Source organism: Sceloporus occidentalis, unplaced genomic scaffold (genome assembly GCF_023333645.1).
Source record: "Sceloporus occidentalis isolate IW3139 unplaced genomic scaffold, rSceOcc1.0.p SCAF_27, whole genome shotgun sequence".
NCBI classification, from domain to species: domain Eukaryota; kingdom Metazoa; phylum Chordata; class Lepidosauria; order Squamata; family Phrynosomatidae; genus Sceloporus; species Sceloporus occidentalis.
In genome coordinates, this window is record NW_028317007.1 from 12,680,679 (window position 1) to 12,752,767 (window position 72,089).

General features: G+C 37.1%; 1 protein-coding gene across 1 annotated transcript; it reads right to left on the reverse strand.

Annotated features, from left to right (window-relative positions):
* Positions 1-1,341: 1,341 nt before the first annotated feature.
* Positions 1,342-54,561, reverse strand: LOC149299947 (uncharacterized). Its single transcript, XM_089485883.1, has 50 exons — positions 54,532-54,561; positions 52,927-52,983; positions 44,418-44,507; positions 44,288-44,332; positions 43,658-43,702; positions 43,497-43,559; positions 42,063-42,116; positions 40,453-40,479; positions 39,472-39,552; positions 39,321-39,383; positions 38,838-38,873; positions 38,460-38,501; positions 38,108-38,200; positions 37,753-37,797; positions 37,333-37,392; positions 32,784-32,837; positions 32,257-32,298; positions 32,060-32,153; positions 30,509-30,664; positions 29,173-29,268; positions 27,680-27,769; positions 25,547-25,617; positions 25,270-25,461; positions 24,616-24,784; positions 24,302-24,394; positions 24,121-24,225; positions 23,326-23,423; positions 20,393-20,543; positions 19,950-20,063; positions 19,567-19,734; positions 19,340-19,429; positions 17,230-17,382; positions 16,301-16,399; positions 16,129-16,218; positions 15,773-15,912; positions 14,317-14,447; positions 14,153-14,229; positions 13,866-13,964; positions 13,473-13,523; positions 12,836-13,021; positions 12,321-12,454; positions 11,579-11,651; positions 9,793-9,864; positions 9,283-9,411; positions 9,093-9,191; positions 7,934-8,146; positions 7,252-7,429; positions 3,515-3,629; positions 2,988-3,160; positions 1,342-1,423 (listed from the first exon to the last, which is right to left on the reverse strand). Exons 1-50 carry the CDS (start codon positions 54,559-54,561, stop codon positions 1,342-1,344), a joined length of 4,908 nt encoding a protein of 1,635 aa, XP_089342009.1.
* Positions 54,562-72,089: the final 17,528 nt, after the last annotated feature.

Sequence of the window (72,089 nt, forward strand, 5' to 3'; positions counted from 1 at the left end):
AGTTGCAGCTTCATTGCACTGACTTCACCTAACACTATAAAGGGCCAAAACTAATAGTTTGGATGCCTATGTATAACACATACTTAAATCAGTGGGATCTCTTGAAAGTTGCCTCAGTGATTAAACAATGCATTATACAGGGCCAGCTCACCCATTCTTAGATAGAATGGGCAGGGATTGTCTTTTCTTATACATTGTGAAGGAAGTTGAATCCATCACTCTCCTGCAAACTCTGATGTTTTAGTGAACAAACCCTACTGTGATATTGATCCTGTCAGTGAATTAAAAGTGCTAAGAAACCTTATTCAATGCAATTTCTGCTACTAAACGAACTGTTCTTCATATCCTGTCGAGTCAGGTACTGGAATGTCTGCTTAATCTGATTCATTCCAAAATCTTTCCCAGAAATATATTTATTTTTCTTTTTATCTGTTTGTTTTTTTCCATGATTAAAATGCACTTTTCCTATAGTTTTCATTTTGGGAATGTAATAGATTTAACACGTATCCTTACAAACATAACACGAAGCAAGAAAAACTAAATAGCAAATGCCAGGTAAGAACATAAGGAAACAAAAGAATACAGCTGTTCTATTACTGATGTGTAAAGTATTCCAATATAGGATTAGCACTGGGAGACCTTATTAATCAAGAATGGGCATTATATGTAAACAGCAAGAGGGATTAGGTTGCTAAATATGATATATTATTAGCCATAAATTAAATCTCAAACTAAAGTAGCATGAGAATTTTATTTTTTCCCCAACATAAAGAAAGCCTATTAATAATCTATTTATTTTGCCTTGTTCATTCAAAAAAACCTGAGTTTATATTTATTACCTACATTAGTCCTGGCTGTGTTTTTACATATCATTTGTTTGATTTCTAACTTGTTTCCTAAATAATGGGAAATTATTATTTTGTTGCCAGTAATGTATTCACACATAATTCAGCTAAAACAATTATACAATGATTTGAACAAATATTTATATTTCTGAGACAGTATCTAAAATTATTATACAAGAATAAGAGGAGTCAACAGCATAAGGTACTGCATTTCTCCTAGCACCTTATGAATTAGGTAATATAGCATCAGTGCATTATTTATATCTTATACGCTATGTAGTTTATTCTGAGAAAAGTGCCATTTTGCCAGAGCTGAAGCTTGTCTTGATTGGCTTTCTTCCTTGAGTGAGCAAGAACCAGTAGAGCAGAGTTAGTAATCCCAGGTCCCATAACGCACTTTACTGTTTTCTTATTTTACAATAGTGAGGTACATGGATATAGTATTTGTAGGATTTTTACGTTAAACTATTAGCACCATTGGAAATATTATTTGTCATTAAGTCCTTCTCATACAGACTTGGCAACGGCTGACATATGTGCGTAGATCTCCAGCCTTTAGTGTTGATGGGTTTGGTTTTCTGTAGAAAGAAAACACACAGTATAAAAATTTTCTTTGGTCACACGAGCTTTCAAAATAAAGAAAAAAAGAAATAAATAAGAACAATTCAGCCGATTTAGTCTGTAAAGAATCAAACCTAAATCAGTCCTTGGTATTATCTTAACCAGGATAGCCATATGTCTGTTCCATGGATGTTTCATTTCATTTGCTCCCTTACTGGAAGGCTGTTCCACTTATCTGCCACATTTTTAGTAAAAATCAGTGGTACACAAACAAACATTTGTCTATCGTAAATGGACAGTTTAAAAATGCATTTTTATTATATGTTACAAAAACAATCGCAGATCAGTAACTTCATAACTTCATATGGTATAATTAAATTAAAAGGTATAACTACAATAGATCCAAGATAAAACTTTACTTTTAATTAATTCAGAAAAATAAAAAGGCTGATATGCGAATACGATTACTACAAAAAATCCTCAATAAGCATACTGCAATATTTAATATTCAATATGATAAATTGATGCCGAGGTTAAAAAAACACACAGAAAACTGGTAATGAATCAATACACTCACACATAAATACATACATACATACATACATACATACATACACCACCCTAAAATCAAACACTCACACACACAGTCCCTCCAACACCACAAACTTACACATATATACATACATACACACACACTAACTGCATGCGCTTAGACATGTAAACATACACATATGCACAAATGCACACCATGTACTTAAACATGCATGAACACACAGTCACTCTAACACTATACACTTACACATATATACATACACACATTCACTCTCTCTTACATTTTTAGCTCTGAAGTTCATTTGCAATGTATATCACCTACCATGAAAGTAATATCTCTGTTTTAAATAACTTTATCAGTAATATAAAATAGAAAAACAATAGTTTTCTTTAACCAGTAAATAAAGTTCTATATACAGTAATGCAGCATTTTATTTTTACATTGGAGAAAAGTACGTTTATTCCAATAAATGTATTTGGTAGACTTCAAGGTTGCCATTAAAGACCACCAAGTGATAGTTTGGGTTAATTACTTATTAAACTCATCTGTTTATCTATGGAAGTCCTTTCCTTGAAAGACTTTCAGTGTGTCATTCTGAGTTTGCACTAAGGTAAAGCGCTAGAACACATGATAAATATGCACTTGTCATACATCCATGCAACTTTAGATTAAGTTAAAAACTATTTTTTTTAGTAAAAGCTTATTTTTAGTATAACAAAATATTTGGGGGAATTCTCTTCTAAAAGACAAATAGATTTTTGCTAGGATCATACAAGATTTGATGGTTGAGTTCAGAGCAAGGTGAATTCTTAACTGAGTCTTACCAAACACACAAACCTATACACCCTTTATACAAACACAATACCCTATGCATACATTATACTGTACATACCACTCATATTTCCCATACAACCATTATCGTGTGGGAATATAAAATATATTTTCATATTTTCTGGTTATAACCCAATTCTGGTTACAATGAAATAGTATTTATAATTGGACAAAAAAAATCTGAAATAGTAACTCACTTGAACATCTCATTTCTTTCAATTGTTGCAAGCCAGAAGCTATATGTGTTGGCATAATAGTTGCAGGTTCCACGGCCATGGCACTCAATGAATGGCACACTGCGGAAATCTTCAAGGCATGATCCAGGTGAAGCCAAAGCTTGGCCAGAACCTTCAGCACCAGCACTGGTTTGCTAAAGGGAAAATATACACATATATATACTTTATCTATTGTCAAATATCTAGCTTGTCATGACTCTTGTTATATATTCTGACTCCACTGTTGGGACAGTACAGAATTCATTAAAAGTAATTTAATTATATACTTACATATATTTATATAATTGATATAAATAATGTAATTGACATTCTGGTCTGCTAACCAAGGAAATTATTAATTTGTGCTCCAATTATAGTTACCTCAGCAGAACCCACTGATCTGCTAGTAGTAAAGCCCCTTAGACATGAGTAAAGCTAAGCCTGAGAAATAATAAATATCAATATTCAAACCATGCTTTAATGCAGTGTACTACATGATGAGCACTCACCATTACAAATGAATATCCCATCCATAGTGATATCCAGCCATCTGGGCATGGGGGTATCTGAATTGTTTGACTGTGAACTGCCATCACCATGGCTGGTGCCTCGCAGACGGAACACCTATACAATTGAAGAAATAGTACTTATTCCCCACATATAACATAGGGGAAACATATAAATGCCACTGAGCTAGATTAGAGTTAGATTAGAGGTGAGTTAATAAAGATTAATCTTTCTCTGCTTTTCCACTTTGGGTTTAATTCTAGTAACATATACTGTGCATGTGCACTTGATAGAACCTGAATAATGAAATATTAGTGTATTATCATTTTAATACTATGCAGACACTGACAAAACACAAAATGGCACTAATGTAGCGCTGTCACCAAAGAAAGATTTTTACGTGCTTTTAAAGAGAACAGAAGATGTCATTAAATTATCTATTGTTTAACTAGATTACTTAATTGGATATTTGTTTTAGGTATATTTATATTCTATGCTGAAGCAACCCTGCATCTTACATCTGCTTAGCATTGGGGTGAACGCCTTATTAAAAATCCTTATATATGTGTTTAGGATGTGCATAATAGCAATGAGATATTTTACTAGTGTAGGATTCATTAGTCCATTATGTAATAAAAATGTGAAATACTACATTTAGTTAATCAGGGGACTTTCTATTGGGGTAAAATGTCTTACCCCCTACCCCCACCACAAGAGTTTGGAGAATGACCAAGAAATGACTGGTTTCACTCATTTTTAATTACAACACAGAAATCGGATTGGTCAGATACAGGGGGCAGAACATCTCAATACTATAGAATCCTTGGTGGGGTACCATTTTATAAAAAAGAGATTACATTGTATGTGAAAATGTAATTATTTTTATTTAAAAGAAATACATATAACATTAGCCAGACCTGCATTTATCTTTATATTAGATTGTACTTTGAAATAAAATAATATGCTGTATCACGTGTATGTGAGTAAAATGAAAACAGTGGAAAAAAGTGAGAAAAATAATAATTATAATATACTTCCCAAATGACCGCAGCAACCCAAAAAGCACTCTTCCTTAGGGTGCAAATACGAAGATATACAGATGATTGGGGCGCAGGTACATATAGGGAAGAAAAACAAATATATATAGTGTAAATCGTATAAACACTAGAAAGTGTATGGAAATATGGATGCACTCACAAACGAACAGAATGCTTCAGGCCTCTCAAGTGTAGTAAACAGTGAAATCTTTAATTGATCTTCATATCAGATCTAGAAAATAAAACTGAACATAGTGCAGTATCTCAATAAAAGCAAAAATACTTCTTTAGATTGCACTCACAGTTCATCCATGCACGAAATGCATTTAAAAGCAAATGAAGTCCACCAAGAGGGGGGGGGGAAGGGGAATCCCGTATGGTGTTTTCCTCGTGAGTAAAATAATAAACGATAAATCCGCTGTGGGGGTTCCGTATAGTCCTTCTGACGCGTTTCGCCGTGTGGCTTCCTCAAGAGAAGGATTTTCTGTTCGGTTTTCGGCATCGTCGTTTCTCTTATCTGTAGGTTCCGTCGCTTTTTCTGACGTGCCCTCTGACGTTTTCAGTGTAGAGACAATCAGGCGCATTCGGCTTATTTCGGCTTTTTCCGTCAGTTGTCCGTAACGAAAACCGACCATCCGAACAGAACGTGTATACCGGACTTGCTGTGATCTACTGTGCTGATTCACTCGGCGTAAGTCAGCCAAGAAAAGAAAAAGAAGGCTGTCTCATATCGTTTTAAACTGTTGTAATGCCGAGAAATTAGAAGACTACCTTGTTGACTTGGATTCGTAAAAATTTTTTATCGTAAGTCTTGTATTAGTGTACTTTGTATATGAATCAAATAAATAAATAAAAAGAAAAACGCTAAAATTTTATATTTTCGTATTGATAAGGTGATCAAAGTGACAGACTAGATGTGAATGTAAAGTTGGGTGTAAGTAACGAGATCTAACTGACTACCAATTGGTATGAAGTCTTCTAGTGTGTGTGTGAGTGTGTTATGTGTGATAGGAGTTGTGATGGTGGTGATTGCTATCATCCTAGTAATTAGATATATATAAAGTGCTAGTGCTATGGAAGCTAACATCCTCCTTATAGTAAATAGTAATAGAACATGATATGGTGCTATTATATTGAACTAATCAATAAAATTAAAATAAAAATGGATGATTATCTTAAGTAAAAAATAAAAATGGATAATATAATAATCAGTGATTGTTAGATAAATATATATATTTATAAATAAATAGACTGGTACATTATTATAATAACAATGGAGAAATTTTAAATGAACTGTTGTCATTATTTAGATGACAATAGAGAGATTTTAAATGAACTCTAATATTGAGACAAAATAAATCAGACATGCATACCTTTAAATTATAAATTGAATAGTTATAAATAATGATCAATAATCTCTCTATTGTCATCTAAATAATGACAACAGTTCATTTAAAATTTCTCCATTGTTATTATAATAATGTACCAGTCTATTTATTTATAAATATATATATTTATCTAACAATCACTGATTATTATATTATCCATTTTTATTTTTTACTTAAGATAATCATCCATTTTTATTTTAATGTTATTGATTAGTTCAATATAATAGCACCATATCATGTTCTATTACTATTTACTATAAGGAGGATGTTAGCTTCCATAGCACTAGCACTTTATATATATCTAATTACTAGGATGATAGCAATCACCACCATCACAACTCCTATCACACATAACACACTCACACACACACTAGAAGACTTCATACCAATTGGTAGTCAGTTAGATCTCGTTACTTACACCCAACTTTACATTCACATCTAGTCTGTCACTTTGATCACCTTATCAATACGAAAATATAAAATTTTAGCGTTTTTCTTTTTATTTATTTATTTGATTCATATACAAAGTACACTAATACAAGACTTACGATAAAAAATTTTTACGAATCCAAGTCAACAAGGTAGTCTTCTAATTTCTCGGCATTACAACAGTTTAAAACGATATGAGACAGCCTTCTTTTTCTTTTCTTGGCTGACTTACGCCGAGTGAATCAGCACAGTAGATCACAGCAAGTCCGGTATACACGTTCTGTTCGGATGGTCGGTTTTCGTTACGGACAACTGACGGAAAAAGCCGAAATAAGCCGAATGCGCCTGATTGTCTCTACACTGAAAACGTCAGAGGGCACGTCAGAAAAAGCGACGGAACCTACAGATAAGAGAAACGACGATGCCGAAAACCGAACAGAAAATCCTTCTCTTGAGGAAGCCACACGGCGAAACGCGTCAGAAGGACTATACGGAACCCCCACAGCGGATTTATCGTTTATTATTTTACTCACGAGGAAAACACCATACGGGATTCCCCTTCCCCCCCCCCTCTTGGTGGACTTCATTTGCTTTTAAATGCATTTCGTGCATGGATGAACTGTGAGTGCAATCTAAAGAAGTATTTTTGCTTTTATTGAGATACTGCACTATGTTCAGTTTTATTTTCTAGATCTGATATGAAGATCAATTAAAGATTTCACTGTTTACTACACTTGAGAGGCCTGAAGCATTCTGTTCGTTTGTGAGTGCATCCATATTTCCATACACTTTCTAGTGTTTATACGATTTACACTATATATATTTGTTTTTCTTCCCTATATGTACCTGCGCCCCAATCATCTGTATATATTAGATTGTACTTACCTACTGATGAAAGGCTTGATTTCCTCCCCTGTGACAGGAGCCATGCTCATTGGCATCGGTTCAGGGGTGGAAAGCCAATAGGAATAGTCATTTCTTGACGCAAAGTTGCATACATTATTAATGTTACAGAACAAGAAAGGCATGGTGCTAAATTTGCGCATGCAGCTTCCAGCAGCACCTAAAAGAATATATAAGAGTTAGAAAAAAAAGTTAAATAAATGTAACTTTTATGAAATACTGCTCAATTCGTCCATGTTTATAGCTTACTCTATTCACTATCTATGACGTGGACCACGTATTCTAACTTATTGTTATTATTAATGTTTTAGGATATACCACTACTAGTTTGTTTCTCAGTTGTCACCTCAGGGGATAAAAATGACCCCCACCTATTACCAAATTTATCAAAACATAAAAACTAACAAATGTTTTAGATAAATGATTGCTAGTAGGGACATTTATCAAAATGTATGTTTGTTTATAGAATGTATGTTTTATATTGTTCCATTCATAAGAGGAGGAGAAACAAATTATTTCTTACAGGAACTATTGAAATACTGTTTGCATATACATACAAACAGTTCTCAGTCATATTAATTTCTACTGTTTTTATAATGAAACTACAGGGTATTAAGGAATAAAGTGTTTCTGTGGCTTTTGTAACAGCATCTTTGCTTCTTACCCAAATCCTGGCCATGAGCTCTTTCATTCCCTTGTACATAGAGGAGTGAGTAACCCGTGTAGACGGGTTGTGTTCCTGTGGGACATGTGGGTACTTCAACTGCCTGACTGTGTCTTGTAACAAGAAAGCCATGAGCCATGGAGGGGGCTCCCGGTAAGCCAACTGGCCCCGGCAAACCTTCAGAACCTGGTGGACCAGGATATCCTCTTGGGCCTGTGTAAAGAAAATATTGGGATGGAAATGTGTACTTAATTAGACAGAAGGCAAATAGTCCCTTTAGAACATTTATTCATTTGTACAGAAATAATTCAAATATTTATGAACCCCATACAATACTCCATTTTCCACCATGTGCCAATTTAGTTTAGCTCCAGTTTCTCTAAGTAAAACATTTAAGCATAAAAGCTGGTATCAGCTCTGGAGTAAAGAGATAAGTGGCACATATAAGCGGAGATAGGTGGAGCAGATATATTCTAATTGTTAAGGCGGTGATTTCACCACTTTTGGCATCATGGTGCTCTGGCCTAGAACACAACTCCATAAATATCACTTATTGTTCTATATCAGTGGCCAATATCACAAGATATCTTTTCTCTATGAAAGGCAGCAGAAGAAACATTCAGAGGTGACGAGAATAGATTCATTTAAATGGCTTCTCAATACTATTTTAAGTGGATACAATGTATTAGTATTGAATACATTCACATTACGGGTACAACTGTTAATGGTTCTCAGAATATTATAGGATTCTAAAGCTGGAGTTGAATTACCCAATATATCTGTTTTACAAACTTAATCACTTTGTAGTGGATTTTAATGGTCTAGATCTATAAAATTGACCCAAACATTTTGGTGGTTGCATTGGGTGTCTCTCATTCAACAGAGAAATGTAGTGAGTGGTAATAGGTCATTTGCTCCTGTAATTTGGGATTTGCGTGTGATATAATCCATTGCAGCATTACATTATGTATACAGTGGGATGTAGGGACAATTTTTAAACACTTTGAACTATAAATGAAAGAGTACCTTTGTTGTGCGGCTTGTACTGTGTTTTGTACTTAATTGTGCTGGGGAACATAGATAAACAATTTCTCTCTATTTTTCTATGTAGGTCCCCTCTTTATGAGATTATAACTAGTTTCACAATGTTTAAACTTACCAGTTGGTCCAGTGGGTCCAACCTCTCCTTTCTGTCCTGGAATGCCATCTAACCCATCTACACCTTTTGGTCCAGGCAAACCAACTGCTCCTATTTGTCCTAGAAGAAAAAGATGAGTGTATGCATAGTACAAGGTTCCATAGAATGTCTGGTCATGGGAAATTTACATGGATTTATAAATTGTTCTTACCTTGATCTCCTTTGGGCCCAGGAAATCCAGGAAATCCCTTTGGACCAGATGGGCCCTGTGGTCCAGGAGCACCAGGTTCTCCTTTAAATACCTGGAATTGGCCAGCGGGACCAGGAGGGCCCTGTATACCTAAAAAAAAATCAAACTCCGGTGTTTTAACATTATTTGGTCCTTTTTTTTTATAGCGTTATGTGAAACTGCAAACAATGGAATGGGTTACACATGTGACATGACGGAAGTGCACAGTGTTATGGAGAGCTTCAGTTAATCTATTACTTTGTGTTTAAATAAATTTGAATAGTGTTGTTGTAAACAGCAGTTAATCTACTAATTTTCTAGTATAGAAGAACTGACCTTTCCAGTCGCAATAGTTTATATAGCTTTCTGTACATCTTCCCGTTCCATAATTTATTTTTTGAGGGCCAAATATTTAGATGTAATGTGGCATGTGGCATTGTTCCTACTGGATCCTATTGGCTGATTTCAAATATGTAATTACAAGCAACGTACCTTGTTGTCCACGCTCCCCTCTTTCGCCGCTCTCTCCCTTCTCTCCGCTGGGACCTATTGTACCTTTTAAACCTTAAGAAAATGAAGGTAAATATGCATTATCTAGTAACATTAACATATTGCACTGGGTTTGATATTGTGTACATGCTTCAAATTAAAGAGTTTTGGAGGGGTGTGTTTTCGGGCGCTATAGTAATATCTTACAAATTATTTACAAGCTGCTCAACATTTACAATGTAGCGGCAGTAGCGGTGGGTCAATCTCACATTTATCCGGATTCTCGTCACTAAGTATCCAGATATATGTGAGATTGAACACCGCTACATTGTATCCAACTGCTACAAATAAGCTGATACAAATAAGCTTTTCTGTGTTTGTTCATGTGAGCAACCACCACAACTTGGTGTAAGCTTTTTTAACCTTTTTATGCTATTACTATTGCAGTATCACACTATACAGTGTTTCTTTTTACCCTATGAACACCAATGTGGATTGGAGTCCTTTTGGGATTATATATCAGAAGAATTTTAAGAAACCCACCAGGAATACATAGACGCACATACTGAGCAGTGATAATCTGCTCTATTAAAAGTGAATGTGATACTTATTGGGGACAGCGATATAGATTATTTATATGATAAGGAAAACTCTATGGCGTTTATGTTTTATTTCTCTTTTATGTGAAAATCTGTGATTCTGGTTGGGAGAAGAAAAGCACTCCATATATACTCCAACTAACTGCACATAAGTATACATTTTTATTATTTTCAAATAATAGTTTTTTTTTCCTTTTCATGCTTCAGATAATGCTGTAACAGAAGGGGACTAAACTAAATAACTAAATAATATCTGCCACGTAGTTCTAGAATAATTCACTGGGCTGTAGACAAATCATTATATTTTATTATTAAAGTTTCTTCCTGGGGAGAGTATTTTTATGCAAGGGTGATGCTAGCCACATATGGGTTGGGGTAACTCCAGACCGCCTTTAGTGAGAACGAACCTGACAAGGGTTAAGGGAAAGTAGGTAGGAAGAATATAGGTGGGGAGTGGGAACTGACCCAGGTAAACAGGGTTTCACCAGGTGACTTCTAAACCCAATTATGGTCATCAACCGAAAGTGAAGTGACTTAAAGCTGCAAGGGACCTCAGTTCAATTTGAGTCAGACAGGGCATGAGGCCAATTTAGTGAATTATCCAATATTGTTATTGATGGCTGTTTACTGAGATGTATCATCTAATGAGATCTACTCTGGCCGACTTAAAATGGGGGTTGACAGGGTGTGCTCTCTGCCCTCTGTATTTTCGATTGCTAGTTGCACACAGCTGAGTTTGGGTGTGAGCTACTAGGGCTTTATGCCCTTGTCAAGTTACCAATGACAAGGATGTCCAATGAATGTGAGGTAGTAAGTGGCTAAGCTGCCCCCTCTGGTAGCTATGGATAAAACATAAATCATACTGCAAGGGGACATAAGTGTTAATTCTTTTGGAGATTATATTGTGTGTGTGTTTTGAATGTAAGAGGAATGCTTCTGTGTGTGTGCCCATAGCACCTGACCCACCAGCTAAAAGGTGACGTAGGAACCATTAGGGGCTCCTCCTTTCACAATGAGAAATAGTATTGCAGAGCCAGATATGTGTGTTAGAGAATAAGGATTTAAGTAAGCTAAATTGAAATTGGATACTCACATCATCCAGGATTTTTTTGTTAGAAAATAAGATCTTTTTTTAGATAGACATATAGAAATTAGTATTAGTAGAAGCAAGCAGCGTGTTCTAGTTTTACCTGGAAATCCTGGAATGCCTGGAGAACCTGCATCACCCTTCTGACCAGTTATACCTGGAACACCTGCATCACCCTAAAAAGTAAAAAATTCTTGTGATTACATTTTCTATTCACAATTTTGAAACAAATGAGAAAGCTACTACAAATAAATGTGTATCTACCTAATATATCTAGAATTGTCAATTCACCCTGGGCAACAGTTGAGTAAATGCAAATCCAGATGGTTTACAGAGCATAGGATAAAATATTGGGGTTCTTGTTACCCAGTGAGCCATGTCACACATATACAGTTGTGTCATTGATGTAAAGCACCATTATGTGCATGAGTCTCCTTGGGACAATTAGTTCTAGTGCTGGGTACATAAATAACTAATTTCTTATGATTTTCTAAAGGGGCATCATTAGATTGTACGTAAATTTCAAGATTTGGCATTTTAGTGTCACTTATTCTTGAATATATTTTTGTAACTATAGGGCTAACTCTGATGACATGGTCCAGTAGGCTTTCATCGTGTGTAGGAAACTTACTATCGATGGTACATTCTGTTAGTTGTATAAATGTGAAAACATTTACTGAACACTTAGTGTCCAAAAACTGATGGTTACTTAATTGGTGGATCTTGCATTTGTTCTTTACTGCAGACATTGCATCATTTGGTTTATCATTCCAGTTTACATGTAACTACCTAGGTTCAACCATCTAACCCTCAAGGTCTTTATTAGATGTTAAAACATAGCTCACAGGAAGTCCTTGAATTCCAACATCTCCTTTAATCCCCTGAACACCAGGAGCTCCAGGCCATCCTCTGTCTCCCTTTTCTCCTTTTTGCCCATCCTGTCCAGGTATGCCAGGGATGCCTACAGGTCCGGGAAGACCTAAAAAGAACATAAAATCTGTATTTTCAGAAGAATTTCACAATATTAAATTTCAGACATTTCCTCAGAGAAGAGCTGGACAAATCTAAATAGACCAAATGATCCAGTTTGGTTGTTTTTAGGTGCCTGAATGGGATTCATCTCTAGAGATCAACACAAGACATAGTAGCACAAAATATGCCACTGGGCTTCACTCACATTGGATACTAATTGATTTAACCTTAGGTAGTCTTAAACAATGGGATTTCTTAGACTAGCTAATGTAAAGAATCTAGATTTATGGGGGACCTTTAGCAGCAAGTGTATATTTTTTCCAGCCTTGTGAAAATGGGAGAATAAAGGACAGGTAGAGATAATCTACATACACATCATTATTCTTACCTGGGAATCCTGTCTGACCATGTTGTCCTTTTTCACCTTTAGGTCCTTCCATAGCAATTCCTTGTGGACCAGGGAAACCTGGTGGTCCTTGAATGCCCTGACTTCCAGGGAATCCTTGGTCACCTTTGATTCCAGGAACACCAGGACTTCCAGGTGAGCCAGGAAATCCAATATCACCTTTAGCACCTAAAAAATAATTTAATTTATAGTAAACCTGGCTGTAAAAGCACAAAAATATAATAACTTGACCATAGTGTCTCAGTGACTAAGGGCCTTGGGATAAATCACTTGTGTTTTAAGTTATTATTGCTGTGACTTATCGCACCTTTTGTAACATTATGTGGACTGTGTAGTTAACAATTACAATGAAGACCACACTGCTTATTCCTTCTACCACCAGTGCCCTTGTAGTTCATTGTTGAAAGCAAAGTGCTACATTGAAAACATTTGTCCTTTGTTTTGCATTAGTCATAAGGGGCAATAGGCTAAAGAGGAGTAATCATTTGCTCACATGATTTTTGTGAAACTAGATTGTATTGAAACAATTGAAACATCTAAAACATATAAATGGCAAAATAATTACAACTGCTACAGTGCAGTGATAACATATTCTAATTGTAATCCTGTTGTTTCTTACCTTTCTCCCCAGATGCTCCTGGATATCCAGGAAGGCCTCTGCCAGGTAATCCTTAAAAATTTAAAATAGAAAACCAAAATAATGTTAAACAATTATCAGACAATTAGCAAATGCCCTCTCACTGCAAGTATAAACATGGGATATTAAAAACTAAGCTTTATTACCATTCCAAACACACAATAAAATGCTTCTTTGAAGTTTTTTGGGTTTTAGTTTAATTGATTGATTTGATTTTTTGTTTCATATGGCTGGTGAGCATCTGGTTTAAACACATCACAGATGTAAAGCTTACCCTTAACTTATAACTTTATATGTTGTCACTATATGATTCCCAGCAATATAAACATATTAAGACATGCATCAATCAGATTTATGTTACAGTGGGTGACTTACCTGCATCACCCTTCTCACCAGGGGACCCTGGGATACCATCATAGCCACGTTCACCCTTCTCACCAATGGAACCAGGAGGGCCCTGGATACCAGGCTCACCTAAAATAAATTAATTTTATTGTTACATTGAATTTGATCAGGGAAAATGAACACATGAACCAGTGAATTTCATTTTGCAAACAGAAAAATGATATAGCATGTGGTAAATTATTATATCTAGAAGTAAACCAAGTAAGTTGAGAATTTGTCCATAATCATTTACTTATCATGTAAAAACTAATTCTTACCTAGTTGTCCTTTTTGCCCAGGAACTCCATCAAATCCAGAATGCCCTTTGGCACCCTTTTCTCCAGCAAGTCCTGGACTACCTAGTGAATACATTATTTAAATAATGTTAATTTCTACAATTATGTCATATAATTAAGAAGAACTTATGATATACTAAAAGAACTTGCCTGTAAAACCCGGGGCCCCTGGGGAGCCAACAGAACCTGGTAAACCAGGCATTCCTGGAAGGCCCAAGTCACCTTTTTCTCCCCTTTCTCCTGGCAAACCTGGATGACCCTCTCTTCCATGATCACCCTGTAGAAAAAATGTAGAAACATATAATCCTTACTCTGTTGGTGTCCACTTAAAATCCATGGGAGTTTAAAATGGCAACTTGTCAGGGGCTTGGATCATCATCTGTCACTTCATGGTCATTGGCAGCATGCATTTAAAAGACAAAGTTATAGTAAAATCAAGTCTCTTCAAAGTGGACTTCACGACATTGTCAGTGGTTCCTGTTTTATCATTTTATAATCTAATTCCAGGACACTCCTGTATGTTTTTCTCTCCATATATGTGCATTTTGTTTCTCAGAAAACCTAACAATCCAGGTGCCACGATGTGAGGGGGAATGCTTGAGCTGCTTGGCAGCAATGCCCCAGCGCTTTCTTGTGTTTCTCAAGATGAGTGTAATATCATTGCAGGGCCCAGCTTATGACTTTTATTCAGATACCTAGTTATAGCTCAATCTATTCAGACCTCCTATCACCAAGATATGTCTCCTTGGTTTACTGTTAGAATTCTGATCATCATCCCAACTGGTAGTCTGACAATCTACTTCGGCCCCCTGGTGTCCCATTTTGCGGAACATGTCATATGTATGAATTTTTTGCTTTCTAAACATGTTGGCATATGTCTTTGAATAATGGAGATATGGTAATTGTGCTTTCTGTATGTTTTGCTTTGGAAAATGTAAAGGTGAACATAATTGACTTGAGGTTTTTAAACCAAACTCAAATTAGATAATATTATATTTTCTACTCATATTCACTCATATGTTTCCTCAAGAAGTGTGCGAGAAACAGTGGCTCACAGCTTTAGCCACCAGCATATAAAAAGCATCTCACCGAGTATCATTAATAAATGCCCAGCGTGAACTAAAGAAAAAAGACCTCTGTTGGACTGCGATAGACCTACTGGAAGCTTAGTATTTTGGAATAGAAGTAAAGGCTGTTTCAACCAAGCCCCAAGACCTACACCATACTCCACAGAAACACATTTATATGAAGGGTTTTTTTTATTAGTGACACATACTGTCAATCTGACCCTTTCTCATTGGAATTTCAGGGTAAATAGCACAGAACATTCTCTCACAATTGAGCTCACACATGCACTTCGCACCAAAGGCATCACAGATTTTTTTAACTATAGTGGCAGTGGTGGTAAAGATGAGAAAAAATGGGAAAATACAGCCAAGATGCCTCTGGACATAGACATTATTCTATGAACCACACAGTAAAGCAAAGTCATAGAGATGCTGGATGGGCTTATCAGAATGCTGTTTGTGAAGTTATTTCCCTACAATATGTACCACTGGGTGACTAATACATGGCATGATAAGTGTTAGCTGGCATAATTACCTTGAAACCTGGAACCCCTGGGAAGCCAATACCTGGAAGTCCAACTTCACCTTTTAATCCCTTTTCGCCTTTGACACCCTCAGAACCCTTGACTCCTGGAGTCCCCGGAATGCCATGTTCCCCTTTCTGTCCAGTATGCCCTAAGTGTAACACAAGAAAAAACAAAGTCTAAGAAAAAAACACAAAAGTCTAAAATCTGTTGCACAACCTGCAAATTTTCTTGTTGCGAGAAGCATGTTCCCGGGCAGCTTCATAGAACATAGAATATTACCAAATCTACTTCTGCAAACTGCAAATTTTATTGTGCACCACAAAATTGTAGGACCAAAAATGCTTATCAAAGTGTCTTCTGTTACCTGGCAAACCCATTTCACCCATTGCTCCTTTTAGGCCTGGACTTCCTGGAGATCCTGCTAGTCCATGAAAACCTTTTTCACCTTTGGGTCCTGTAACAATGTAAGTGAATATTAGCAATAAATGGTGTCCCAGATGGAGTTTCACATATACAATTTGTTGTAAATGGCATACCTGGTTTTCCAGGCATTCCTTGATCTCCATCTTTTCCAGGCATTCCTGGGACTCCAAAGTCACCCTGAGATCCCTTTTGCCCTTCAGTTCCAGGATATCCTGCATATAGAAAGGAATTTGTTATTTTTGAAAGCTTTCTGTAGATATGTTTCAATGTAGCTTAAATGTTATTGTGTAGTTATTGTGTTAGTTTGCATAATGTTCTACTTCATAAATAATTACATGCTACATAATCCTAAATAATTACATGCTACATTGACAAACACACTTATAAAAGTGTTTTATTAAATTCCTGGTTGATGATGTAATGCCACAGATTGTATAAATATGCATTTATGGATCCTGGTGGATGTTTTTCTTGAAGCTTACTCCATAAATGCAGTAACACTGAATACTGCATTCCAGCACCACCACCACTGGCTGCCTGTTGCAGGCCACACAACATACCTGGGAACTTCTTCACTCCGGCTACCCAGAGCCTTCCCTTGCGGGACACAGCCAGGACTGCACACTGACATTGGCGGGCGGTCCCGAGATGTCAGTGGGTAACACCCCCATTTAAAGGGAAAATGGGTGGGGAACGGGGCTTGTCAAGACCCTGCTCGCGCGACCTGGAGGATTCGGGTCTTGACCCAGAGAACCAGAGAAGCCAGAGATCTCCGGGTCAAACCCGGAGAGTTCCCAGGTATGTCACACAATATTGACAGGAACAGTTTAAACTCAAAACAAAAATTACTTAAGTTACATTAATATGGAGCATTCATTAGTCCTATGCATTGGCTCATTTTGATAATGTAATGGAAAGTACTGTAGGGTACAAGAACCTCTTTTCCACTAGAAATGTAGAGTACAAAACTATAATCTCCCAAATAAACCAATTTTATTTTTTATTTGGTGAAGTAAGCCAAAATTCAAGAACATGCATATACCTCTTTCTCCTTGCTCGCCCTTATCACCCTTCATGCTTTCCATATCTATGTCTTTCATGGAACCCGGGGGGCCAGGTAATCCTTCTTCTCCCTTTTGACCTTTTAGTCCTGGAGAACCAGACAATCCAGGGAAGCCAACTGGACCAGGGTCACCTGCACAGAATAAACACCTTGATTAACCATCTGTTTTAGTTAATTGGTCTTAATATGGGTTTAATTCAACGTTTTTTAAACCTTAATTTTTTAAACCTTAACTCCCTGTCTTAACTCACATATGTGGTCATCGATTCTAGACTAAAAAAGATATATTGAAAGCGGTATAAAATAACTTATAAAATGCAGTTCAACATGGTACATAGAGTTTTAATGTGTCTACACTGTATATGTTCATACAGACTATACAAAATAGACACATTTAAAGACATTTAACACAGATTAGAAAGTCAAAACCTTCACATGGGAAGATAGCTAAAATACAATATATTAGTGACAATTTAACCACTTCAAAGCCAATACAGTTTTTATAACATAAAAGTTATCAGTCTATACCTGCACCACCTTATTACAAATTATTATAATTTTACTTACATTTGTAATTTTAAATCTTGTATTTTACTGTTTGAAAATATTTCATTTTGGAAAAGTCTCTACAAATATGAGAATATGCACTGGTAACAAGTACATGGTAATTCTATGATAATCTCAAGATATCTTCAACATTGCTCCCAAACTACTAAACATAGCTGCAGGAAGCTTCGATCTACGTCAGAGTTCTACCACTTAAAATTCATAGAACGTTCTACTACTTATACCTACTCTTTGCTAAGCAAACCTACTTCCCCTCCCTTCTTGTTTCATAACCCTAAACACATTTCGGCATCTTCAATTCACCACTATGCCCATTCGTGGCCATCCTACCATTAGCCCAATAACCTGTGATGTTGCTATTTACTTTAAAAATAAAAATGACACAATAAGGCATGTAGTCTCTACAGACTCTCTCTCCTGCAGCCCCATCCATTCAACTTTTTCTTTTCACATACCCTCAACTCTCCTTCTTCCATTACCCTAAGCAAGCTTTCTCCAGTCACTTAAAAGAAGGTTTCTGCTATCTTTTTTCCTCTCATCCAAGCATTGACTCTGACCTCTCATTCATCCCTCACATATAGTATAGTTCCAGAAACTGCTGCCTACAACTTAAAATAATTGCCATTGGCATTCCTTCCTTAACCATTGCTCTACTAACAACTCTCTTCTCTGTCTGCTTATACGGCTTCAGGATTCAATTTAAAATCCTGATTCTCACCTACAAAGTTTCCTCTACCTACTACTTTGCACATATTGTGAAATACACACCTACCTGGTCCCTCCACTCATATGATCATTTTTACCTGTCCTCTGTCCTATACTCTACATCTCATCTTTAAATACAGTACTTTTCAAAGGTTGACTCTTTCTAATGGAATGTCCTCCCAAATCTTGTCAGACTCTACCTAGTATCTAATCCTTTAACGTTTAAACTAGGACTTGCCTCTTAATGGTAACTTCCCTACTCCCAACTATCACTGCCTCACCATTCCTAGTCTCACTCCTGCTGTTAGGTGTCTCCCAACATACCTTCTTACTCTTCTGACAGTCTGTCCATATGTATAGTCTTATAATTTACTGGAACCCTTTTACACTGGCATACAGTTGTGTGGGTGGAATACCTCAAATATTTGCACTCTCTCCTGCTAGCTAATACCATAGTAGTTAACTGCTTAAAAAAACACGCAACCGTCTACTTTAGTTAGCTGGTTTACTCTGGTGCCATTTAGCCCAACTCACCAGCCAACTGCCTTTGTGCCATATGCAATTTTACTCCATAGTGACCAATCATCTTGGTACAGAAGAAACAATAATATAAAATGGCAAAGTCAGCTATTTATAATAAGTGACGAAGCAATCAATTTGTGCACAAGCTGGATAGCGTTTCAAATAGTCACAAGTTTCTTGTTCAGTTTTTGCTATCATGGGGTTTCAAGATAAAGTATAGTATTTTCTCATGATATTTATAATGCTAGAATAACATGCTATTTTAATTATATGCTACAACTAATATTGGACTTGCCTTTTTCTCCTGGTTGCCCTGAATTCCCAGGTGATCCTGGTGAGCCAACAGTTCCTGGTGTTCCCATCACTCCCATTTCTCCTTTTTGTCCTGAAATTACAGAGCACTCATGCATATATATATATATATAAATTAATTTAAAACATACCTTACAAATATAGATTTCAGATTATAAAGAGCGCTAAAACAATATAAGATGTAACTGAATTAAAGGGACAAGAATTTACCAGGAAGTCCTGGAAAGCCCTCTTTCCCTGGTAGGCCCGGTAGGCCAGCTATTCCTGTCGCGCCTGTGGGCCCGGGGATGCCGCTGCCTCCTTTGTCTCCCTTTGGTCCAGGCATATCTGTCCCAGGGTAACCAGGAAAACCTCTATCTCCTTTAGTTCCACCAGGTCCTGAAATTTGTAAAGATGTATTATCAGTAGTGAGATAATATGATGTTTATTCTCTGCCATAAACATTAAAATTACTTCTAGGTAACTGAGTGGATCTAACCGCAACAATCAGAGTGAGTTGATCATCAATTAGTGATGCCTCTTAGATTCTAGAAGTAAAAGATGACTACATGTAAACTGCAAATAATAACTACTACTTTTGTATATACATTTACCTGGTAATCCTGGTGGTCCTTGTGGCCCTTGTAGTCCTGGTTGACCTTGTGGACCCATTCCTGGGACACCAGGGGGTCCTGGTACACCAGGTGCTCCAGCAGGTCCAGGTTCACCTTATGAGAAAAGGACAATGTGTAAAAACATTTGTACAATTTATAAAAAACAGTCTACAGTGTAACCTTCACTATACCAGTAAAGTATCTAATTTATTAACACAAATGGTAAGTCTACTAACTATCCAGAAGTTTGTGAGTATTTTGGTATAGCAGGATGGGGCTATGAATCCATGTTCCCATGTGTAAACATCTCTTTGGTGAATGATCTTTTGATGGTACTGCAAAAGCCATTGTACTACTTTCAAAGAAACAGGTTGTCAGAGACAAGAATTTCCATTCTTATCACACACCACATAATATGTTTTTTTATACTGTATTATTTTTACCTTTAACTCCCAAATAGCCAGGAACACCAGGTAAACCTTGCTCTCCTGGAATACCGGGAGGTCCTTGATTTCCTTTTTCTCCAGTAAACCCAGCTGGGCCAGGTGCACCCGGTAGGCCTTTTTGCCCTGGAAGACCAAATCCTGGCTCACCCTAAATATAAGAAGAATAGAATTGTCATACAGAGAACATGAAGAGCAAACATACATTTCAAGGAACATAATAGCATAGTAGATCGGTTCTTATCTGGCGCTAAATTCTGTATTTCTATGTTACTACAGTAATGTCCGCCGCTAGAGGAGGAGGCTCGGTTGGGGAGATCAGGGCAGGCTCGGTTGGGGAGATCAAGGATCTCCTTCTAACTGGCTTAAAGACAATCAAGGGAGCGGGAGGTCTGTTAATGCAGACCTCCGATCCTGCTCCTGTGCGATGCGCTTGGCAACTGATGCTGTGCATCGGGATTTTATATCATATCCTGGCGCACAACATGACTGAAGCCGCGCCCACTGCCTTCCTCGCTCACTGTACTGGAAGGACACAGAAGAAGAAGAAGAGCCAAGGGGAAGAACGAAGAGGAGGAGGAAAAGTGACAGTTACAGAAAAAAGGTATACTATGCCATACATTACATGAATATGAGTGTATGAATGAGTTAATTAATGTTTGTGAATGAATGCTTGTGAATGAGTGTGTGCATGGCATAGGGAGGCTGTAATCTCACTTCTATTATGCCCAGGTTCCAGCATGTACTGGATGCCTGGGCATGATAGGATTGCGATTGCTGTTAGCAATCATATATACCGTATTTGCTCGATTATAAGACGACCTTGATTATAAAACGACCCCCCAAAATCTGAATATTAATTATAGGAAAAAAAGTTTTACTAGTAAATATTAATAAATGTAAACAATCTTTTCATATTTAATAAAAGCTATGATTGAAAAAAATATTTTTTGTTTTTATTTCCTTTTATTTGCCAACCTGCACCCCAGTTATGCACATCTGCCCCCAGGCTTGCCACTCTGCCTCCCTGATATGCCTTATACCCCCCTACATGCCACTCTGCATCCCTGATATGCCTTTAACCCCCTTATATGCCACTCTGCCTCCAGAAATGCCTTATACCCCTGTATCCCACTCTGGCATATAAGGGGGTTAAAGGCATTTCTGGAGGTCTGATTAGAAGACAACCTCGATTATAAGACGAGGAGTATTTTTCAGAGCATTTGCATCGAGCAAATGCGGTATATATATATATATATATATATATATATATATATATTGTTACTGATTTTTTTTTTGTCCAAGTAACACACCAAAATTGGACAGAAAAATTCAATAACAATATTAATTTATATATATATGATTGCTTACAGCAATCACACTCCTATCATGCCCAGGCAACCAGTACATGCTGGAATCTGAGTATGCCTCGGCATGATAGGAGTGTGATTGCTGTTAACAGTCATATATATATATATATATATATATATGTATATTAATATTGTTATTGAATTTTTTTTGTCCAATTTTGGTGTGTTACTTTCAATTAAAGTGTGGGGGGGGGTTTTCGGTTTCGGCCAAGTGAATGTAAAATTTTCGGTTTCGGTCCAGAATTTTCATTTCGGTGTATCCCTATACTAAGGCAGACACTGAGGTGGTAGGCCTATACCACATCAATGTTTGGCTTAGTATATAGTGATAGGGGTTATGCTGCATTATTGTCAACGTCTGTCTCAATGTTTATAGGGATTTTATGATAGGGATTATGCTGTACCACCGGCAATGTCTGCCTCAGTATATAATGATAACAGTCATGCTGTACCACCGTCAGTGTTTTGCCTCAGTATATAATGATAACAATTATGCTGTAACCCTGTCAATGTTTGCCTAACAATAGAAGCTATGCAGTTTTAAAGTGTGTGTGTGTGTGGAGGGGGGTGCCACATACAGGATCGGCCCCAGGTGCCAAATACTCTAGGTACGCCCCTGGTTCCCACGCCATTTCTTGTGTGCGACGCCGCAGGATCCGATTGCAGACAAAAAAACCTCGTAATGTCTGTTTCATGATTGATTAATTGATATAAGTAGGGAGTGAATGTGTGTCATTGTGTGTGCTAGGTAGTATAAAAGATTGGATGGTGCAAATGGGGTATGAATGTCCAGTAACAGCGGTTGAAACCTTGGTGTGGCGTTACTGCTCACGTGGACTGACCACGTGCTAATTCAACCAATTTGTGTGTCTGTGATCCATATAGTATAGTTGACATGGATGAGTGATCTTTGTAAAAATGGTTGAGTTTACACTTTTTATTATTTTATTTAAAGATAAGTAGGCACTCAGTATCCACTGTAAATGTACAGAGAGGAACAGGTGGAGTTTACAGAGGAAGTGGCAGGTCTTAATCAGGAAGGGGTGTGGTCTTGACAGGAAGCGGTGGGCCAATTTTAGATTAGAGGGGTGCCCGAGTTTAGTCTTGCCTAGGGCAGCACAAAGTCAAAATACACCGCTGCTGTTACATCAATACTTACCAGACCCCTAATTTAGAATTCCTTACTGCTTTGAATTTGCATTTTGCTTATATCTAGTTCTGGACTACTTCAGATGCGGACTTAATCACATTCTAAACCATGGAATACTACAAAGTTAGGTAGTAAATTCCTGGGTAATACTAAGCCTGAATGGGAGATCAGGTACTCAGACAATGCCCCCACTTTCTGGGAACCGTGCTTTAAACCAGCAAACAGTGTTTCAGTGCATTTTCAATTGTTGGTGCAATTACACTTTGTTTTGTTCTTCAATTAGTGAAAAGGACCATACCTACTAAAAAGAAGGTAGTACTAACATGTCTAACACCTTGGCAACAAAAGTGAGTACACCCCCTAACATGAAAGTTATGAGAATTCAAAGAATCAGACTAATATTCCTGGCTTACTTTTTGTCCAGGTGGTCCCTGTATGCCAGGTATGCCATCTAAGCCTTTTTGACCAGGAATACCATCCAGTCCTGAAGGTCCTGGCATTCCCTGGTGACCTGCAAAATCATAAACAAAAATGTTAATCATCTGATGGCTGAGCCATTCGATCTTAACATGTGGATCACAATTATGTCAAATGTTATTATATCTGATAATCCATTTTACATGGCACTGTCATAAACACTTTACATATATATGTAGGACTACAGAGTGTGGCAACATATTTTAGATGTGTCTAGCTACTAATGTATATCCCGGCATCCCCTTAGTAGAAGAGCTTTCACAAAGTTTATCTAAGGTTTTAGCTTAAAATGCAACAAACTAATATACCATTACCATAGTAATACAACAGGAGAGATAAACGTTTAACCTTGTAATGCATTTACCTAGGCCAAGGAGGGGGGGACTGGCACCTTGTGGCCTGGGGCAGGGAAAGTCAAGTGGCTTTTTTTTAAGTTTTGGAGGTGGCCCCCTGGATGTTCCAGTCATTCTGCATAGAACTCTTAGTCTTAGGTTTAGTAACTTGTTTAATAATAATAATGCATTAATATATTGTCTTTCACAGATGTATGCTTTTATTATTGTTCCTTAATTCTGCACGGCCCTGGAGATGAGTTAATGCACATACATAAGTTATGTTAGGTATTTTTGCATAAGTAGGAACAAGTTGTCCACAAGTCAAGGGATTTTGTGTCCAGTTGAGCCCTACCAGCTCTGTAATTTGTAAATACAATCTCAAATGGAAATACGTACCCTTTGCACCAGGAGGCCCAGGATATGAGACACCAGGTAGACCAGGTTCACCCTTTTCGCCTGGAAAACCCAGTCTTCCAGGAAGTCCAGGAGATCCCTTTTCACCTGTAAAAATTAGTGATTAAAATACATGTACATACAAAACTACAGATTTTAACCATTTAATTAGAGAAGGTAGTACCTTGGTCTCCTGGCAAACCAGGGGAGCCTGCATTTCCCATTGGCCCTGGTGTTCCTGTTTTCAAAATGACTCTTCCAGGTTCTCCCTTATTTCCTGGTAAAAAAATAAGATACTTTGTGAGAAACACAGTGCAGATTACTTTTGTCTAGGCTATACATTATTGGGCTTATAAAATAATATAAAGTCATTAGTAAGGTATATGCGTGTTGTAAAGTTAAATTATAATAAGTTATTACATAAATAGGTGGTATATAACAGTATAATACTGATCTATTATACATGATTAGCTTCTAGTGAACAAATAAAATATTTACCTTGATGACCTGGAATGCCTACAAATCCAGGTACTCCTTGGTCCCCTTTTTCCCCAGGTTGACCTGCTGGCCCAACTCCTGGAAGTCCTGGGAAGCCTCGTTCACCAAATGGTCCAGGAAATCCAACATCCCCAGGAGGGCCACGTTCCCCTTTGGCCCCAAATGTTCCCTAGATATGTGTTAATGTTAATCAGTGGAATAACCAGTATATAAAACTTTTGTCACCTTTAACAAACAGGCAAACATTTAAAAAACTAATTGGAAACCATTCTGTATAACTATGGTTCTCACTTAAGAAGGGAAGCAAGGATTGTCATCTTTAACATAGTATAGGCCGGGAACAGGTAGAGCAGAGCAGGAATAAAATATAAAGGTGTAAAAATTAAGAACATGGATAGAATATAGGAGTCTTGGGGTAGGGGTTAAAGCACAATAACAGGAGGGTTGAAGGATAGAGAAGTGAGACAGGTACATTGACTGATCCATTTATTCTTCACTCACCAATTAAGGTATGTGAAGATTCTGTTTTTAGGAAAGCGGATTGTAAAGTTATAAATGTTTGCATTGTCTTTGGGTTGACACAAGGTGAATACTGCTGTTAATGGAGACAGATCAAGATAACGCAACACAATATTTGACTTAAAAGAAACATACCGATACACCTTTGGGACCAGGTGGCCCATGCTGACCATCTCTCCCTGGCCTTCCCTCTCTTCCAGGAGTCCCTGGCTGTCCTGGAATTCCAGGATCTCCTTTATCTCCTTTCAGTCTTGATTCAAAATGTACTTCACCGGGTTCTCCTTTTGCTCCAGGGCTGCCCCTCAGACCTGGAACACCCTGAAGTCCCTAGAAGCAATGTACAATAAAATATTTTGATGTACAGTACATAATCAACATACGCAAAGACAACTTTAATGTATATAAGACTTACTGGTGCTCCGGGTAGCCCATCAAAACCAAGTGGACCCCTATCTCCTTTGATTCCTGGCTGTCCAGGAAAACCTGGAAAATATTAATTATGTCTCAAATAGAGTAGATTTCTGCCCATAACCCAAGAAACGTGGGTCTTCTAAATAATTTGAACAAGAGATATCCTAAGACTATGGCTGATGCATGGACATCAACATCCAAAATCAATACCTGTTGGGAAATCAGTGTTTCGCAATCTCAAAGGCTGGTTTCTATTCAGTATTCAGGTTGTGGATATTAGGAGGATGAGATTAGGAATTTGAGCACGTGGATTTTTAGCAAAGATTTAAAGTTAGAATGGCTATGGGAGAATCTGATAGGATGAGGGGGGAACTCCAGAGAAAAGGTGCAGCAGCAGAAGAGGAAAGCAAGTCCTGGACATAACAAAGTGAACGGTTAGGGATGAATTTGAGAACAAGAGCAAAGATATGGGGGTGCTTTAAATCTAATGCCAAAGGGTATGGGAGCTAATCGCGAAACTGGCACAGTGGGGCAGCATATAAAGAACAATAGGACTAGAAAATTATTTTGGCAGAGTTTAGAAATGGATTGGAGTAATAAAGGGCAGAAAGAATCTGATGCTACCTCGTTAGCTTAGTGTCTCCCCATATCTGTGCTCTACCTATTGCTCTCCTGATATCCAGTTCCTGTCTCCTGCTGCTTTAACCTATTGATTACCAACGCTCCTGACCCAGATTGTGCCTTGACTACTCTTCTGCCTGCTGATTTAACCTGTTGAATACCAACACTGCTGACCCGGATCGTGTCCTGACTTCTCTTCTGCCTGCTGATTTAAACCTGTTGAATACCAAGACAGGCTTCTCGGACCCCCCTAGTCCACCTCCAGGTAGCTTACAGTTGCGCCCAACTTCAACAGCTGGTCTGTGCCATCATTGCCCCCAAACAAGTTGTCTGTGCCTTCTTTGCCTTTTGCCCCTCCTTCCAACATATGTAAACAGTAAACACACTTACACAAATTACACACACTTACTCATACTCACTAACACACTCTACATCTCACCCCACTTACACATCCATGCTCACAAACACCTACACATCCATGCTCACACACACACAAGTACATATCCATGCCTTCATACACACACAAGTACACATCCATGCCCACACACAAGTACATATCTATGCCCACACACAAGTAAATATCCATGCTCACACATACATAATTACACACCCATGCTCACACACACACACACACACATTATTACACATCCATGCCCACACACACAATTACACATCCATCCTCACATACACACAAGTACACAGCCTGTGAGCAGCCTTGGCTTCACCGCGGGGTCCAAATAGTTTAGAAAGGGCCATACTGGTCCAGGTCAGAAGGGCCCTTTCTAAACTATTTTGAATCAGTTTGAGGAGACAGGAACAGGGGGTCACAAAGGTCACACCGGGCCCCCTAGAGGCACTGGCCCTGTCACCTCTGCAACAGGGCCAGTTAAGGAAAGGTAGATTATTGCATATGTGTCGTCAAACTAGAGGTGGTACTGAAATCCAAAAGAAGATATTAGAAATGGAGAGAGAAAGTGTAGACTGAAAACTGAGCTCTCAGCCACACCAATGGAGAGGGTAAAGGAGACTGAACAATTGCCAAAGAAAGGAATGCTAAAGGACTATTGAGAGAGGTAGCATTTGAGCCAGGAGGTAACTGTGTCATAGATGCCGTAAAAATAAAATGTAAAAGGGTGCCCCAGAAGGATGAGTAAGGAGAAGTGAACTTTTGTTCTAGTGGTGAGGAGATCATTAGTAGACCCAGTAGGGCTTCTACATAGAAAACAGATTGAAATAGGGGAGACAGCATAGTAATTAGATGATGATGCACATATCCTACAATAGATGGTGAAGAACCTTTCGTGGGGTCTATGGGTTGGGAACAAGACAGTAAAAAGAGAAAGATTGGGAGCAAGTACAGTGTGCAAAAACAAAAATTAAGGATGATTGGTTGGGACCTTTCCATTTTATATATAAAGAGACAACATATATACGGCATATTTTAATGATTTCACAACACACTGATAATACATTGGCTTATGAATGTTAAAAAAATAAATGCATTAAATCTTACCTTGTTCTCCGGGGGGACCTTGGGGACCTGGAGCTCCAGGAAGTCCTTGAGGAATCGTATCGCATGTTGGACAGGCATCTCCTTTGTCACCTAAAAATATTAAGAAAAGATTAATCTCTAATAGCTTGTGCCCAAAAATGTTCAGTAATTATAACACGGTGTGCAAAATATCTCATCCACTTTCTTGCCATCATTTTACAAATGGGAGGCAAGTGTGATTTTAGATATCATGGATCATCATGTAGCCATGGAACCAGCGTAGCGAAGTGAAAGGGGCTTTGGCTGGGTGAGGAGGTGGCCTTAGAATAATGGGGTTAGGAAACATTGGTTAAGGGACTTTGGGAGGTCCTGTATTAATAGGTCCCTCCATTTTGTGACTGTCACTTTTAATTAGTTTTTCTTGCCTGAATTTCCCACCCTCCCTCCCTGTTATTAGTAGGATGATTGAGGTTCTTCTCATCAGTGTCATTGTTGGTTAATAGGAAATAGTGTGTTTCTGGTTTGGTTGGTGTTGGTGGTTTCGAGCTGGTTGGTGGCTCAGAACCTGGTGTGGGAAAGGTGCATCTCAGTATGCTCTTTCCCAATTGGTTTTTATGTTGGGGTTAATGGTGCTGTTGTATCTATGGGAAGGGGGTTGTCATTGTCAGGGGGATGATTGTAAAACAATGGGTGGGATACATGCACTATATTACTTGTGGTGTCAATTCTGACAATGACTTGTGTAAATAATTGATTGTTTTTGTTTCCCAAACATATTAAAATCTGTGGCCATTTTCTTATCCAAAACAGAACTACATATAACACAAGTTTATCTTTCCTGAATTTGTTTGTTTTTTTGTTATTGACAGGATTGAATCTGTCCATTTTAAGGGAATACAAGCTTAAAATTGCAAGATTTTATCCAGTCAATTACAAAAAACAATGTATATATTTTACAGGCCAGATAAATTGAACCAATCCATTCTGTTGAATTTAGAGGTAAATTGCAGACAAATTTTCACACAGCTGTAAGTGAAAATGCTTTGTGGAATATGTCTAGTTAAACACATACTTCATTATGAAACTGCATATTTTTTCAGGGGAACTTTGCAACTATATTTGTTAGGTAAATATGTGTACATGTGACTATGCGAGTATGACTTTTGTCACATGCATTCTAATTTTACCGGACAGACATCTCCTGTTGTTATATGAAGTTTTGTAAAGTGGTGTTATCACCATAACAACCAAAAGCAGACAACATTTGTTTATAAATACCCAAATGGCTGAAAAAAGGCAACCAAATGACTATTGTAAAACAACCATTGTGACCATTAATTTGTCATCAACATTTTAGTTACCAAAACATTATTACTTTTGCTTCAGACAAAATAATGACAAGAGATTAATAACATCGTTTACTGATGTAATTTGTAACCGACCCCATTAGTTTGAGTTAGGCCTAGCACTGTCTCCCAATCACAATATGGTCTTTGATGGAAAATGTACTTTACCTTTTTGTCCCCTCTCTCCTTGGAATCCCTGAAGTCCAGGCTCACCAGAAGATCCTGCGTCACCAGGAAGTCCAGGTAAACATTCTTGAGTGGGATCTATACATTTAGTAAATGTAAACCAACACATATGGTTATATTGTAATAAATAAATTCAGTAAAAAAAGTGAAAAAGAAAAACAAAAAATCTTTAGAAATTAAAATGTTTAATGACATAATTAACAAAATAAGTTTCCTACAAGTAGTTTAACAATGGCAAAAAAAAATGATGTGATGGTCTTAATGCTGAAAATCCCTCTTGCAGCACAATAAGTAAATTGATTTACCTGCCTTTATAAATACTACTAATGTGAATTTGATGTGTTCGGTCACAAAATACCAACATATATTTATAAACTGTTTGTGAGGTTCTTTTATGGCTTGACTTTAAGTTCAAAGATCTCATTTGGTGTCATTGTCACATTCCACAAGTGTTTGCAGAAAACTTTCAATACATTGTCACAATTTAAATATTGACCATTTTGGGGGGGTTTTGTGCTTAAGAGACTCTTATACATAAGCCTGCAATGTAAGATCATTCAAATTACAGCAATGCACCACAGTATTTAAATAAATGTAAATATCTCTATGTATTATTTGTGCAGTGCTGCTGATCTTCCTGAGCCATGTAGTCTTGAGGGATCACTAGACCTTATGATATCCCACTATGAACTCTAATTGCTACATGAAAACTGCTACAATAATAGCAAGGATTATGAGGAATCAGGGGAGGAAATCCAAAGCTACTGTTACCAAACAGTAGGAAGAAACATCTCAGCATAATAAATTCAATAGGTCTGACTGATGCTTAGAGAAGGTGAAAACGTCATTTCCCTGGATGGTCTCTTGATGCTGATAAATGGAATTTGGAAGGGTTTGCCCTAGCAAGTAAATCTATTATTGCTCAAACATTCTGAAGAACGACCGATGAATCTGTTTAATCTGAATAAAGAGTCAGCCTTAAACCCTAATATAGTATAAAATGTACTGTGTTTTGTTGAAAACGCTGCCACAATACATATAGAGGTTTAACAAAGTATACAAAAGTATACAGAAGTCATTTTCAGAAGAGGAGAAATTTTTGGAGGTCATTGTCTAAAGCTAAAGGGTCAAAAGCTTAGATTTGAACAGTATAAGATGTAGATAGAGTAGTAGTATGGGATAGACATATGGCTATCTTTAATCTAAGACAAAACCAAGAATCATTTAAGGTTAGAATCTTTAAAGCAGGAAAATAGACAGAGGGTTTCACCTAATAGTTGTTAAATGCTGCCAATTGTTATGTTCCTATCCTACTTACCTATGGGGCCAGGAAGTCCAGGTAAACCTGGAAGACCAGGTTGTCCATCTTTGCCTTTTGGTCCCTCAAGAGGTAATCCTGGTAAACCACGCTCACCCTTTTCACCCCTTTCACCAGTAAGACCAGGTGCTCCAGTAGATCCAGGGATATTCAAGCCTTTCAATGAAACATTTGACATTAATACTCAGACCTCAAAAGAACATGCATGAATAAAAGCACACATGACTTGCTTTAGAGTTTGGGAAAAACCTGAAACAGTCAGTAGCCAAGTGTGAAATACACTGTAAAAATGTAAAACGAATACCGACTTATGGTAAAATATCTCACCTCGGTAATTTGTTAAAACTTGTCCCTTTCTGATGGAATTCTAAAGTATATTATAGTATTTAGTGTCATTTCAGATTTATTAGATTCAATATAGAATTCTAATGTAAAAATGGTGGAATGTCTAACACATTTTCTGAATCAGCAGATGTGCAAAATAATTCATGGATTCCAAAAGTTATACCCATGCGCCTTTTTTTTTTAGATGGTAAAAGTGTATTGTACAAATTTTATTTTGTAACCATTTTAGAGTTGAGCTATGTATGCATTCTTGCCATATCTGGGATGCAATTTGCATGTTGTGTAGCTACGAAATAACCCCAATAAATGACCCTAACACAATTTAATACATCTGTTACATCATCTGATTGTCACAAGTCTTTTGTATATATAGATATCTGATACCTTGATCTCAAATCCTCCCTACATCAAACATTAAAAGGCAATGTCACCCAAATATTTTACACATTAGAAATATTTTACCTGGTGGTCCGGGATTTCCTGCAATACCTTTAATACCTTTGAATGAATGAAAAGAAAAAAAGAAAAAGCGTCCTTTAAAAACTCAAACAGTTTTGACAGCATTATAAGATCATTGGGAACCGGAAGGTCATCTTTGGATATACTTGTATTACACGTAAAGACGTGGGAGGTATTTTTCTTAGTCTGTTTTGCTGTGTCTCATATAATCAGCAGATCATCAACACTAAGTTTTTGCTAGCATTCTTATGATGAGATGATTTTACATATACATCAAAACCTATGCTGCATTTAAAACTGATGTTCCACCTATTCTGCTGATTTAACATATAATTAAGCTTAAATTGGACTTGATTCCATTAACCTATCTTAACCTTAATTGGTTTCAACATCACTGATTAACACATGGCATGTGATTTAATAGCCTCTCTATAATCAGATCCCAAGTATAGAAACTAGACAATGATACATCTGACACCTATGTACTGAAGCCATGCGAAGGGATCCCTAGAAAGTATTAAGGAGGTCTAGAAACCAGAAGGAGGTCTTAGCACTTTTAAAAGGTAAAACAAATTTTATTGTTTCCCTAGTGAGGAGTGACATGATTCTGCTGGCATAAAGCCCTGGGAAATAAGGGAAATACCCTCTAACCTACAGATTACCCACACTGTCTGCCTCCAGCAATTTGTAGAAGTCCTATGGCAACCAAACAAACATGGGGGTACAAGTTTACAGTAAATAACATACCGATAAATCCCTTTTCTCCTTTGAGCCCAGGAAAACCAGGTAAGCCAGGCTCTCCTTTCTCTCCAACAACTGTTTCCTGTCCATCATGTATCACCTAGACCCACACACAGCACATAATAAGAGAAATCCAACATATCATGTTAGGATATTAAGGTCAGTTTTCAATTCTAACATACAATATATATGTATATACTTACAATTCCAGGAGGTCCTTGTGGGCCAACATCACCTTTATCTCCCTGCAGGAAACAATAATGTGAGCATGTAGTACATAAAATACATAATAATAAATGGATTCTGCATCTGTCAGACAGCAAGGCTCATGTCATGTCATTTATTGGGTGACAACAGGTTTCACAACACTTAACAATACCATGCAATGGGGGAAAATAGTTAAAATACAGAGAGTATTACGCAGCACTCTAAATTGGTACTAAGTGACATGTAAGTCTGTCCCCAAAAATGGCAATCAAACAACAATCAATGACATTGTAAATCTGTGAACCTACTAAAAGATGCAATGTCCCAGGTGGGGGGTCTACGTCTGGGAACCATGTTCTGCATATGTGATAGATCTTATTGCAAATCATGTATGTGCAAAGGTTGGTTAATGCATTCGACCCATCAGTAAATTACAACATAGGAGCATATATCCAATGCATCAATTAGCTTGAGTAGGCCTCCTTTTTACAAACCCAATAGTGCAATAATACTTTCTACTCACTTTTACGCCATCTTCACCGCGGAGTCCAGGAGATCCTGGTACACCTGGGAATCCCTATTCAGACAAGTAATGAATATATTTTTCTACTTTTAACTCTTATAATTATTGTAATTAGTACATTCACGATAAATTTACACAAGAAATAAGTGTTGGAGATAGCTGGTATTGATTTCTAACTGGGTCACAGCAGGCTAAAGATGCTTCTTTGGATGTTGTACTGTATAAAATAAAATACTTACATCATGCCCCCTTTCTCCCTGATCACCGTCTTTTCCAGGTTTCCCCTTAAATAAAATGTAATGAGATGTAAGTTAATTATTATTTATTGCACATTACATAAATATTGCACTGAAAATAAGCTTGACACATGAAGATGTAAGAGAAGCATAGAATTGAACTCCAGAAAATGTTAGAAAAGCTAGAATTCTATCTGGCTACATTCACCCACGGAGGGTAGCAGATAGCCAAGGCCGGTTACAAAGGGCTCCTTTAGAAAGTGTTGGTCTCTTTTGAAGTGTTATGCATAATCAGGGGACAACTGTAATGGTAGCCCAAACACTAGGCAGTCCTCTTTTAATGGTTAGAGTGGTGTATTTAATGTATGGGATCAGACTTAAAAACCAATGTATGAAATAGAAAATGCAAATCCAGTATCTTAAAATCTTTTCTGGGCACTCGTCCTTTAACCCCTTCGTGACAAAGGCTGATTTTACTTTTTGTACCCTTCGTGACAATGGCCTTTTTAACATTTCTGCACTGCTCGTGTTTAGCTGTAATTTTCTTCTTTCCCGTTTACTGAACCCACACACATTAGATATTGTTTTTTTCAGGACAAGAAGGGCTTTCTTTAGATGACATTGTTTTGATTGTATCATATTATTTACTACTAAAAAAAGTATAAAATATGGTGAAAAATTTAGAAAAAAATGACTGTTTCTAACTTTTAGTTGAAAAATCTTTTACTCATCTATAAAAGGTAATGAAAAAACCTGCTAAATGGATTCTACTATTTGTCCTGAGTTTAGAAATACCCAATGTTTTTATGTTTTTTTGCTTTTTTCTACCCATTATGGGGCAATAAGTACAGGTAGCGTTTTGCTATTTCAAAGCCATTTTTGCCAAATCTGGTAATTCTTCCCCCCATGTGCCATTTCGGGTATCTTTGAACCCGGCCAATGCAATTTACCCCATCAAATCATATATTTTTGAAAACTAGACAGCCCAGGGTATTCCAAATGCTAGTATTTTAACTATTTCCATGCACCATATCTACCACCAGTTTTTGTCAAACTTTGTGGTAGTCATTTTTTTGCATTTGTTTTGTCACACACATTTTACTTCAGGTATGAATTAAAAGGTTCTCGTTTATGTCACTATCACAAAACACCCCAATATGTGTTCAGCAACATCTCCTGAGTACAGCGATACCTCACATGAATGATTTTGCCTGGCTGTTTGGGGGCAAAAGGGCCACATTTGGGGCATGCGCATTTTTCAATGTTGAACTTTGGCATTTGGGGATCCACTGCCTATGCCCTATTTGGTACATCTTTGAGTCGGGCCATTTCAGTGTGCCCAATAAACCCATATATTTTTGAAAACTAGACACCCCAGGGTATTTCAAATGCTAGTATTTTAACTCTTTCCATGCACCATATCTACCACCAGTCTTTGTCAAACTTTGTGGTAGTCATTTTTTTGCATTTGGTTTTCCACACACATTTTACTTCAGGTATGAATTAAAAAGTTCTCGTATATGTCACTATCACAAAACACCCCAATATGTGTTCAGCAACATCTCCTGAGTACAGCGATACCTCACATGAATGATTTTGCCTGGCCGTTTGGGGGCAAAAGGGCCACATTTGGGGCATGCGCATTTTTCAATGTTGAACTTTGGCATTTGGGGATCCACTGCCCATGCCCTATTTGGTACATCTTTGAGCCGGGCCATTTCAGTGTGCCCAACAAAACCATATATTTTTCAAAACTAGACACCACAGGGTATTTTAAATGCTGGTATTTTAACTCTTTGCATGCACACATTTTACCACCAGCATGTTTTCAAAGTTTGCAGTAGTATTTTTGTGTGTGTATTTTTCCCACACACACCTACTTTATGTATGAATTTACAGCTCCTAGTATATGCCGCTGTCACACGACACCCCATAATGTGTTCAGCAACATCTCCTGAGTGCAGTGATATCCCACATGCATGGGTGTGTCATTTTTGTGGGAACTAAAAGGCCACATTTGGTACGTGTGCATTTTTCTAATTGGAAATTAGGTGTGTGGCCATCCTTCCCCCGGTGTTAATTGGGACGTTGTGGAACCTGGCCAATTCAATTTACCCCATCAAATCATACCTTTTTTAAAAGTAGACACCCCACGGGCATTTAATATGCCAGTATTTTAACTCTTTCCATGCGAGAATTGTTTTAAGCTAATATGCTAATTTTAGGACTTGCTCACAAAAATATATTTTTTATATATATATATTTTTTTTTTGTCTTTTTAAAAAAAAAAAATTTAAATTTTTTTTTCAACTTGGAGGTTCCCCTGATAGTGACATCAGTGGGAAATGATTTTTACATTTTACTAGTTTTTTTACTATTTTTTTTCTAATTATTATTAATTTTATTTTATTTTTTAATTTATTTTTACTAATCACACTGTGATTAGAAAGTTGGGTTCCATTGACTTGCATGGTGAATGCAGTACCTGTATTCAACCTGCAAGTGGAGCCAAAGTTCTCTAGATGGTCTGGACCATCTAGCGAACTTTTAAAATTTGTTGGTTCCTGTTACAGGGCAGCGGCCATCTTGCTTGATGGCGAAGATCATCGGCAGCTGCGGCTGTGACCGCTCTCCGGAGCGGTCACAGCCCATCGAAAGGTAAGTGTTTGGTGTCGCTGGATGCCTCCTGATCGAGGCATTCCAGCGACACCATTTAAGTTTAGGAGGCGATCGTCGATCGCCTCCTAAACGCTTTTAAAACGGGCGTCCGCCGCCATACAAAGTATGGCGGATGTTGACGCCCCGTGGAGGGGCCAGAGATGGCCCCTTCATTCCGATCGCGGCGTTGCTGAATGCCTCGAGGTCGAGGCATTCAGCAACGTTTTTTGGGTGCAGAAAGCGAAAACAGATCGCTTTCTGCACCCGTTTAAAGACGTGCCGGTCCTGGCACGTCAATTGTCGTAAAGCACATGCTTTTCCGTGTCGTGCCAGGACCGGCAATTGTCGTTAAGGGGTTAAAATGACATTATGGAACTAAAAAGGTGCAAAGGAGGGCTACAAAATGAATAAGGGGATTGCAGGATGCGTCTATATATGCTAGGAAATTGGCATGTTGGATGTTATAACATTGTATAAATATGTACAGTGCCAATATAAAGAGCTCTCCGGTGATCTGTTCATTAATAGAAATGTACAAAGAACAAGATTTGAAGAGTGAAGACTTGATACACAACAAAGAAAGGGATTATTTACAGTAGAGGCAAAAAAGGCATGGAATTTTCTGCCAAGAGAGGCAATGAAATGCATAACATACAGGGCTATACATTCATATTTTAGAGCTTCTTGATTAAAGTATAAATCTGATAAAGTGATAAAATCTGAAAAATAGTTTAATTGGGGGTTTTTTTGCCTTTGTTTGGATCAAAAAAAAGGGTAGGTAGACGGGCTGAACTTGATGGACTTAGGTCTTTATTCAACCTAATGTACTATCAGGGCCAGCCCGACAATGGAGCCGAGTGGGGCAACCGCTCCAGGTGGCACTTTTGAAGGGGCCGCACTTTGCCACCCCAAGCCCTTTTTTTTTTTTTTTTTTTTAAAGCGAAAGAGAGAGAAAGGGGCGCTGAGTGGTTTTCGCTTACCAAGCTGTCAGTACCCGTTCGGCGCCCCTCTCTCTCTCCTCTGTGGCGAGTCTTCCTGTTCGGTCTCAGTGCCGGCTTATAATGCTGAGTGCCGGAAGATTTCCGCCGCTCATCATTACAAGCCGGCACCGAGACCGAACAGGGAGACTCGCCGCAGGACTGCTGAAAGGTAAGTACAAGGGAGGGGGGGGCGGCGGCAGGGATGGAGGGAGAGGAAGGGTAGATAATGGGGGGGGGCGGCAGGGACGGAGGGAGAGGAAGGGTAGATAAGGGGGGAGGGACGGAGGGAGAGGAAGGGTAGATAAGGGGGGGGGCGGCATTTTAAAATTCGCCCCAGGCGGCATTTTGCCTTGGGCCGGCCCTGTTTACTATGTTATTATGATAGTATTATCTGCCATTGTTATCAAAGGCAAAGCACTGGCAATGGTGAAGTGATAGATTCGGAGAAAAAAGGCAGAAACCCAATAGTTTCTGGTAATTAACTTAATACTTGCTAAAGGATACTTTGATACTTGCTAAAGGATTGGATTTTCTCTAACTTTCCTTCATAAAATATTGTATTTTGTATTACTGATTGTTCCTGTGAGTATCTTTATAGTTACATTCATCAGTGATTATTAAATTAGATACTTAAATATAAATATCTGATTTTAAAAAAAAAGCAAAGATACTTACTCTTGGTCCTGGCTTTCCAGGTTCTCCCTTTTCACCCTTGATGCTGGATAAAGGATCACCCTTAAAATAAGCACATTATTATACATGAGCAAAACATATAATGATAAAATGATGTGTATAATGATATCACTACGGAACCAGTTATGTAAAAAAAAAAAAGAATGATATTTAAACAGTGGAAAAGAATCTATGGTAAAAACATGATGAGCACTGATGAACTGCAGCCTCAACATAAACCAATAATGCATCATATAGTATGGTCCAAATAACAAGATAAAGACTGTGCCCTTTCTTCCATTCTGTTCATTACCTTTTATATCAGCCCAAACCTTTAGCTTTCATATGCCCCTTAAACTAGTTTGTGTTCAAATGATAATTCATCAATGACATCTTAAAAAAACTGTAATGCATTGTACTTACTGGATCACCACGTTCACCTTTTTCACCTGGAATGCCCTTTTCTCCCTAAGAACAAAAATTCAGAGTTCATATGCACTTTAATCTAACGCCAAATCCACCCTCATCTTTAGAAACAGTCTGTGCCATTGATATATATTGCAACTTCTTTACAACACAATACAAAACAGAACAGAGCTGCAACGAATGGGTGCATCAAGTAATGTTTTCAGTTAATTTCAGGAAGATCCCATGTTGAAAAATGAAAATGACAATATATAAATTATATATAAAGCCAATTAGAATTCAGTGATCTGCAACATTGCATCGGATAGCTATGGGTATATGTAACAGTCTTATACATATATACATGTGTTACCTTTTCCCCATACACTATGATTAGTCCTTTGCTGTCTTGACCATGTGGGGCTGGGCCTGGTGGTCCAGGAGGGCCAGTAGCTCCGTGATCACCCTATAAAACAATACCAATAATCATACTGAATTGTATTCACACAGCATAAACACATTCACATAGCATCCACATAGGACTTTCATATTTTATTTATCAATATTTTCACATATATTCCATGTTTTAACATAACACTATTATTTATGACTATGGCAACCAGCCATTATGCTGTTTAGTGCTGAGGCAAAGTTACCTAAATTCAAATTTGTTTTTACTGTATTATTTGCTACAAACATTAAATAGTATTACAAGAGAGACTTACTTTCTCACCCTTTGGTCCATGAAAGCTTATTCCCATTGATCCCTAGGGAAGACAAACATAAGAACTTTTTAACAACTGTTTATTATTAATTACAATAACAATAATTCATCTGTGCAGAGTTGATAAATGTTACCAAGGGAAAAAAGACAAAAATGGATTGCCGATTGGTCCCAGAGAAGACGGTCGAAATGAGTTTGGTATACATTACAGTGGACAAAAACTTGTGAATAAGAATGTGGGGCCACGTAAGCTTTGGAGACATCAGTAATCCATTCTTCAGATGTAATAAGAACAAATAATTAACTCTTCAAATCTCACGTATGTCATGCACACCTCCAGCTCTCAAAAGGTTAAGGCATATTATCAGTTGGTTCTTACCTTTGGTCCTGGTTGCCCTGGTGGTCCTGGGGGACCCTAAAGACAGCAATGGGAACACCTTATATATTGAAATATGTACATTGTTGCTATTGCTAGATATTCTCCTATGTTCCAGAGAAAGCTTTAGTAATTATTCACATAATAATTATCTTTGCATGACTTTTTGAATCTAGAAATTACATCATTAGAATGCCATTTTACAAATTAATGATGGCAGAGGTCATTTGAGTAAAATATAATGATTTAGACATGTACCTGTCAAACATTGAGAATTAATGTTCACAGACAATATCTGTGACATGGAACAGAACTAGATAAATAAGTATCTAGAACAGTAATGGAACATTATTATCTAGAACAGTAAGAGCTCCTCTCTGCCAACTAACAGGAATTATGCTTCTATGATAATTTAAAAAACAAGCAAAAAGCAATTCACATGGCTCTCCGTTGCAAAGGGTTAAAGAGTATACATTGGTTACTTACCAAACGCCCTGGTGGGCCAGATGGACCTATAGGGCCAGGGATCCCTGGTAATCCTGGTGGACCCTATAATAGAAAGGAATATATATCTTAAAATGTGAATCAATCCAAACATTACAATTTACTCTATAGTAAGAAATCAGGGACAACTCACTGGCAATCCATTAATCCCGGGAAATCCCTTTTCCCCTTTTATAGTGGATCCCATCATTCCGATCACATCACCTGGGTCTCCCTGGAAAAAAAGCAATGTTTGAAGTATTTCATGCAACGTGTTAAAAGGTGTTAATGCCAAAATTAAACATGGCTAAACTGTACAGATGTATTAAATTGTAATATAATCTAATAAATGAAGACAAATGCACAGGAATATGACATTATTATGACACTGTATAAAACCTCTCAGCTGACATCCTGCATATGCTTATGTATCAAGGTAAAGAGTTCCCACTATATTGGTGACAGTTCCTAACTATATGGTACTTCGGTAGCAAAGAAAATCTATAACAACCTGGTGAATCACACCATCATGGAAGTATAAGGGGTTTATTCACTAATGGGAGAGTTGTGGTTTCAGCACCTTGCATCATTGTCTGTTATGAAGAGCCAATACTGGTAAGTTTCTCCAGGGTGACATGCTGAGGAAATATTAGTGATTTAATTATACTAAGCTCTACCTGTAACAAAAGCATGTTGACCTTTCACAATGAATGTTGAAGTCAAGGCATTAAAACCACAACTCTCCTGAAAACTCTCCTGTCAACTCCCCCCAAAGTGTTAGGAAGAGGAGCCTTCAAAAAATACACACCACTACCAACCCATCATTACTGCTCTTACTGTAATTTCTTTTTTGCAAACCAAACCTTTTTCTTCCAGAATAAGCCCTGAAAAGGTGAAATACCAGTTAAGGTGCCATGACCGGGGAAGGATAGGGCACACAAGGATGGATCGTCATTGTGTCTTAATTGGAGGGACACCGTGGCCATTTTAAATTATTCCAATAGCTGAAGTAAACTTTATTTCATCAATAAAAGCATGTCCATGTGTTTCTTGGTTCAGGTACTAGGATAAGGCCCAAGTATCCTAAGTAATATTTTAAAAAATGAGAAAAAGAAAAAAAAGAGAAAAAAAATACCTTCATCCCTGGCAATCCTGGAGGTCCCTAAAAAATAATACAGATTGGAGTGCCGTTAATATTATTTTTAAAACATAATAAATCCAGTTTTAAGGGCAATAGTTTACAAATATCATATTCAGTACATGTTTCTAAAACCTAAATTATTTACATACAATGTAATATATGTCATGATATTATAGAGGATATATCCACAAAAACTCTGGTTCATTCCCTTAACATTTCCTATCTTAACTATTGCAACCCTCTTCTAGTTGGCATTCCACTGTCTCAACTCTCTCCTCTGCAGTGTATCCTAAATACTGCTACCAGGCTTATCTTCCTTGCACGCCACTCCTCTTCTGCTTAGCCACTCTGTGAAACCCTCCACTGGCTCCAAATTACCTTTAGAATTACATTTTAAATCCTGGTACTAATATATAAGGCCCTCCATAACATTTCTGCCCTCATAAAAAATATGGGCTAAGGTTCTCCTCCTCACTTGTCACCTCTTCCTTTTCCCATCTACAAGATTTCACTCGAGCTGCCCCATATCTCTGGAATCTACTCCCAAGGAACCTTCAGTATTCACCCTCCCTCCCAACATTTAAGAAACATCTCAAAACCCACTTCTTCAGAGAAGGCGCACCATCTTAGCTGCTAGAACTTCCTTGTCATTGATACAACCACCACATTACCTCTCACCCTTTCTCTGTGACTTACGTTTGCCCTCACCCCATTCTTCAAGATTGTAAGCTTGCAAGCAAGGCCCTGTATATCAAATTTATCGGTATGTCTTTGTCTGTCAATTCTAGTCTTGTCATATCCCTTCAATATATGTATTGTAAGAAGCTCCGCATAAATTGTTGGCGCTTGGGAACAGAAGATTGGTGCTATGATTAACAACGCGCTATTAAATATAAATTTAGATTTTTGTATTATGCTTCCATTGAAACTGGCAACAAATTATACTTTATGGAAATCCATAGCACCATGTAACAATTTTAACAATAATGAATGCTTTTTGGTGACATAGTGAGTAGGGAGCTCTTTATGTACTTTTTATTATGAAAAACAAATAGCATATAAATGAGGCAAAGAATAAAAACATGATCATGATTAATGACTGGTGGCATATGAAACTGCAAACCGGCACCCCAATATTTCATCTCAAATATATTTTAATAAAAACATTTCAAACTGAAAAGCTATGTAATCAATTCTACATCTTATAAACAGCCCTAACACTGAAGGCCATCTCTTTGATTTTGATTCATGAACAAGAAGCCACTGGGAAGTTAAATGTAGATTTCTGATCATTTTTATAATCTAAGCACTATACTATATTAGTGTATGAACACATATGTACCCTGACTGATCTGAGACGGACACACCAGAAGGGAAAATAAAGTCATTATGTTGAATGTTTTAAATCAATGGGATTTTCCTTTGAACAATCTACTACATTTTAGAAAGTAGTATTTGGGGTTTTGACGAAATGTACACATAAGTCCACATTTATAGCATTGCTAGTAGGTATTTGGTGCTGTAGTTTCTACACATATTTAAGTAGAAAAAATGCATACATTTGTATATGTGAAAAAAATGAATTAGTAAAATGTAATACTTACTGGATATCCAACTATACCTGGAAGCCCAGGAGGACCAAGAGGTCCTTGTTCACCCTAGAAGGGGCAAAGAAGAGTTTCACATTATTTTGGAAGGAAAACTTGCTTGTACTCCAAATGGTTTATACATCATACCTTGAAACTCTCCGGGTTTCGTCAGCACGTCCCACTTCCCAAACTTGAAAAAAAATTTGTGTCCCACAACATTAGGGGGGCCGCCCACTGACATCAGCTGGGCAAACCACCGGTGTTAGTGCAAGGGGCGCTCCAGGTAGCCGGTGCCAGAAATTTCTCAGGTATGTTTATACATACATTTTCTATATGGCTTTTGAGCTAAACTACTTGTTAGACACTCTGGCATGCATGTCATGAACCAGAGCTTTACATCAACCATATAATGAACTCTTAATTCAGCTCTAGATGGATTTTGAATTGAAATCATGATCATCCTCTTCAGGGTCATCATTAATATTGATTGGACCATGGGCAAGTGAGAATCCCTAGAAGCATGGATGGATGGAGCAGGTTTGCTTGCTTGCTGGTGGTGGATGAATGGCCAACCAGATGTTTGCCACTTGCCCAACCACAATCTTGGAGGCAGGTATTTACTTTTTACTTTTTATGCTGACCAAACCTTGAGGTTGAGCAGCTCTACCTGCCACACATAGATGCCTCATTCATGGTGTCCAGAGAAAATTTTAAATTGCTTCAGATTCTCATTTTGGTTAAAACGCATTGAAGTCCCATTGATTCAGCCACTTATAAGCAATATAGCCATGTAAAATTAGATAGGACTCATCCAACTTGGGCTACTTTGACTTAGTGGCGGGCAAAGTAATATTTGGCCATATAGCATGATGGAATCACCAATATTTATGCCTTAGATAGGTGTTTCTAAATAGTATTTGCTGTATTTTATGCATTGTTTTGTGTATTTATTGGCCATTATTATTCTAGCAGCTACCCAGAAATCTGAATGTTTATACCTTTTATGCTTTTTATGTTGTGTTCTTCCCTTTCTGGGGGGACCTCAATGCAAGTTTCACAGGTACTTGCTGCACTGACTCAAAATAAGAAAAGGCTGTCATCCCTCCTTCTGACCATAGCATGACTCTATGTAATCATCCTCACCCCACACGAGCAGGGCATCGAAGGAGCACAATATTATGCTGAATGTAAATATGTATGTAATATGAAATAGTATGCATCTTAAGTGGTATGGATTGGGTTCTTTTAGCATTTGTGAGTACGAGGAGTTTTGCAGAAACTCTACTTTGAGCGGCTTACTGCATGTGGGCATTGAACAACTACATGGACAGAACAGTTGGCAATTTCAGCACCCCAGTTGATTAATGTTTTAGCTAATCTGTTGCCGAAATAATTGGGGATTTAGACAAGAGACCACTTTGATACATGTTGTTAAAGGAGACTACTTACCTTTGTGCCATTACACCCTGGAATTCCAGGTGGACCTGGTGGGCCATCTTGTCCAGGTAAGCCCTATTTAAAAAAAAAATGTTACCACACAAGACAATTTGTAATATTAGCGATAATTTAGAAGATAAGTGTATGTGTTCCAGTATCTTCTGTGTACTTACAGGTAGGCCTGGGTTTCCTGGATATCCCGGTGAACCAGCAGGACCCTAAAATCAAAGAAAAGTTGAAGACACAAATCAACAAAATACCACACCATCCGCCAGATGGCCCAATAGTAACCATTTAAAACATGTAAGTGTTAAACTGAAAAGGATTTGTAAATTGTATAGAGTATAAAGAGGTAATGTTAGGGTTTATGACAAAAGGCCACATTTGCAAAAATATGTGATATTAAAAATAGCTGTATTTTTAAGCTATGGGGAATAACAGGTGAGCAGCTGAGGTTCTAGAAAATGTGAATGGAGACATATACTTGACCAGTCCAAAAACCTAATTACATCATTGATAGTGGGCTCCCCTCTGATTTTAATTAATAACATAACCCTTATTCATTTAAATCTGGAATGATAGTTATGCTGTTACTGATTTAGTTTATGTCCTGATTCCAATCTGTTAAACCATAAACCCAGCACTTTGTCTGCAATCGTTTCTAATAACTCTTTTGTTACAGAGCGCAAACAGAGTCACAACTTCAGTACATACATTTCTAAATTTCTAAACCCTTCTTAAGTCGTTAAGAATGGCCAAACAAACATGGCTGCTTGTTGAACTGAGATAGAATTCTCCCTTACTCTGGTTCCTTTTGTTCCTGGAAATCCTGGTTCTCCTGTGTCACCCTGCAATACAAATGTAAACATGGTAAAAAATATTATTTATAACCAGTAATACAAAAATCCTTATTTTGCAGTCACAACTGATTACCTTATGACCCAATGGCCCTGGTGGTCCCTCTGGTCCTTGCAATCCAGGAAAACCTATTATGCCTGGTAAACCAGGGAGACCTCTCTCGCCCTGCAGAAATCAAAAATATGGTCAGTGTATGTGCTACATGTTATAATAACCATATCACATCTATACAAATTACATCTTTTGCTGCCTACTCTAAGGAGTTTCGAGTCACGTGCCACGTTCACACCATAAATTCATTAATATGTAATATCTTATTTTATTTTATGTACAGGAAATTTCCTTTGACATCATAATACCGTGTTTTTCATTCAGTGAAAACTAGTACATTTAAATTGAGAACTTGAATTCTTGCTTGATTTATGGCAGTTAAATGTTCAAAAATGTATAGATGTCGACCATAATGTGAGTTTACTCCCAATGCATTGGATGTTTTACACATTTATAGTCTCAATTAAACCTGTGATGAAAGGATTCTGAAAAGAGATTTTGATGAGGTGGAAACAAATATCTGCCTAAAATGAAGTCCTTTATAAATAAATAAAAAATATTTATTAGCCCCTGCTAAAAATAGGGACTGGTAAACTGACACATTAAGAGCAGCTACTGTTCCTTTTTTTGTTGTAGTTCTCAAGTATTGTGAAAAACTACAATGATAATTTTTTAATTTGTTAAAGACTGGAAGCACATTCACAACAGTGAACTTTTATTCACTTCTAAATGTATTCAATTTTCCTTAAATCATGTTGGTTTGTAAAAAAAAATGTTTTCATCTGCCACAAATTTCAGATACTCCTTGAAACATTGTGAATAATGACACCATGTATGCATGTTATAACCTCCAAAAGATTTACAATGCAGCCATTTGGTGTATTAATGGTATTGATTTTCAATCAGTCCATAATACAATGGATTTCATTTATATATATATATATAATAGTATACTTTATCTTTTAAAACCGACAACCAATTTTCGGTGCATATTACTTGCGATTTTCAAGAATCTATCTCTATAGGATTAATATATAAAAATTACTTACATGAAATGAAAGAACCAGTTATTTAAAAAATATATTTGTATTAAAAACATAGTGCATTTATATCTTTTAAATGTTATCTGTGATGTTATTCCATCATAATCACCAGTTTCTTTATTGATAGAGGGTGAATTGGGACCCCTATAGAATCCCAAACTAGGCATAATATAAGTTAAAGATATCTATATATAGTAAATTCTGACTATTGTTAATAACCATTACTATAAACAAAATGAATTATATTATAAACTATTATTATATGTATTTATTTATTTATGTTGTCTGTAATATTTGTATTTTTATAGTTGAAAAAAATCAATAAAATGATAGTGAACGAGAATCCCAAACTGTCCATGTGTCCGTATGACTTAATTTCAGAAAATATGAAATCAATGCAACAAAATAATAAGAATTTATAACAAAATATAAGAAATGTAATTACCCTTATCTGTAAGGCTTGTTTTCAGATATATAAAGGTTGGTTAAATTAGCCCATTTTACAATCAATTTAAATACCTGTATTTTTATATTTTCACCACTAGGGGAAGCCCTGAGACTACTAAGGAAGACTTAAAGGGCTAGATGAGTTTTTACCTTTCATGTGCATAACCAGTGCTTTATTTGGGCAGGAAAAAACCTGATGCCCTCCCAAATTAGGGAAAGTAAAATGTGTAACAATATGCTGTACTTCTAACTGAGAATTTACCAGAATATAATCCTATAAAGCAATATGCATTTGATCTTTATGCATGCCTGATCATGGGTCATTCCTAGATCTTTCATGCTAAGCATTATTACCGTATTTGCTTGATTATAAGACGACCCTGATTATAAAACGACCCCCCAAAATCTGAATATTAATTTATGAAAAAAAGAAAAAGCCTTAATATAAGACAACCCTATAGGAAAAAAGTTTTACCAGTAAATGTTAATTCATGTAAACTATGTGAACAATTGTTTGTTAATAAAAGCTACGATTGAGAAAAATATTTTGTTTTTATTTCCTTTTTTTTCAACCTGCCCCCCCCCAGTTATGCACATCTCCCCCCAGGCTTGCCACTCTGCCCCAGAAATGCCTTATACCCCATATATGCCACTGTGCCCCATGATATGCCTTTTAACCCTCTTAATGCCACTGTGCCCCATGATACACCTTTTAACCCTCTATATGCCACTGTGCCCGATGATATGCCTTTTGACCCCCTATGTGCCACTCTGCCTCCAGAAATGCCTTATACCCCTATATGCCACTCTGGCATTTAGGGGGTTAAAAGGCATATTATCGGGCAGAGTGGCATATAGGGAGGTATAGGGCATTTCAGGCAGAGTGGCATATAGAGGGTTAAAAGGCATTTCACAGAGCACTCTGCCTCCAGAAATGCCTTATGCCCCCCCATTTAACACTCCCTCCCCCTCCCTCCTCCAAACTTACTGGTGCTTCTGAGTCCCCCCGGTGCTTAGTCCGGGCAGCGTGTAGAACTCTACGCGATTCGCGTAGACAACTTCCGCTCTACGCGAATCACGTAGAGCTCTACACGCTGCCCGGACTAAGCACCGGGAACTCAGAAGCACCGGTAAGTTGGGGGGGGCATACACAGGAGGATCCAGGTCCCCTGCATTGCTGCAGGGGATCTGGATCTTAGTCTCATAGTCAGACCTATTTGAGGTCTGATTAAAAGACAACCCCGATTATAAGACTAGGGGTATTTTTCAGAGCATTTGCTCTGGAAAAAAACTTGTTTTATAATCGAGCAAATACGGTATATTTTGCCTTCTTCTTGTATCACATCATAGTTCTCTGTGTGAAAAGTTACACTGAAGAAGACACAGCAGAAAATAATGTAGGCACTCCTTATGATGACAATGAATCATCAATTACTTATAGTCTGTTTCTAACAATATTATACTGAAATTCTGCAAAGCAGATCAAATATAAGGTAATGACAAACCAAAGAGACCCAAGTCTACATACAAAATGAGCAGTGGCAAAAGTCCCCTTTGTTAGAAGGTGAAAGCAAGGCAGACACAAGTGAAATGCCAGTAAGAGAAGATGCTTGCTGCTGAACTAGGCAAGTTCTGCCAATTATTCAGGTGTATGTAGGAAAGGAATTGAGAAATGATTATATAAATTAAACATTAGGCTACTGCTAGGATACTTTGGTATATTGCTTTAATCTACCCAGAGGCATTAAATAATTTAAATCAAGTTCATTATAACCAACAGATATTTTCAATTGCACATCTTGTTGGATACTAAAATATGTCCAACCTGATGGAATCTTATGAAATATTTTTTTTTATAAATCCTGTGAGTATCTTTGGCCAACATAGAACTGCATACAGTAACACTGGAGCTTCATGAAGCACCATGCATTCAATATTTGTGTAGCATGTATCATTGTTTTAAAAAACGCTAGAGATGTTTCGATATTTAATTGGGTTTTTTATATTAAAAATGCTGTATGCCAATGTTTAGTATCAACACGTATATATTTTCTTTTTCAATGACGAAACTAAAGTAGAATTTTTTTTTAAAAAATGGCCAGGATTTATAAAAAAAAAATTTCATTTAGCAGTTATAATTTGTTTGCAGAATGCCATAAACCACAAACGCTGTACAACCTGAATAAAGCCAAACATAAAAATGCATGACATTCACTGGCCCAAGGCAGTTATTCCCAGAATGCACTGTGGCCCTTAACTGGATGTGAGATTAGTCTCTGGTCTGTGAATGAATACTGGTGCAGCAGGTAATTGCTCAGACCAACACACACAACCGCAGCTCAGTCTTTATATTACAATCTAGAGGAAGGCCCCATGTGAATTTACAGGGAAACATTCCTAGGGTAATAATAACTGACCTCACTGGCAAGTAGTCAAATAAAGAGTGCCTTAGACTAGTCATTCCATCTGAAAAAAGAGATCACTGAGGTCCCAAAAGTTGTGACTCCACAACTTTAATTTGTTGGCCCAATAAAATGTGTCACAGTTGAGTAGACTTCGGTCTCACTTTGACCCATATGGCTTTATCCATTTTTCTTAGGATTTATTAAAGAGATATGAGCATTTTAAAATACCTTCAGAGTCTTTAAGAGTAGCCAGTTGGCTAAATGAGGTATATCATCCAAGAGATATTGTGCAAAACATCTGGTCACCTGCAGACACGAGTAGATGCCATCTCACCTCACTGCTCCGACACTATATGGAGTGTAGTCAAGGTCTGCTCTAGAGATGGAGTGCGTTGCTGGCCGGATCAATGTCTAGAAGCAGTGTCTTCCCAGAATAATCACTAGCAGCCTGTAACTCGTGAAGTACTGAATTGCAAAGGGATTGAAAATCTAATTTTGGTTTCCTGTAAAGATTTGTAGTACTTTAAGATGACAATGACGTGGCCATCAAATTTGTTTATCAATGCGGTGCTTATATGTTAATATATTAGATTTTTCAGTTTATTTTCATGTTTCCTCTCATGTAGGGCCCTTTGCTTGTTAATACGCAATATTCATGACACAATATTGTTTTCTGGCCACATTCTTTTGCAAAGTATGGCTGATCAGAAATGTTTATACTGGGCATTTGGCAATGATAAAGTTTGACTCAGCAAGCGGATGTCCTCAGAATAATTACATGAATTAAGATCTCTGCTCTTGTAATCAGTTTCCATATGTTTTGTCAATTTCCCTAAACTTTTTTTTGGAACACTATGTTCAGACACAGATGGTAACATTGTCATCTGACTAACACACCCTTCCTTGTTCGCACAATATTTAAAGTGCTGAATTGTTGCATCTTAAGAACCAAGTTTAAACGTAAAAAGTTGTCTTAAAGGAGATGGATGACTTTTTAGTTACATTGACATGAAATGTAACTAAAATAACCTAAGTGTCCTTTTTTTAAGCCAGGTTCACAGTCATCTGTTGGGGTTAATTCACTAAAGTGTGAAGTGGAGTTGAGAAGGTCATTCTCACTTAGCTATAAATTGTGAACAGCCCTTTCATTTTTGGAACAAGGGTTTTGAGACAACAATTAGACGTTTTCATGTTATGCATTGCCATCTTAGTCTGTCTTGCAAAAGCTGGCCCCATATAATGTATAGTTTCATATAGACGTGGACTGACCACCTGGTTTCAGAGATGATTTTTAACAAATTCCAACCAAGCCCATCATGCAGGAGCAACACATGTGTAGTTAGTGTCATTTATTGTGAGAGGGCTCTGACTTGTTCAGGTGCGCGAGGTGTTGTGACAATATCACCTATAAATAGGGTTATCATATCAGCCATTTTTTCCAGTACACATTTTTTGTTTAAAAAAAAAAAAGATCATGATCATGTTTCTGAATACTCGAGCTGTATCCTACAAAACCATCAGCAACTGTATTATTTATATTTGTTTCTATGACTACTTTGTAATTCAATATATTACTCAATCAACGCCCTTCATTCACTGGTTCCACCATTGAAACACAGACATATAATGAATGGACTTCAAGTTCTTTAATAATCCATGACAAATCAACTGTCTTAAATGGAATTAACATGTTTTAGCGTGGAGTGGGAAAGCAAAATCCCTCTGAAAACTCATCTGGGACAAAATGCAGCTGGAGCACGAAGATGAAGAATATACTTCATGAGATTACATGATCTCAGCGTGCCAGCTGTTGGGATAATTCATCCATTATCATACATGGAATTCCACTCCTTTGGAATTTTGTCAGAGTAAATCAATTTTATTGCTTTACTGCAATCTTGATTTTTCTGTCAGATTCTTTACTTTCCATGTTTTGACATGCAAAAGACTATGGGAAATGGCAGCAGTGTTTGTTAGTTCAGAACCTTGGCATGATTGTTTAAAAGGCCAGTTACAAGGTAGAGTTTTTATCTATTCAATCTTAGAGATGTGACCATGCATATTACAGTATGCAAATTATTATTAGTATTATTAGTATTATTTGTTGGCTACAGTAGTTTATTTATATACCAGCAGATTCTATAGCTTTATATAGTAAAAAAAGAGAAGAAGGCCCTGATCTTGAAAGTTTACAATCTAGTGGGTTGAGGGGGAAATAAAGTAGTAGGAGAGGACTGCTTGGGTGTGGATGAGTTGGTCGAGTCAGGATGATCTGTGGAGGTTATTGGTTGTTCAGATGGCTTAGACAGGATGCTGGCGGAGAGTGTTATGAGGAAAGGTTGTACTCAAGCACATTTGGGATCTGTATACTTCTTTGTGTTCCAAAGGAACACAAAAGAAGCTCTTGCTTATATAGTGTTTCATAAAATGTAATTTTCACTTTCCATTGGACTTAATCCTAAATGTAAACAAAGTATAGATGGGTATCCACATGGATACCAGAAACTTGTCAGGGCTTGGCCCCCATTGTTTTCCCTAGGTGGTAGGAAGTGCAGGGCTTGCTGCATACACACATGTAGCTAGCCCCCTATCTTGGATAAGTGGGAAGGGAGTGACAGGAACCCTGGTAAAGGTGTGTGTATACAGGAAAAAGAAAAAATGTCGGTGCGCTAAGCTAGTCTCAGGCTCAAATAATACAATTGTATAATATGAGGCCAACCAAACAGTGTGAGCATGCTTAGTTTTTGTAAAGATGTGTGTATGGCTGAACACTGCACCACTGCATGGAGAGCTCTGACAAGCTCTGATTTCTGCAGCCCGCAGGTGAAATCCCAGATATGGCAATAAAAATATATATATATCAGACTTATTTTCACCACATATAATAACGCAAAGTGTGTCTACTTCAGTTTTCAAACTCTTTATTTATTGATGTATTTATTTATGTTGTAATATTTGTTTCATATATTTGTCTGCTGTCCATTAAATAACATAAAATCATTGGATTATCCTACATGGTTATATGATCCGTTCCATATGTAATGATCAAATCACTAGCATTGTAGTTACAGCACATTTTTCACAATGTGCCTCGCTAATTTAAAGTGTTCCATTTTTGTTCTAATTCATGGTCATGCTGAATTTACACACAATCTTCTAGGATGATTTGTTTTTCTAGAAACCTCATTTCCAGATTTAATGTGTTCCAAAAGAATGTTGCAATATTACATTTTTAAGTAGTAAAATCCATAGGGACTAATAGATTGTGCACACACACTCACCCACACACAGCTGCAAGAAATGGTACCGCAATGAGAAAAAACCACAATCTAGAATTGGCTAATACACTGACGTTGAAAACATCTTGGGCTTATCTCTGTCCAGCACTTCAGCTGGCCAAAGAGGGACACCTTTGTTTTTAGGAGGTTTCATTAGAGGTTTCACTAGGTGGTAGAGGTTTACCAAAACTTGACTTTGGTTGGTTATTCATGGAACCGAGTAAAGGATTTAGAAAAGAAAAAAAAACTATTTTATTTATTTAAAGAGGGTCATTTGGGAGTGTCTGGACCTTTGAAAGTTGGGAGGATGATTGGAGTGTTCACCTTTCAAAACATAGGTCAGGTTCTTCTCTGTAGGGAATATGTGCAGTAGTGAGTTGTACATATGTTCCAGTTATATGAAGAATTCCATCACACCACATGAACTATATATTATGAAGGGGATCATCATATATCCTATATATCAATTGAAACCTAATAATAATTATTTTGTGTTTACTTTTAAATGTTATATAGATATTATATTCTAAAACAGGTAAGTAAAATAACGTGAGGCTTCTGATTCACTAATGACTTCCTCTGCATTTTGTTATATTGCAGGTATTCCATGGGAAACTATAATATGTAATCAAACTAAATTAAAGACATTTTTTATGTTGTATTTGGCACATTAGAAACTCGACCAAGCTCAATCGTTTTTGAGGCTTCTAAACCACTTACAGTATATTGTATTGAGCCCTGTATCAATATTCTTCTGTAAGAAGCAGTTCTAATAGTGAATTATATAGGGACAACTGATTTTCCTATGGAAAAAATTCTGTAAAACTGATTTTTTTTATGGCATACTATCCATACGCTGAAGTAAAATAACATAAAGGCAGAATGACACTATTAAAGAACTCGATGCAATCATTTAAGGTCACGGGACAACTTGCTGGGGATGGTTAACTGAGAGGCTCCAATATCATGCTGCCCAAGGTTACGAGCTTATTAAATATAACATACCCTAAGAAGGCCCTTGTCAATTTAAATGGAAGCACATGTTACAGACAGTACAGAATGGTTTCATTTCATTTTTAAAGTTTCTCTGTATTTCTCATTTCTTTCCCAGGCCATCAATGTGACACTGTGATTAAGCACAAAAAGGTAGAATACCTCTTACTTGAGAGTTCTACCAGCTTCTATACATATGTTTTTATTTACAAACATGCTGTACAAATACAGTGTGCTTTAAATCAGGATTCCTCGGGTAAAATATTTAGTACATCTGAATGTAGTAAGAACACCCAATACATCACATCAAAAGATTACAATAAAAGCACAACTGTCACTTTCCATGTTATTTTGAAACAAGACTTACTTTTTGTCCTTTAACACCACCGCAGTCACATTTGCTAGTTCCACATCCATTGCAAGCCTGCAAAAAAAGAACAATTTATATTAATTTCATTTTTGTCAAATACATTTTGTATATATAGATGTGTTACAACTTAGATTCATCTGTTGCCATAAGTATACAATTTTCAAAATAGAACATTTCTCAAAATAGTACATTGCACACAGACCAGAAAATGAATTGGTTGGTAAATATATGCATCTGAAAGTTCTTGGTAGAATGTGGGATGTTTCCACATAAATCTGGATCTTCTCCCATAAATTGACTTTTTTCATGGTAGGCGCTAGAAATTTGCATTACAGATGGAAAGAGCTATTGCCAACATAAAGGCAGGGTTCCCAGGATCTGTAGACCAACGTGACCATTTATACTCCAATAACCCCTGTAGTTGTGCCGGTGGATTGTCCATTGTGGTCACAGAGACTCTGTGTCGACCAAGAACCATCTCTTCTTAATCGGCAACACACTATTTCATTGTTCAAAAACGAGGGACTAGAAACCCATTCTTCCTAATCCTTTTTGCGTGCTCAAGTCAAGCCCTGGATGCTAAGAGGAAGGGCTGCATGACTAGATTAACAGCATGGGCCTAGATTAACAGCAAGCATGCTGGCCAGGATTTAGGGGTCATTTAAAGGAACATCCTATGGGGTGCCTCGACCTGTTGGGTGGGGTTTTTGGTTGTCTATTTAGGGAACCGTTTTCCCGCCACTGGTCAGATACTATTGACCAGCGCTTTAAAGCAGTGAATCCCCACCCTCCCTCCCCATTTTATTCCCCTTTCTGTATCTGACTTTGGTTTATGGTGGAATTTTAGAGATAGGTATGCTATGTTTTCAATTGGTTGTTATACCAACATTTATGTTCATTTTAATTTCTCCACGGGTTCAGTCCCTGGGGAACTTTCAAAAGGTAGGGTGTTCCGACCCAACGGTCTCCGTATGGTATTTGGCGGGATATCCCTACAAAATGTTATTTGGTTTTACATGTTATTTATGCATAACCTATCTCATATTTTCTTATTTTATTTTCTTGCATTTGTCACAGTAATAAAGCGCTGTGGCCTTACACTTTCCCAACGACCTCAAGTCTCCTGTGTCTTACGTGTTTAGCTGTATGTTAATATATAGTGCCCGAGTCATGTGATAATCAGAGAAAAAAGGTACTTCACACATTAATGTAGTGAAGTCGTACAAAAACATATTTTCTTCTCTTTTTTAAAGCATTCCCTACTTAAAAGAATACAATAATCGTGAAACACAAATACGACAGTTTCGGTTTATCCTGACGAATACAAATATTTTATCTAATTACGGAGACATGTCTTACATGCTCAACAAAATACGTAAACACAGAGGTGAAAAAAGTGCTGGAATTTCATACATCAGTTTAAATCTCCAGTCTGCATTATGGGAGTTTTCCCTCCCCAACTGTTATATCTTGCTATGTTACTACTCAAGAAACTATCCAGAGCAGATATGTTTTAAGAGCCATAAGAAATAAGTAGTAAGTAATATCCACAGTAGATCATCCTAAAATGCAAAGAATTTCCCTGTATGATAAACATCATACCTCTGTGGATAACGGGTTATGTACCGGCATTTGGCGTTACATTCTGCTATTCAGAGCAGGTAATGTGGGGGTTGCAATAAGTAATAAGCAGAACATCATATCTGTATATGAGGTGCGGATGACATATGTTTCGGTTCTCATTTTTTTTTATCTCCCCCTGTACATTCTACAGTTTTTTCCCATCCAATCCTTTTACAAATACCTGATTAGGACTCACAGGGATATCATGTATATTCAACCTGCCAGCATCCCAACCAAATAAGGAGGTATGAACACATAGCTTATCTGCCAAATTCCGAGCAGCTTGCTATAGGAATATGTGGAAACTGATGTAGTCTGGCCGTCTCGGTTACTGGCATCCTGTTGGAGATTCCTCTACGTAAGTAGTAGAAAAAAAGGATTTGATGCCTTAATCTCAACAATTTCTTATACAGTATTGTCAGCTGAATTAAATTTTGAACCATCTAACCAGATTGGCTTATTATCTTCTACAAATATTACCCCTATACATGTTCTGCCCCTCCCATATGTATCGTATTTTCTGTTTTGACTCTTTTATGCATTATTTCTTACTTTTACAGCCAAGCACAAGTCAGTAGCAAAAATAATTATGCATCTGAGAACATGAAAACAGAATGGAAAACGAATCATAATTGATGGGCTTTAGAATGTTATTTACTTTTTTTTTTTAGCATTTTCTATTTGGTTTGGCACAGGGAACTATAGATGATTTTACCAAATGGGAACCTAAATAAAAAAAGAAACACTATTGTGCTTTTTTGTATTTTGTTCATTCCTTGTTGAATATAAAATTAATGGATTTTAAGTAATCAGATTCTGATTAAAAACAACTAAAACAACAAAAGTTTCAGCAATTTACAGAGCCAAACATAACATAAAGCAAAAACCCAGCAAAACTACCCATAAATCACACACAGTTCAGGAAATTGTATTTTACTACAAAACTGGTTAAAATTAGGCTAATATACTTGCAGGGCCAGCCCTGCCATGGAGCGGAGTGGGGCAGTTGCCCCAAGAAGCACTTTTGAAGAGGCTTTGCCGCCCCAAGCGCCTTTTTTTTTTAAGCGGAGGAGAGAGAGTGGCGCCGAGTGGTTTTCCCTTATCAAGTTTTCAGTACCCGCTCGGCGCCCCTTCTCTCTCCTCTGCGAGCCCTCTAGCTCGGTCTCGGTGTCTGCTTGTAATGCTGAGCCCCAGAATATGACGTCATTTCCGACCCTCAGTGAAGCAGCGCACAGCGCGGCAGAGCAGGAGGGGGGTCTTCATTTCAAACTTTGCCCCAGGCGGCACTATGTCTTGGGCCGGCCCTGTTTACTTGTCACCATGAGAAATGTCTGTTGTGCTGGACAGTGCTTAAAGTAAGGTCCAGTCATAGTGCACATGCTGCACGCTGGTCCCTGTCCCACTTAACATGTAAATTCCCATGAGGACACGTTTTTTGACCGTACACGTTTTTTGACTCTATGCTCTTACTTGCAGCCTCCCTACTGGAGAACCTCTTATTGTTATACAGAGGTACCCTACTGGCAACGTCATCTGTGGCATCACAGGTGTTCCCCTATTGAATCTCCAAAGGGGGTTGCTACACAATGTGCACTTCCTTCTGCTGAGGGAGTCAAGAAAATAGAGAAGTGGGAAGAAAAAGAAATAGATTAGGAAAGTGAACGAAACAAAATAAGGATGAAAGATGGAAAGGAAGAGTAACTGAGAAAGGAATGAAGAAATACTGACAGAGGGAGAAGGGTAATAAGGAGGAAAAAAAAACAACAAAGAGGGAGGGCAGAGAGAAAGAAGAACCAAAGAAAGAAATAAAGGAGAAGAGGGAAAAGAGATACAGAGAGGGGAGTGAGAGAAAGACAGAAAAAAACAATGGATAGTGGAGAAAGAAAAGAGCAAGTGTGAGAGAGAATGAAAGGGAATTTAAAGATGAAATAAGGAGACAAAAAAAGAAAGGTAGTTAAGAAAGAAGAAAGAGGAGAAAAGGAGTGAAAATTAAAGCGGAAAAGGGGACATTGATACCAAACATAATGCTATGCAAAACATACCATCTATTAATAATATGAATCAGGAATACCTTGCTAGTTAAAACTTTCATCCAAGGAAACGATAGTCAATTTAACATACTGTATCTAATCTGTGATATTGCATCTAACTCCAAATTAAGATGTATTATCTTATAAATGATGACTATATCCCTAAATGCAGTGGCATATGCTGGCTGATCCAAAGGGCGCAAGCTCCACGGAAACATAACAGAGAGGCCATTTCTCTTTTTGGTGATCAGGTTCCCTGTTTAATGGGTTGGTTAAATGGGAAATCACTGACCCCCCCAAACAGACCATTGACATTTAACCTAGTTGGCACAGCGTCCATATCTTAATTCTGCTTGACACCATACATCTTTAAAAGGTTCAGCATTAAGGACCGCTCTATACTTAAGATATTTCATGTATTAGGCCTAGAGCAGATAAACAAGGCACCAACTCTACAAATTCACACACACATTGTCACATTGTACAGGTTAGTTGAATTCACCTTAAATGGCTGACTTCTGTCTCTTAACGGTACCCTTTCATGCTGGGAATAGAGAGCGCCCCAACCTGTTACTGACATAGAAAGTCTCTCTAACTATGCCACAATAGATATATAGATATATATTTCAATCTGAAAAGGAGACTTCTGAGATCATGAAAGCATATCTTTAAGATCTGTAGATTACTATAAACTGTGTTTGAAACCCACAAACACCGTGAGTTCCTTGGAATGAAGCACAGAGGAAAATGGGTCCCAAAGATGGACTGTCCTTCCTGAAGTTGGACATTTGGAGATATGCACCCCTATTCATTGGCCAACATATGGAGTTTGTGTTCACAATTACAATTTCCATCATTCCCCAAATGTAAAGACCTTACGAAGGAATTGCAACTCAACAAGAATAATTCCTGCTTCATTCTACAGCCTTGTTATTAATGCAGGCAAACTAATACCAATTACTGTACATTATGTATATGTGTATTTACGCGCCTGTCAAAATGCCTGATTGACACTGTGTCCTGAATTCCAAAAGATGTTAATTATGATGGAAACAACAGTGAAAACTTACATCTGGGAAAAAAGATAAATAAATCTGTTTGTGTGACCCAAAGCTAAGAAAACAAATTAGACCACCATCAGAGAGAAGAGAAAAAACTTTTTTTGTCTCAAAGTTCCAGTTAGTGCAGATGTATTTATTTCTACGTGCTGTGTGATATGGTAAAGATGGCCAGATCCAAGCCTCAATATGTGAAGAATTATCATTGCACATGGAAAGCTGAATATTTCTACTAATAAAATGCATATCATGCAAATTCAATCCAATTCTACATGTTATTAAAACGTATCAACAGTAAAGAGGTATAGAAAGGGATTTCAAACACAACGTGCTGATTTGGTGGGTGAGCTGTATTGTTATGACATATCGTGACTGCGCAGAGGAGTGGTTTATATCAAAGGGAATTGTATGGCAAGGTCAGCAACTTTCATTCCATTGTTTGTCTATAATCATTTCTAAACTTTACAAATGGTTGTAAAATGTCACACAGACAAAATACAGCTGTTATACATTTCATAGGACACATGGCTAACTATAAATCAAGTTGTTGGGATCTCATACAAACACAGAACTAATTTGTCATGAGAGGCACACGTTTAAAACAGAATGTAGTTAATATGTTCATAGGGTTTGTGTTGCTTTTTTGTACTGTACTGTACATTCTAGATTGTAGGCTTGTTTGAGCAAGGCTGTCTTAACTAATTCTGCAAGACTATTTTTTATGTCTGTTTACTGTTTGTACTACATTGTGGTATATGATGGCTTTATATAAATCAATTAATATTAAAAATCATAATAATGTAATTGTGTAAGGAATACTCTTCTTCTAAAGCTGTTGTTCAGTTAAGTAAATAGTAACTAAGGTTACAAAGACACATTAAATAGTCCCAATAAAGGCTTGCTCCCTAGTCACATGTCCGACCATATCGCCTAAAACACAATGCCCCTTTCTTTGACACAGATATTCAAAATATTCTATTTTGTTTGATAATATTTCTTGTAAAGTTTTCAATTGCATAGCTATTGCCCCCAAAAAAGCCGAAATGTTTTAGTAACCACATTTGGGCTGGGGTTTGTGACTGTGTAGACAACTGGTTTCTCTTGCTCTACGTAAATAAATCAGCTAATATATACTAAAAAGCAAATAGGCTGATATGGATGCATTTCTTGGTTACTTCCACGCTTACCACTTTGTACCTTCATCTATTGACACTGTATTCTCCCTCATTGTTTACTCATTATATTGCCCCCCCTCCCATCTCAGTCTAACTCCTGTTATCTCTTATAATCCCTGTTCTGCTAAATTTACTCTGGTACAAATAGCTAGACTGAGAAGTACATGAATCTGACTCTGTCACATATACCACCTCATTATCCAATTTTCAACATTAACCCATATTTCCTTCTTCATATGCGTCACCTACCTTCTCTCCCATATTTTCTGCCTAGATTTTTCGTCTTGTCTCCATGGCTCTCTCTTACCATGTTATATCTGTGTGTCCCCTATATATATTTCCTTCTCTAGCAGCATATAACATAATGGTCTTCTAAAACTATATATATATATATATATACTACTCTTTTAGTGAGTAGGAAGTTCTTTGAAGTTTTGGAGTTACTAGGCCTTCAAATCCCATCAAATCCTGCCTGAATTGGCGTACCCTGGTACAGGAATATTAGCTCACAGGTTTATAAGATACATATGGTAAGCTATCAGTACAAAGACAGATTGAATGAATAAAAATGAAATCAATATTAGAAAACCATTCTTTTTTTTGTTTATGTGTAAGGAAAAACACCATATTAGCTATTTTTGGTGGTGCTTTAAATAAAAAAAAAGTCCCTAAAAAGAGGAAACTGGACTGTTCATCTTTCCCTGACTAGACGGGAAACTTACACAAACCCGGCTTTCCTGTTAAATTGTATTGTAAATCTAATTTGTTTTTAGATTTAACCTTTTGCCCCAAGTGTCCTAAAAACAAAGGAATGTCGACCGGTCATTAGAAATACAAACAGCTTCTCTTTGTATGACACAGGACAAAGCACCTGGTTTATTTTACAGACATTAGCTACATTCAGTAGCCAGTGGAGACATCTATGTAATCTAAAAGGCTCCGTTTAAGCAAGGATAAATCAGACCTTAAATGACATTCTGTTTAGTATAGTTTAAAATGTATCATGGCATCGTGTAGCTCATTGTTATGTAATACCACTAAAAGAAAATGTACCTCTACATATAATGATGGGAATATCTTCCTTACAGCAATTCTTTACAGGTCGGACATTGCTAGGAAGTTGATGGATATGAGCAATGGGTTTACGATGTGTCGCTAGGGTAATTCCTATCATAGATCTATGGATTTCAGAGATTTTAGGAAAGTACTGTATTACTTTGCTTGGCTGCTGTGTATTAAATCTGGAATTTTCAGAATGTTGGAGCAGATGTAAAAAAAAAAACCAAGAACATGTCATATTGGTATATATATGAAACAGACACATATGAATATAAATATGTGCTTAGGTTATCTAGGGTTATTCTATTTGTTATCTGCACCTTCATATTAAATAACCTACTTCTGCAAACATTTAATGGCAGTACACAAATATTGTTTTGGAGTAAAGCGCTGTAATAGATGGTTTTAGCAGTTAAGGCCCTTCCACTCCCACGTTTCCTTTCTTCTCTACAAACGTAAATAAACAATATGTCTTTTTTCTCAAATGTTTATTATATGTTGACAATAGTTGTTTCAACTGTTCTTAGATTTGGAGTAAATAAACTGCCAAATGTGGTTCCTGAGGATGAAGATTTATGGATTTGGGGTATTTTGCACCTGTATGCTTCTACGTCTAGAGTCAGCATAGCAATGTTTTCTCCCCTAACGGATGAGAATGAGTCATTTGGCAAAGTTTACAACCTGGAGTCCACATTCACAAAATGTCTGGCTTAACTCCTATTTTAGAATCATGTGTGATAATACAGATCAATCCTTATTACCCCATAACATTCCAAACATTGGAAAAATGATTTAAAAGTACAGGAAAATTGGAACCATCTTGTGTAGCTATTTAAAGGACAGCTTCTGTCCCACCTTCTATCTGTTCCAAGTTCTAGTTAAGACAATTTATTACACAAGTGTCTTTTCAGTCAACACATTTTCTGAACTCGATGTTCTTTACTCTGGGTGGGCACAATAAGCCTATTTTTTTTTCCACAAAAGCATTCGGATGTTCCATCTTCACCCTATGTTGTAAACATTAGGACAAAGCGTTCCATGTCCTTATCCATTTTGTGTTTTTGGATTGCTTTATAGGAACAATGAATGGACATATATTTCAATGAGATGAAATGGACTGTAGAAAATCATTTTTATGCAAATTCAGTCTCAATTGACATGATTATTTAAAGCTTATTTTGTATGTCTAATGTGACAAGTACTGGGGGTCAGTCCTACCATACAGGCTACTAAGGTAGCCACCTGGGGAGTCAAACTCATTTTACTGTTGTCTTGTCTGAAGCTGGTCAGTGTAAAGAGTTGATATATATCGCTAGATATGAATGGAGAAGCCTTCTCCACAAGGTAAATGCGATATGGGCTCATAACATTATCCTGGTACAGCCAGAGTAGTTACATAGTCTGTAGACAGTACCCCTTGTAAATGCATCACAGACTACAATGGAACAAAAACATATACCTGTAACAAAAGCTACTTTTGCGAGTCATCCCAATTTCCAATATGAGAAGATTATATATCAATAATGCATTAAGTATTATTAGCAGAAACCTAAACTATTTTGTTTAATCTTACTCCACAGTGATTCCTTGTTCAAGAGAAGAAATGTAATGATGGCATCTAACCCTTGTACATTAACTTTATGGTAGCATAAAATATCATAATACGTATTAATATTATAATAAGGGTTTTAATAGGTGTTTAATGTTAATGGTCCATGTTTTTCATACACATTTTGTGAAGATTCCAAAAGTCAACTGTCTTGCTATACTACCCATACAAGTGTTGGAAAACTCATTGCAACACCATCACATTTGTGGCTTTTTTTTAAGCCAGGACATCTGTAAAAGCCCCGGTAGAATTAAAAAGTCCACCATGTCCTTGCCAAATTTCTAAGCTTGGCAGTGCTTGCCTGCACCAGATGTATTCCCTGATTGCCTCCTTTGCAGCCCCAAGTATTAAACATATTTCAGAGCAAGTGTTATTGTAGAATGAACTAAATAAATATTAGCATAACATTGTGGGTTTAAAAAAATAACTATATATCCCGGTAAATAATATATTTCTAGTTATATTTGTTTTTGAAAAATAAAAAAAAAAGAAAGTTGACAACTTAGCTAATGAGAGATGTGTATTCTTAGTAAACAACGTAACACAATGTTATCCTTTATAGTGAGATAATATCATCATGTGTGACAGTAATTGTAGAAAATTAACACTAAACGAGTGAGAAGCAAACATGTCACTTAGTAGTTAAGTGACCCTGGTCCAGATGCGTAAATTGCTGCTTCTTTTTGTAAACTGTAAAATAGTTCAGAAATCAGTATAGAAGAACACTACTGATAAAGGTGGTATACTTATTGACGTACATTGAAACGCAAACAATTGCAGGAAAAGAGACTCCTTTGGCATAAAGTCAAAGAAGAAAAACAATGCAAAGAAAACAATAACCAAAAATCAATTTTTGCAAGATAGAATAATGTAGTATTTTTATAATCTGATAATAGTTTAGAAAGACACAAGCCTTTTAAATTGCTTAACAAGTTCTGTTTAAAGAGTAAATGTCAGCTAGTGCAGAAGACATCTCTATAAAACTCACTAAACCTTAATAACTAAAACACACACATTTTATTTACCATTTAAAATAAGACAAAAAAAACAGTACTTTTATACCTAACATTTCTTACATGGGCATCTTTTTGATCACCTGGTGTGGGCAGCATTTTTTTGGCCACAGTGCTGCATACTTATTGCCAAAAATCTTATCTAATGCTATTCTCACCCCTGTGGGTGACCAACCTGCTTCCCAACGCAACCTGCCATTTCCCACAAGGACCAAGAAGCAAAGAGGAGGAAAATTATGCCTGTACGGATTTTCTGCAACGACACATCTGGCTCCAAATAAAAATTTGTTCCTTAACATTTGGTTGTCTTGGTCTGGTCCATTCTGTATTAGGGATGCCTTAGCACAGGACATTCCTTATTTTCTTAAAACAAACAATTTGATGTTTTACCAACACTGGTGAACTTGGAAGGAACACTAAGAATGGGAGGAAATGATAATGGAAGGAAAAATAAAAGAAACACCGGTTTAATAAATTTAGATTGTTGAGCTAAATACATCAACATATGACTGTTATTTGGTGCTCACCAGATGTCATTCAATGATAAGAATACAGAAACTGTATTATATGCGTTTTGTTCTCTGGAATGGTCGTTTCACAATTCAGAGTAGATGGTAAATATTTAATATTCATATTCCAGTATAATTAAGCAACTGAATGTAAAGTCTTCTGGATCAACATATAGCCTAGGGGTCATGGATTATATTGTCCCCCCATGTAGCAAAATGTTAAGTAGGCTGAGGTACTTTCATACCAAAAAGCATGGGGAATATGCAAATTTTAGCATTGTAAACATAAAAAAAAACTATTCACATGACAGTCTCTCTATGGTTCAAAACCAACAGTGAAGATATCATGTTGCACTATATACCAAAATTATATGAACAACCTAATTAGTCAGCTAACATAAGAATTTATTTGTATTCGAGTAAAAACAAGAAATATCTATAATTATACTCACTCCGTCTTTACAAATATGCTTAAATGGGCTGCGGATATTATAGTAAATGATACTGATGTGTTTTTATATATTAGCAAAGATATCCCAACACACCAGGCATCACCATGAGAAGTGCCTAGCCCTAAACCTTTGGCCTTGAGCCTGTATTACAGAGCTTCTGTGTTAAGGGCATGGAAGAAAGTTCTATTAAGTTATGTCCTTGACTCACTCATAGGGCTAAAATGCATGTGGAGCAAATGTAAGGAGGTGCATGTTCAAATACTGGCTGATAATAATTGAAGCTCTGACATCAGAGACCAGTGACAAATAGGTACAAATGCATTCTCACAAAAGGATAGATCAATGGACCAAGGTTGTCCATGTTGTGAATTTTTAGACATAACATTACACTCATGCATTTTAAGCAAATAGACCTTGACCTACCTCTCAATATCAGTCTTTTTTCTAAAGCAGTGGCTCCAAACTGCAGACCTCGTGAGTTGTAAAAAAGGATTTTAAGGACATTCATTTCTTTGAATGCAAGTTACAACGTTTCTGATTGAGTTGGCAATGCTCAAGCTCGGATATCCTAAAAACCTGGCTGGGTTGTAGTTTGGAGTTTAACATCCCTGCTCTAAAGGATCTATTCATTTTAAAATATCAGAAAGAAACTTTTCAGTTTCTGTGGCAAAACATTTTAGTGACTACTTTTGTTCACATGATGATGATTAAGAATACCCTGAAAATTTCAGAATGAGGGTTTGAACATTCAGCAGTACTAAGAAAGATATTTCTAATACATTTTGAATTCCAAGTATATATATATATATCAGAAATACAGTGTCAATGTTGTTAGTGTTGTAAATGACTATTGTAGCTAAAAATGGATGTTTTTTAATGGAATATCTTCATAGGCGTACAGAAGCCCTTTATCAGCAACCATCACTCCTGTGTTCCAATGGCACGTTGTGTTCGCTAATGCAAGTTTAAAAGGCTAATTGATCATTAGAGAACTACTTTTGCAATTAGTTACAGCTAGAATTTTTATTGTTTTCCATAAAAACTGCTAAGTGACCCCAAGAATCTACCAACAATGAGGAGTCTGGTACATAAGAGCACAAAGCATTATATTCAATGTAACGACTGAGATCAAAAGATGGTTTACATAGAGAAGTTTTTCAAGGAAAGTACTGGAAAAGAATTTATGAATCATCAACCAATGAGCCAATTATTGCAGTGGTATCCTAATTAGAATAATATCCTAATTATACTATGACCGAAACCTCCTTATGAAGGGGACAGAGTAACTTTTATCTGATTTATGTGTAATTTGTTCTTAAATTGTGCAGGTTGTTCAAAGAACCATATTCTTATTTAATCTGTAGTATCTTATCTTCTGTAGTATTTTTAAGACTAGAATGTGGAAAAAAACAATGAATGCAATGTGCATTTTTATTAACATAATTCAAATTCATGATCTGAAGATATTGTTCTGGAATGTTCTACTGTAGTCTTCTGTTAAACAAAAGTGCCATTTATATGGCAGACTAAAAGGAGCTAGATCTATTCTCATGAAATAGCCATGGGTGAATTTTTCTAATAAAGGTCAACATGAAAATGTGACATAAAAATGATAGACTCTCCAGCTCATGAATGGTACTCATAGTTGACAGTTCTAGAAATATTCAAAATACAATTATCCTTTATTCGAAAAGCAACAACATAGGAACACATGCATACATCTTAAAGAGTGGAATTTAAATGACTGTCACATACGTGACAGTTACTTATTGCTTTTAAAGGAAAGTTACTTGAAGATGAATTTCCCAATAAAATATTGTATTTGAGGACTTAATAACAAAACGGGAGAAAAAGTGGCGCTTTCAAAGTATACTACATTTCTCCCAAGTGTCCCTTGGGGGGCAAAAATGTTAGAAAGAATATGTATATGTAAGCGTGTGTTAGAGGGAGTGTTTGTTAGTATAGAGTTTGTTAATATATGAGTAAATATGTGTGTGTTTCCGTGAGTGTGTATGTGTGTTAGCATTACAGTAGTGTGTAAATTTGTGTATGTAAGTTACTGGGGGTGACAAGGGGTCGATGGGGCCACTTGGCTATAACTGCCCCTTCGCCCAGGGCCTGAAGGAGCCAGCTCTCCCCTGTTTCTTAATGCATCACAAAGTTGCATTAAAGGTTTTGGTAAAGCACTGCTCTTTAGCATCTTAATATTTCTACAGTTGACTACATAAATGATTAATTATACGATATAAGATGGTCTCTTTTTGTGTAGAAAGAGGCCTCCTCTGTTTTTTAATTATACCAATATCATTCCCTGAACATTTTGGTGAGGCACATCAAGAAGTATTTTTCTTATAAAGTAGTAAATGGAAAATGTTCATGTTTTTGGTATTCTGTTTATGGGTTAATAAGGCATTTAACATTCCAGGTAAGGCAGCCTAGAGCCCCTTTCTCCTTACAAGATGCAGAAATGACAAAATGATTCTAACAATGCCCCTTCTAAAAACCATAACTTCTGAAATAGTAGGGATTTAAACTTTTTTTTTTAGTAGCAAGAATTACCATATCTGATGTGGAGGGTTCAAATATTGTGTAGGTAATGTGTAGATAATGAAGAAGTAAGCTCCAGAGAACATGCCCCCGAGTATTTGCCCATTATCACTGAGCCCCATAGAATGAAGTAAAAACCTGACGACTCAGGGTCTCAGATATGAGTATCAAAAAAAAGATGTCCTAATATGCTCAAACATTGTGCAAAAATGGTTTCGTAAATGTAATTAGACTTTTTTATAATAAAAAAAGAAGAAGAAGAAATCCATTGTTCCATGTGTTTTACGCAGCCTTTGCAAATTCATTTTTTTTGACTGTTTTGGAGAACATCTCTATTAAATTTAAACATAACAGGTCATTAAACTGGCTTCTTTATTTATGAGGCATACTATTGTGCAAAGGTCACCCCATTTTCAATTTTTTTTTATATGTAAATGGTTGTTACATTCAGGGTCCCCTGCTAGGTGGATGTGGGTCCCTAGGAAACTTAGGTTTTGCAGGATATCAAAGACATTTCTATATTGTGTCCATCAGCAAAAAGTGTGAAAAGCATCTGGTTAACATGGGCAAATGCTAAGCGACTGCCATGTTTTGCTGAATGGGAAAGACAGCCCTGATCAGTTCGGTTATTAAAATACTTTATATCTCTTTGAACTCTGTAAAATATTGTTTTCTTGAGACATGAAATGTGGACTTCTAGATCCTCCATACAGAATAATGGCTACCGTATTTCATTCATAAGTTCTTTCAGATGTCTGATTTCACTTTGCTATTACTCCGTAACTGTAAGACAAGGACGTCATCACATGAAAATGCAACACAGATTCCCTTCATTGAGGAACAATGAGCTGGAAAAAGAACTACAACCTTTTTACAAAGTTAGGGGGAACATTTGTTTCCACGCTTGACTCCTGGCATTTTAAATATTTTATTCAAGGGTGATGTAAGTGTCCAAAACAGCTGCTTTGTTACAGCCCCAAAAAAATATGCAACCAGAAAATGTATAGTTAGAGAGATAAATCTCTCTAATGTTCTAAATAATTTTGTTGCAAAATTGCCCACTACACATTATGTTGCCATACTTTAGGTGAATAGGGATAGAGATAGTTAGCATTCCTCCCAATGTTTCTTCCAGCCAAAGTGGCATTGCTAGAGGCAGGTCTAGGGACCTTATCAACCCACCTCTTCCCAATGTGATTGGGGTCTCTGCTGCAAGACCACAGACCTGCTCATATGGCGGTCAAAGGACGCATGCTTTAATTCTAAATAATGAAAGTTGAGGTTGAAATAAAGGGATTAGATGCACATCGAGGCTGGAGCCTCAAACACCTGAAAGGAGGAGTGTGTGAGGCGTGAGTATGGATAAGGCCATCCTTTACATAGGTTGCCTCAGGGTCTTCAATCAGAAGGGCTGCCACTTCTAGGTGCCCTGTAACTGAGGCGTCCAGCAGGGTCATGTAACACATTATATGACCACGCAGTAGAAGCTCAGCAGTTTCTACATGGCACGAGGGTGGGGGGAGCGGTGAGAGCAGTGGAGAGAGCTGTCAGTGTTTTACATGTAAGCATACGTGTATAGTGTTAGAATGAGTGTATGTGCAAGTGTGTAAGTATATGGTAGAAACACAGGAACATTTTTTTTTTACTTTGTTAACTTAAAAAGGAGCTAGGCAAAGGTGGATGGATGACATTTGTAATGCTTTTATCCTAGCTTTATTTTACATGCAAGGTTTTAACACAATATTTATTAAATAATATGTACTTGTAATCACATGCATATATGGAGAGAATTGAGAAAATCTTATGTAAAAATTGTATGTTCATTGTGTGGTCTTAAAAAAATCTATGTTACTCCTAATCCAGATTAACCACAGGGGTAACATAGTGTTTTATGTTTCAATCCACTGGTTACTGTCACTGGCATACTCCATTTGTGCCTCTCCTTCAGCTCTGTACAGTATGTGAACATTTTTCAGATGTGTTTCAGTGTAATGTAGAGTCTAGCTATTGACGTTTATGGTCTAGAAAGTATATGTAAACATCCTATACACTGAACCGCTTAGTAAAAGTTGTTTATTGATTTCACTGTAGCTTTTTTTAGTAGTCGTAGTCTAGAACCTAGGCTTAATATTTGGGGATTCGTCAGGGGGTTGAATCACAAATCATATATTTCCAACCACAACTGAAACAATTAACGTTTAGACAGGTCATTGAATTGAGCCCATTGTTCAAGACATACATTTTTTTCAGAGTGTTGGCTGTGTTGCCAAAATATTCATTGCATTTTGTAAGAAATCGGCATCTATAGAACACATTTTCTATTGTTTTCTCGATTAAATAATGAATGTGTTGATGAACAGAGTGGGATTTTTGTGGCAGTCTAAAGATTTTTTTTACATGTTCTTATACTATGCTTTACATTGTTATGTCTATATCTTAAGGGTAAATTGTGACATAGGTTATATTTTATCATTGGGCAGAGATGGGTACATTGCAGCCCTGGAGCTGCAGTATTTTACCAAGATACGTTTATTTTTCTTCTTTGATAAAATAATTAATAATTAAGGTACTTACAAAGTACTGAATATGCATTCAGTGATGGTGGGGCACTAAACGGTTCCTTTACCTTCTAGACAACTAGACAGCTGCTGGATTAAGCTGTTCAAGGGGTAGAAACTGGCAACTCCATCCTGGTTTCCCATAAAAAAATAACATTTTTGTTTTTCTTATGAGAGTTGGAGGATATACTCTCCTTGTCTCACTTCCTAATAACAAATGTTGCATATAGTCTGTCTCTTAGCCTATTTATGCCCCATTCATATTAACATCTCTTGCATACGTTAGATGGGAGACAAGTCGAGTTTGAATGATACCCAATGTGCATCTAACCCCTTTATATAGATTGCAAGCTCTCAAGACCTCTCAGGTCCCTTTATCAGACACGGTTTACAAAAATGTGGAAAACCTCTCTTTAAGTATCAGTTAAATAACATGGTTCAGAATGGGAAGCAGATAACATCAAGACGTCTAAGGCAAGGTTCTTTGATCAGTCAATAGTGTTAAAATCAGATGTGGATGGGAGTCATCAAATGCAGGTGTCAGGAGGTATTCACACCTCTAGTGGCGTCAGTTTGTGTGCCTGTCTGGTTTGTTAATCCACAAAGTGATAATGGGAAATTTATATAGCTAGTGTTGACACTTTTCTAAAATATCCGTTAGACAATCCCAGGTTTATCCTATGTTTACGTTGTGACATTGTCACTAACCAAAGAAACATAGCTTAGAACATTCAGGCTCCAGCTACCCGGCACATTCCCGTTTTGGGAGGCGGGTGAGTGGGTCTACTGACGTCAGTGGATGTCTATTGACATCGACTGATGATGTCAGTGGATTGTCCTCTGATGTCACATGCAGGGCTAGCCCCAAATGCTGAAAGATTGTGTGTTTCAACAAGACCTGGAGATTCTCTGTGGTGACTAAACTCTGTTTCTGCAACACTGAGATTTTACAAAGCATGACCTAGAGAAGCGACACTTTACCCAAAATCTCCGGGGCAAACCTGGAGAGTTCCAGGTAATGTTGACCCAGGTTAAAATCTGATATTGAAAAAAAGGCTAATTTGCATGTTTTTGCTTTTATCTGGATCTACAGATATAGGTACTTGGAAAGGTTGGACCTGAAGGACTCTAAGCCTTTTTTTCAATCGGTATAACTATGGAAGTAATAAAGGAAACATACTTTGGCACCAGAATTGTAATTATTGCATTAAAAAGAGTTTATTAAAAGTTCAAAATAACATCCATTCCTAGTGATATTTCATCTCTACAGTTACACTCAATTGCTAAGTTAAACCTTAAAGCAACACAGGAAATGAGACCAAGAAAATGAGGGCATATCATGTTTTATTCTTAATTCTTCCTACGCATAAGCCCTTGGGTGGGAAAACTGGTTGAAAAATGTGAAGGCCCTCAGATACGTCATATCTAAGGAAAGGAGACTGGAAAATCAATCTCACTTTAAGATGCAGGCAAGCATATTATTTTTACAACAAACAATCCACATTACAGTCTTAAACTGACTTAAAGGGAAGGCTTGCTTCAACACAGCATGTTAATAATCATTAGTTATTGTTGGCAAATGCATACAATCCTGCTTACTGAGAAGCAACATGTGTCTAGTTTGTTTGTTTACTTAAAGGGACATTCCAGCCATCATATGTACCATTCATCAGACCCCTCCATGCACAAAAAGTGATCCCATTGATTTCAATGGGAGTGTTTTCCTGCCACTGACTGGCTTTTTTAACCCCTTCAGTAATTTTTACCATATGTCCTCTTTTCCATATGTGACGAACCCAGCTGGGCCAAATCCTGCAAGGGCCCAGACACAGGTGGCAGGCCACATAGGCCAACAAATCGGTCCGTTACAGATGAGTTCATGTTCTTACTTGACATTACTATTACAATGTTGGTGGACATATTGAAATAATAAAAAAAATAGACATTAATATATTACATGAAATGGATATGTTATTATGACGCAAAAATAATATAGTAGGGATACCTAAGTAATGATTCTTTGTCTGGGCAGGATGGGAAATTGACAAAATATACAAAGTCATCTACAATGTTCATCTTGTTCTGAATTTTATATTCTGTACAGCTGTAAACTATCAAAGTACATACATCGCTCTGCATAGATCTATACAACACTGACTGGAAATGAACTCCAGACCTTGCATTTTACTTCTTTTTTTACACCATTAACTAATGACATCTCTCTCATCTAAACTCATTTGTAGGACGCTGCTCTGCTAAAGCATTACCATGCTATTGCAGCAAAGTTCAAGAGCCTTAAACCTTTCAGGCTAATTACCTGCTAATTAAAGGACTCTTAAAACAATGCCTTTTGGCCATTCAGGATATGCATTTAGTTTAATAGAACACAAGCTTTTCTTAATTTTAACTCATTTAAAATTTATTTAACAGACCTTTAAGAAGTTGTAAGTGCAGAAAAAGAGCGGCGAAAAAAAACCTTTCAAGTTTAAGGATCCAAGACCATACGTGTAAGTTAACACATTAGTCTAACTTGTACCGTAAGTTTTCTTTAAAAAGCATAATACACAATGCTATGTAATATGGTATATTAAAACATGGGTTAAGGCCGATGAAGAGAAACTGCATTGGATAAACTTTGAAAAAAATTGAAAGTTACATAAAACTGGAAATTGTTATCGAGGTCTAAGTAGAGCCAGTCCTTTAAATTAAGGTTACCAGATGCATTGTCGTATTTATCTTTGGCGCTGCCAATCCAGCCGCCTACTTACCATGGTCCTCAATGCTGAGTGCTGGATTATCTAGACACTCCAGCATACAGCAGCAGGCAGAAGTAAGCTAATGTAAGTTAGTAAGTAAGAAGTAAGCTAAAAGTAGTGTTAATGGGCCGGCTGGGGAGACCAGTGATTTCCTCCTTAACTGGCCCATTGAGCAGTACCACAAAAGGGAGTCTGAGCTCCCAAAAGGGTAACTGACTCCATGTTATGTGGCAGAGGGGTTGCTACCTTCTGGACTTGCCACCCTAGTTGGCCAGAATACACCACTGAAAAGATGGCCCCTTTAACCCAGTATGCACATATAAAATGCATTTTAAGTCCAGCAGTTATTTAGCATTTTTATTTTCCATAGGAGTCCCTAATTATAAGAGAACCCTTATGTCCCTACTATAAATCAATTGATATACACTCAGATGTTGTTTTAAATGTATAAAATGTTTAATGTGGCAACAATCTCATAGAGGGTGAAGTTAATACGGTTATAGATGCGAAGGGGTTTATTATATATAAATAAAGCAAATTGGGGATATTCCCTCTGCCTAATTTGCATTTTTTTGTTTTAGATTATTGAAATATACTTTTCTTCTTAACTCTAATTCATTGATGCCTAGGTTTCTTTCGTGATGGTTGGTGGTTGTACATCTGTACATCTGTAATAGTGAAAATTGAAAGAGCTTGTATGGCCATTTAAGAAAAAAATGCTTGCTGTCATTAAAATGATACTAAGAGTTACAGCGAGGAGACGGCTGACAA

Coding starts and splice junctions, on each gene's coding strand:
- LOC149299947 (XM_089485883.1), bottom strand. CDS start 54,561: ATGCCGGTACATAACCCGTTATCCACAGAG. Junction 37,798..38,107: donor TCATAGTGTATGGGGAAAAG/GTAACACATGTA, acceptor TTTTGTTCTTAG/GGAGAAAAGGGCATTCCAGG. Junction 3,630..7,251: donor ATCAAGCCTTTCATCAGTAG/GTAAGTACAATC, acceptor TCAATTGTATAG/GTGTTCCGTCTGCGAGGCAC.